The sequence below is a fragment of the Macaca nemestrina genome, chromosome 5 (genome assembly GCF_043159975.1).
Source record: "Macaca nemestrina isolate mMacNem1 chromosome 5, mMacNem.hap1, whole genome shotgun sequence".
NCBI classification, from domain to species: domain Eukaryota; kingdom Metazoa; phylum Chordata; class Mammalia; order Primates; family Cercopithecidae; genus Macaca; species Macaca nemestrina.
The window spans coordinates 97,074,073-97,135,020 of NC_092129.1; the positions used below are offsets into that span (position 1 = coordinate 97,074,073).

Here is a 60,948-nt window from a genome sequence, read left to right on the forward strand (position 1 = left end):
CTTCAAAGAGAATAAAATACCTAGGAATCCAACTTACAAGGGATGTAAAGGACCTCTTCAAGGAGAACTATAAACCACTGCTCAGTGAAATAAAAGAGGACACAAACAAATGGAAGAACATTCCATGCTCATGGATAGGAAGAATCAATATTGTGAAAATGGCCATACTGCCCAAGGTAATTTATAGATTCAGTGCCATTCCCATTAAGCTACCAATGACTTTCTTCACAGAATTGGAAAAAAACTGCTTTAAAGTTCATATGGAACCAAAAAAGATCCCACATTGCCAAGACAATACAAAGCCAAAAGAACAAAGCTGGAGGCATCATGCTACCTGACTTCAAACTATACTACAAGGCTATAGTAACAAAAACAGCATGGTACTGGTACCAAAACAGAGATATAGACCAATGGAACAGAACAGAGCCCTCAGAAATAATACCACACATCTACAGCCATCTGATCTTTGACAAACCTGAGAAAAACAAGAAATGGGGAAAGGATTCCCTATTTAATAAATGGTGCTGGGAAAATTGGCTAGCCATAAGTAGAAAGCTGAAACTGGATCCTTTCCTTACACCTTATATGAAAATTAATTCAAGATGGATTGGAGACTTAAATGTTAGACCTAAAACCATAAAAACCCTAGAAGAAAACCTAGGTAATACCATTCAGGACATAGGCATGGGCAAGGACTTCATGTCTAAAACACCAAAAGCAATGGCAACAAAAGCCAAAATTGACAAATGGGATCTCATTAAACTAAAGAGCTTCTGCACAGCAAAAGAAACTACCATCAGAGTGAACAGGCAACCCACAGAATGGGAGAAAGTTTTTGCAATCTACTCATCTGACAAAGGGCTAATATCCAGAACCTATAAATAACTCAATCAAATTTACAAGAAAAAAACAAACAACCCCATCAAAAAGTGGGCAAAGGATATAAACAGACACTTCTCAAAAGAAGACATTCATACAGCCAACAGACACATGAAAAAATGCTCATCATCACTCACTATCAGAGAAATGCAAATCAAAACCACAATGAGATACCATCTCACACCAGTTACAATGGCGATCATTAAAAAATCAGGAAACAACAGGTGCTGGAGAGGATGTGGAGAAATAGGAACACTCTTACCCTGTTGGTGGGACTGTAAACTAGTTCAACCATTGTGGAAAACAGTGTGGCGATCCCTCAGGGATCTAGAGCTAGAAATACCATTTGACCCAGTCATCCCATTACTGGGGATATACCCAAAGGATTACAAGTCATGCTGCTATAAAGACACATGCATACGTATGTTTATTGTGGCACTATTCACAATAGCAAAGACTTGGAATCAACCCAAATGTCCATCAGTGACAGACTGGATTAAGAAAATGTGGCACATATACACCATGGAATACTATGCAGCCATAAAAAAGGATGAGTTTGTGTCCTTTGTAGGGACATGGATGCAGCTGGAAACCATCATTCTGAGCAAGCTATTGCAAGAACAGAAAACCAAACACCGCATGTTCTCACTCATAGGTGGGAACTGAACTATGAGATCACTTGGACACAGGAAGGGAATCATCACACACTGGGTCCTATTGTGGGGAGTGGGGGAGGGGGAGGGATAGCATTAGGAGATATGCCTAATGTAAATGACAAGTTAATGGGTGCAGCACACCAATATGGCACATGTATACATATGTAACAAACCTGCACGTTGTGCACATTTACCCTAGAACTTAAAGTATAATAAAAAAACATATAAAATAAAGTGTATCATGCCATCTCACTTTGCTTACGGGAATCAAAGAACTTATTTTGATTCTTTTATACACACTAAAATCCCAATTCTGTTTCACTTACGGCTATCCCACCTCTTGATCTCCATCCTCATCTCCCTATGTTTTTACCATGAAATTTTCCATTGCCAGGACATAGCAAGCAATGTATCTCTACAATTCTAATGTGCTTAATTCCATATCCCAGGATAGGAAACAAGCCTAATTTATGATTGATTTTATACATTTTAGGGTTAAAGGCCAAAGTCAATTTAATGCTCATAGTAGGAAGAAAAGCTTACATAATCATGAATTATTTGATTGATGCCATCCTTCAAACTAAAAATGTATTTTGTGCTTTGATGTTTTCACTAGAAAAAGTTGATCTGTATTTGTGAGAAAGGGAGTAGCCGTGCTCATAGGCAAAGCATATTCTCTTAGCTCCATAAATAAATCAACCCTAAGGAAACAGGTCATTCATGTTTACTCAGCATTTCCTGAACACATTTATGTACCCATCTAAACGTCCACCAAGTCCTCTCTGCAAATCTACTTGGAATCCGAGCTGACCCCCTGGTGGATGGGACAGACAGGTTTTATGCAGTCAGAAGATGGACCAGTAATCTCAGCACAAAGCTGGCATGTTCAAGAGATTTAATTTTTTATATAACAGCTTTAGCCAAAGCTATTCTAGGATTCAGCAGAAGCAGAATTTCATGACAGGACAAACTTCTTGACTAATGGCCAATCACTAATCAGCAGGGAGGGCAAAGCTTGGTGCTTGTGTCACAGCCTGGAGTGGAGGGGGTGAGTGGGGCATCAGTATCAAATAGTAAATTGGGACAACCAGCCTGGCCAGCCTTGCCCTCACAGCCCCTCTGAGCAACCCGTCAGGAGGCAGCAGACGGATCAATGGTCAAGCCGGGGGCGATTTGCTCTGCCACAGGCTACTGGAAAGCAGCTTTTTGCCTCACAGACATCCACAAAATGCCTTATTTTATAAGACTCATTTTGTTCTTGTTTTGCCTGATGGTTCTTGTGGAGAGCAGAAAGCCCAAGAGGAAGCGATGGACAGGGCAGGTGGAAATGCCCAAGCCAAGGTAAAGTGGGTGGGAAAGGAGGGAGGTTACCCTGCATAGTAGCAGCAGCAGTGGCACAGTGGGATGGCTCCCCAGGGGGTACAGGTCCTATTTTGATATCACCCTATGAGAACCCAGCTACTTCGCTGATTGCAGCCTCTCACTGGGCACATATACTCTATGTGTCACCAGCACTGAGAGCAGAACTAGACTGTGGTGAGCCTTCCATTTGGATGCCTGTGTTCAGCCAAAGCATTTTAATTTGAGGCAGATATAAATAGTTGGAGACATAGTGGGTAAAATCATTCTTTGTACAAATCACATTGTGCTGCTTTGTTTCTCAGGGTTACAACCGGTGACCTGCTAAATAATTACACTCATGTATTTCGGGGAGAACTCTATATAGGAACCTAGCCTGAACTATTAAGAAAAAAATGCATATGAGTTGTCTTCCTTAAATTATTTGCCAGAGAATAACTTTATAATAATATTGGGTTTCATTTTACTGTTTTGAATCTTAGAAGAGGTGTTCAGAAATTTGCTTAATTATCAGAAATATATGTGTGGACCACAGTGAATGCAATTTCATGATGTAATGGAGACATTCCCAAGAAATAGTGGCCCAGGATCTGCATTCAAAATCATTACATTACAAATCTAAGTTCCTTAGTAAGTTTATTTTGAATTGACATACAAAGCATCATACTCCAGGCCTGAAGTAGACATAAGGACTGTTAGACATGGAGATAAGAAAAGAACAAGCAGCTAAGATAGAAACACCATGTGTGGCATGTTACACATTTATTTTCCATTCTACTAAGCATCAGATAAACTAGTGATTTTGAATATAAATTAATATCTTGAGGCACATTTTCTAGGTCAGTCGTCCCCAAACATTTTTGATCATGCACTGCTGTCAATGACAAGTTTTTGAAACTGTATCTCTAATACATGCATATTTACTTACAAATCATATACATGTGCTGTTATAAAAATGTATGTTAAAGTTTAATTGATTTCTTGTTTTTAGGAAAAAAAAAAAAAAAAAACAAACCCTGAATATAAATAAGAGTTACGGCCTCTACTTCCAGTATCCCAGTGGCAACTGCTGCTCTGGGAGAGGTAATTACTCTCTTGTGTTTGTTTGTTTTTTGAGATGGACTCTCTGTCACCCAGGCTGGAGTGCAGTGGCACAATCTTGGCTCACTGCAACCTGCACCTCCCGGGTTCAAGCAGTTCTCCTGCCTCAGCCTCCAGAGTAGCTGGGATTACAGGCGTGTACCACCATGCCTGGCTAATTTTTGTATTTTTAGTAGAGACAGGGTTTTGCCATGTTGGCCAGGTTGGTCTCAAACTCCTGACCTCAAGTGATCCACCCACCTTGGCCTCCCAAAGTGCTAGGATTGCAGGTATGAACCAGCACACCCAGCCTATAATTACTCTCTCTGGGGCCTAGTTCTACTCAGCGGAAGGCAAACAGATCAGAACCCTCCAGAACAATGCGAAGAGGCCCTGCTCTGAACAACCCATGCAGGTTGTGTTACCAGAACCATAGGCTGTTAAACTGGAAGGAGCCTCAGATGTCTTCTGGGCCAGCAAGTGCCCTGAACTCTAATTTTGGGAAACGTGAACGGCTGTTGAGTGAAATGGGGTTCCAGGGTCACCAAAACTTGGAAAACCCTGGTTTAGACCATTTTCAACAGATGTCTTTACAGCAGAACTTTTAGAACTTTTGTTATGCAAATAGGCACTGTGAGAATCTTGAAGAGAGGGATAAATTATGCAGCACTTCTCAGAAACAACTAAAAAATCCAGTTTTTTGGACTGTCTTGTAGGATTCCTACCCCATGGACACACTGGGAAATTGCCCAAATCAACTCATTTGACAGATGCCGAAATGGCTCAGGGGTGTGAGTCAGTCACACGGCCTGCTAGTGGCTTCCCAACACTAGAATGTAGGTTCCTCATTTACTTAGACTGGAGGAAAATCTGTTCAAAACTGTCTATTCTGTAAGAACTGGGGTTCAGCACAAGTTCCTCGGGGGTACCCAGGGACCCCACTCGGCAGGTTGGGCTGTGGCGGCACCTCTGTCACTTTTCCTCAGAAGTCCACAGTCCCATTCCCAGACCCCTGCATGAGCCTGGGCACAGCTGGCTCTGACTCTTAGCGGGGAGGAGACTTTGTTGAAATCCAGCCCATGAGGTGTTAAAGTGGAAAAAGATGAACACATACATCACAAGGAAGTAAAATATTTATTGAACTGAGGCTGGGGAAAAGGACAGGGAATGTGGTTCTGGGCCTTTCTGCATCCATGAGAGTACACACATGGTCAGACCGTCAATGGGGCAACGCCTCCCTGTGAACATTTCAGCCAAGCCTCTGACAATTTATTTTTCCAAATTACTTTCATTATTGACACGCAGGGGTCAAGCTATACGAACAAATAAGAATAAAATGACCTGACTGTTTCTGATTACAGCCTTAGAGTGCTATATCTCTTTAGGACAGCGACTTTTCTTAGAAGTTCTGTTCACATACAAACTCTCATACACAGTCACACTCACACACATACCACGCACCGCATGTGTGGCTTCACGGGCACACACTATGCATATGGTCACCCTCGCACACGCACACTGTGAAGACCTCTTTGAACCTGGAAGCCTTCCCGGTTTCACCCCGGCCAAGGCATGCACACAGAACAATGATTCTGCCCAGCAGCTGCTTTTACAAAGACCGGTCCCTGTTTTCTGCTGCTTTGTGTCTCTATGCACTAAATGGCTGCAGAGCGAGTCTGTTTCCTCTTGGCTGTGGTTGGTTTTGTTCTGCTCTCCCAGCTCTGAGCCTCCCAACTTTATTCCTACTCCTCCTGGCCTGCTGCCAAAGTTGGCCTCCTGACCACACGATTGCCATTCTTTCTTGCCAAGGGAGGCCCTTCTCCCTTGAGAGCTGAAGGATAAACCAGACTCTGGGCTGTGCCCTGGACAGCACTGTCAGGCCCCTGCAGGTCTCAACCTGGAGCCCGCTCTGTAGCTTCCTTCCCCATCTGCTGCCTCCTCAGTACCTCTACCTCGGCCATCCTTCCTGGGTCTGCATTGTGGTTCTGTTCCGCTGGATGCAGGAGCAGCTTTGCTTTCCAGCCACACGGTGACCCTCATCTACTGCTGCGGGTCTGGGCAAAGGAAAAGGAGTTGGGAATTCAGGAAAATCAGGTTCAGACCCTGGTTCTGCCGCCGTCTAGCCATGTGGCCATGTTTCCTGCTCTCTCTGAACCTCAGCTTCTCCAGCTGAAAAGCGGGGCGGTGAGCCCTTCCCCACGGGTATGTGAAGATGGGGTGAGGTCAGCCTAATGTCCTGCAGTTCAGGGCCTGCACGGGGAGGAGGGGCATCCACGAACACCTGGTTATCCTGGTTGCTGTTATTGCCAAAAAATCACAACGTGATGACACTAACCCTGCTTCCAAAGGCATATTGGATCCATTTTTCTTCTTCCCTCACCCCTCACCCGAAGGCCGGGTTTGAGGTTCCATGAAGGTCCTGGCTGTCCTGCCATGGGTGGGTGGGGGCTCAGGAAGGAGTCTAGGGTCTGAGGGCCGAGACTGTGTGGGCCATCTCCCGTGAAAGGATGAATGGAGAACATATGGCTCTCGCAAATTGCCCAAGGCTCAGATCTTAGTGGCTTGATCTCTTAAAAAAACTCTGGGCCCTCAATGGCAGTGGGATTTAAATCTCTCTCTTGTTGGGGTGGTCTCATTCTGGGACTTCTGCTCCCCTAAGCCTTTCCCTAAATGGATGTGGAAACCGTGCTGACCAGGAGGGATTTACTCCCTGTGAGTCAGAGGGGCAGTGAGCCGGCTGCACTTACGGTTTAATGTCTATGATCTGCTAAGCCCTCGGGCTGAGCTCTTCATCTGTCTTCCGGGAGCGTCTTTCATGGGGCGTCTGTACATGGCCCCTCACACAGACACTGCCCAGAGACCCAGGCCTGGCCCCACTTGACTCCTGGAGGCAAGGCTTGAGGAAGAGATCAGTGTGCTGAAAGCTCCTTGGCAGCACCTGACCATGACTATACATGGCTTAAGGGGGCTGGACGGAGGTCCCATATTTCAGCCATAAGGGAGGAAGTTAAATTGGACTTTCCTCTTTGACCTGTGAAGCTATAATGGGCTTGTCTAAAAGCAAATCTTATCATAGCTTCCTCTTCCATCTGCCTAACACCCTTTACTGTCTTCCCATTGCCTTTGGATAAAGACAGAATTCTTAACATGACTCTCAAGGCTCTGCCCGGTCTGGCCTCTGCTTGTCCCTGCCACTTCATTCTCTTCATTCAATCCCACCACACCCCCCACCCCATCCCGCTTCTCATCTAATGCTCATTCATTCTTCAACCTATGCCACTTCAAACTGAGTGCAGCCCAAACCAAACTATGCATGCATTGAGTTCAGATGCCTATAGGATCAGATGCCAATTAGGGATGTTGAGTTAGGCAGTCAGATATAAAGGTTTAGAGTAGAGGGTAGGGATTTAAGAATATCAGCATGTTGATGACAATTTAAACCATCAGCTTAGGTGGGTCTGCCAAAGAGAGGGTAGAGAGAGAAGATGGCTGGGACAAGGTCCTGGGGACACTGACATTTAAGGGATGGGCTGAAGAATAGGGGGACACTGCCATGGAGAAGCACCTGTCAGAGAGGTAGGAGGAAAACCAGAGTACCTTGTCCTGAAAGACAGTTTCTGGCAGAAGCATGGACCTTCATGTCTGCAGCTGCGGAGAAGCCAGACCTCAGCAAGAGCACCTGCAGGATCAGGGGTTGGGCATAAATAGGCAAAAGGGCTTGGAGTGAGGCAGCACCAGCAGCCTGTGGAAGATGGCTATTTGGAAGAATTAATTATTTACCGAGGGGGGAAAGAAATTTTTTTTTTAGGTGGAACAGTGAGGGTTTTTAGGGCAATGAAACTATTCTATATGATACCATAATGGTGGATATATATCCTTATACATTTGTCCAAACCCAGAGAATATCAACACTAGGCTGAGGGTGGTGCCTTACGCCTGTAATCCCAGCAGTTTGGGAGGCTGCAGCAAGAAGATCTCTTGAGGCCAAGAGTAACATAGTGAGACCCTGTCTCTCCAAAAAAAAAAAAAAAAGAAAAAAAATTAGTCAGGCATGGTGGCGTGTGCCTGTTAATCCCAGCTGCTCAGGAGGCTGAGGTGGGAGGATCACTTGAGCCCAGGAGTTTGAGGCTGCAGTGAGCTACAATTGTACCACTGCACTCCAGCCTGGGTGACAAAGCAAGACCCTGTCTCTAATAATGATGATGATAATAAGTAGCAGCAGCAGCAGTGGCAGCATGGGTGCTAATGCTAATGCTGTGTCAATGCAGGATTATCAGTTGTAACAAATGCACCACCCCGCGGGGAAAGCTGACAGTGGGGAGGCCATGCATGTTTAGGGGCAGGGGGCATATGGAAACTCTGTACCTTCTGTTCAATTATGCTGCAAACTTAAAATTGCTCTAAAAAAATAAAAGTGTTAAACATTTTTTAAAAAAGGAAATGTTTAAATAATATAACCAACACACGTATATTGCCATCACTTTCAATGCATTTTGCATGAATTGAGAGTTAGAGGAAGATGTGGAGTTTAGATGGGTTTTCTGCTTAGTTGTAATTCCAGGTGGAAGAACCTAGAATCCAGTTTGAATACTGATGGGAATGAGCCATGAAAGGGGGAGAAGCTGAGGAAGCTGTGGGGAGGGGACATGAGGGCAGGGTTCAAAGGGCTCTGTGAGAAGGGGAATTAGGCACTTCTGCTGAGCCTCTGTTACCTCACCACCTACACATCTGGAGGATGTGCAAATAGGGCGGGACAACGTGGAAGGCAGCAGCAGGGTGGAAGGACGAGAGGGTGGGTGAGTTTGGAAAGCAGATGTGAGTGGCTGGGTGAGATGGCTGCCAAATGGGAGGCTGTCCTCATGCAAGTCAGGCTCTCCTCAGGACATTTGCTCTGCTGTTTTCTCAGAATTACTTCCTTCAGGTCCTCTCATGACTCCCTCCCTCCCTCCAGGACTCAGAAGAATCACCAGTCACCTCATCTAAACAGCCCTCCATTCCAACCCATAGCTCTCTATTCCTTACCCTACTGTGTCACATGATTTATCATCCACCTCCTCGACTAGGTCGGAAGCCCCGTGAGGACCGTGAATATATGCCCTCCCCATGGCTTGGGCAGTGTCTGCACAGAGTAGGTGCTCTATAGAAACGTGTGTCTGCACAGAGTAGGTGCTCTATAAAAATATGTTGCACAAATCAATTTGAGTCTAGGAATTGGGGAACTGTGTGACCAGGGTGTGGGACAACTGTCTGTGTGGATGTTGACATCCTCAAGGTAGATGGGAGGAACTAAATAGAGAGAAAGAGAAGCAGGTGGTTCCTGAGCCCTTATGGGAGTGGGGAAATGACTGGGAGGTCTGGGGCAGTGAGAAACTGGGCCAGGCAGTGTCAGGAGTACAGCTGTAAAGTAGGGCTGAAAATCCTGACTTATAGGGGAATCTGGGGCGGGCAGGCTAACTTTTATAATAGCACCAAATAATAAAACTTTTGGTGATTATGGAAATGTTATTTATTTATTTACTTTAATATTTTTTTATTATCACACTACACTGAGGTAATGGAAAGGTTATATAGCTGCCCTGTCCAGTACAGTAACAACCAACTGCATGGGGCTATTGAACACATATGTTTGGCTAATGTAACTGAAAAACCAAATAGTCATTTATTTAGCTTTCATTAATTGAAACAGCCATATGTGTCTAGTGGCTACTTTATTGATCAGTGCAGCTTTAGACCTCCCATTGAATTATGCTATCTCTGCAGAGCCGGTGAGGAATGAAACTTAAGGATTTCATAAGAGGATGCCTCCAAGATCAGAACCTCAAGAAAGGAAACTATCGCTTTCCTCTTACGGAGTTTAAACAGGAAACACACTTGTTGCTCTCAAAAGTGAATGAAGGCCAAGCGTGGTGGCTCACGCCTGTAACCCCAGCACTTTGGGAGGCCAAGGCAGGTAGATCACCTGAGGGCAGGAGTTTGAGCCTAGCCTGACCAACATGGTGAAGACCCATCTCTACTAAAAATACAAAAATTAGCTGGGTGTGGTGGCAGGTGCCTGTAATTCCAGCTACTCAGAAGGCCGAGGTAGGAGAATCACTTGAACCCAGGAGGCGAAGGCTGCAGTGAACCGAGATCACACCATTGAACTCCAGTCTACCGACAGAGCAAGACTCCATCTCAAAAAAAAAAGTGAAGTATGACAAGAACAGGGAGGAAAATAGAGGTGTATGTAAATAAACAACAAACACTCAAAACCAAATCTCCATTGATTTCTAAAAACCTTCAACATGCTGCACACAACAGAGTTATAGGCCCTGAGGGCTCTGGTTTCTTCAGCGGGTGAATTAGCAGTTCCTTACTTGCTACTACTAAGTTGTCAGCACCAACAGGTGCCCTGGGCAGCTCTCGGGATGCCGCCAAAAGCATTGGATTAAGGCTTATCCTAGTGGTTCTCAAATGTTGCTCTACCTTGGAATCACCCAGGAGCTTTAACAAATTTCCAGTGCTGAGACCTCCCTCCCAACCAGTCAAATTCAAATATCTAGGGGTGGGATTTAGGCATCATTGGTTTTAATATCTCCCCAGGTGATTACAATCTGTAGTTAAGTTTGAGAATCATAGGTCTAGCCAACAAAACACAAAACCACATAGAGTTTATTATCATTAAGGTATTGCAAGATCTAAAAATGCTAAGTTTGGAGTGACCGTGATTCTCAGCCTTGATTACATGGGAATAGCTGGGGAATTCACCCCAGAGAGGTGAATTTTACTGGTCTGGGGTACAGCCTGGGCATCAGGGTTTTTAAAAGCCCCTTGAGATGATTCTAAAGTGTGGTTAAGGCTGAGAAGCATCTGGGTTACAGATGATGTTGACCAAATGTACTAGAATGGAATTGGTTTAAATTTCTCCTAGAAGTTGTGTGGTCATGTTGCTACCTTTTATTGAGTGCCTGCTACATGCCAGGCATTGCACTAAGTACAATGGACACAGAGACAAACCCTAGCCTAACGCTCTTAAAAGGCTGAGACACGTACACAAAGTAACTTAAGTGCCAGGCACAAACCAAAAGCCTATAAGAGGAACAGGTAAGGTACTGTGGATTAGCCTGGCTGTGTGAAGGTTCCTTCTCTTCCTCCTTTTTACTTCTTTCCATCTTTTTTCTTTTTTGCTCCTTCCTTCTTTCCTTTTCTCTCTCTCTCTCTCTTTTTTTTTTTAGTAATAACTGTCAGTAGACATTTGCCTTAGAACATTTTGGATCTGACTGCTTTAGTGTGTAGTTGTGGTAAAAAAAAAAAACAAAAAACAAAACAAAACAAAAAACAAAAAAAAACAACATCTGGAAAGCATAAGTGTGAAAAAAGAAGAGAAAATCGCTCCTTTACCATTGCCTGATTTAGAGGAAGGACTGACCAGGGCTGTGTGCTGGACTCCAGCTCTGGGTGCACCACCTAGCTGGGTGGTTGGGGTAACTGTCCTCCACTGGCTGTGAATTGTCTTTCTAAGGACGGAGGCTTTGTCCCAGGGTGGGTTCTGTAGACCTGGGCTGAAGTAAGGAGCATCAAATTTAGCAAAGATAAAACCAGCATTTAAAATTTTTGACTATATTTGTCTTAGAAGTATATTTATCACAAAACCATTCTTAGAACATCATGAGAATTTTTTTTTTTTTTTTTTTTTTTTAAACACAGGGTCTCACTCTGTTACTCAGGCTGGAATGTTCACTGCAACCTCAATCTCCCAGGCTCAAGTGATCCTTCTGTCGAAGCCTCTCAATTTGCTGGGACCAGAGGAGTATGCCATCACACTTGGCTAATTATAGGTTTTTTTTTTTTTTGTTTGTTTGTTTTTTTAAAAGAGATGTGGTCTTGCTATGTTGCCCAGGCTGGTCTCAAATTCCTGGGCTCAAGCCATTCTCCTGCCTGGGCCTTCGAAAGTGGTAGGAATACAGATGTGAATCACTGCACTCGGCCAAGAAATTTAAAAAAAATCATGATCTTCCACTACTCAACACGATCATTTTCTTTTTCTTTTTTTCTCATCACAAATTTATTTATTTATTTACTTATCCTGAGTGAGATTCTCATTTTTTAAACTTCTATTTTAGGCTCAGGGTATATACGCAGACTTGGTATAGAGGTAAACCCATGTCACAGGGGTTTGTTGTACAGATTATTTTGACACCCAGGTACTAAGCCCTGTACTCAATACAATATTTTTTCTGACCCTTTCCCTCCTCCCACCCTCCACACTCAAGTAGGCCCCGGTGTCTTTGGTTCCCCTCTTTGTGTCCATGTGTTTTCATCACTTAGCTCCCACTCAGAAGTAAGAATACATGTGGTATTTGATTTTCGGTTCCTGTGTTAGTTTGCTTAGAATAATGGCCTCCATCCAGTTCCATCCATGTTCCAGCTAAAGGACATAATCTCATGCTTTTGTGTGTGTGTGTGTGTGTGTGTGTGTGTGTGTGTGTGTGTGTGTGTCAGGGTCTTTGTCACCTAGGCTGGAAAGCAGTGGCATGATCATGGCTCACTGCAGCCCTTACCTCCCTCCTGGGCTCAAGTGATTCTCCTAACTCAGGCTCCCAAGTAGCTGGGTGTGGCACCATGTTGCTCAGTCTGGCCTTGAACTCCTGGGCTCAAATGATCTGCCTGCCCTGGCCTCCCAAAGTGCTGGGATTACAGGTGTGAGCCACCACACCCAGCAGATCAAATTCTTTTTTATGGCTGCAGAGTATTTCATGGTGTATGTGTATTACATTTTCTTTTTCTTTTTCTTTTTTTTTCCTGGAGACAGAGTCTTACTCTGTCACCCAGACTGGAGTGCAATGGCACAATTTTAGCACACTGCAACCTCCACCTCTCAGGTTCAAGCGATTCTTACGCCTCAGCCTCCAGAGGAGCTGGGATTACAGATGTACGCTACCATGTCCAGTTAATTTCTATAGTTTTAGTAGAGACAGGGTTTTGCCATGTTGGCCAGGCTAGTCTTGAACGCCTGTGATCCACCTGCCTTGACCTCCCAAAGTGCTGGGATTACAGGTGTGAGCCACCATGCCTGGCCATATCACATTGTCTATTTAATCTGTCACTGATGAGCATTTAGGTTGATTCCATGTCTTTGCTATTGTGAATAGTATTGCAATGAACATGCATGTGTCTTTATGGGAAAACAATTTATATCCCTTTAGTTATATATCCAGTAATGGGATTGCTGGGTAGAATGCTAGTTCTGTTTTTAGCTTTTTGAGGAATCACAACACTGCTTGCCACAATGGTTGAACTAATTTATATTCCCACCAACAGTGTATAAACATTCTCTTTTCTCTGTAACCTCACCAGAATCTGTTATTTTTTGACTTTTTAATAATAGTGATTCTGACTGGTGTGAGATGGTATCTTATTGTGGTTTTGATTTGCACTTCTCTAATGATCAGTGTTATTGAGCATTTTTTCATATGCTTTTTGGCCGAGTGTATATGTCTTCTTTTGAAAAGCATCTGTTCATGTCCTTTGCCCACTTTTTTTCTTTTTTTGAGATGGAGTCTCACTCCCATCTAGGCTGGAGTGTAGTGGCATGATCTTGGCTCACTGCAACCGTTGCCTCCCAGGTTCAAGTGATTCTTGTGCTTCAGCATCCCAAATAGCTGGGATTACAGGCACACACCACCACACCCAGTTAACTTTTGTTTAGCAGAGACGGGGTTTCACCATGTTGGCCAGGGTGGTCTTGAACTCCTGACATCAAGTGATCCGCCTGCCTCATCCTCTCAAAGTGATTCTCCTGCCTCAGGCTCTCAAAGTGCTGGAATTATAGGCATGAGCCACTGTGCCCGCTTTTTGCCCACTTTTTAATGGGGTTTGTTTTTTCTTGTAAATTTAAGTTCCTTATAGATGCTGGATATTAGATCTTTGTCAGATGCATAGCTTGCAAATATTTTCTCCCATTCTGTAGGGTGTCTATTTACTATGTTGTTACTTTATTTTGTTGTGCAGAAGCTCTTAATAAGATCCCATTTGTCAATTTTTGGTTTTGCTGCAGTTGCTTTTGGTGTCTTCATCATGAAATGTTTCCCACTTCCTATGTCCAGAATGGTATTGCCTAGGTTGTCTTCCAGCGTTTTTATAGTTTTGAGTTTTATACTTCAGTATTTAATCCATCTTGAGTTGATTTTTGTATATGGTGTAAAAACCAGGTCCCATTTCAATCTTCTGCATATGGCTAGCCAGTTCTCATAACACCATGTATTGAACGAGGAGTCCTCGCCTTATTGCTTATTTTTGTTGGCTTTGCATAAGATCAGATGGCTGTGGTGTGTAGCCTTATTTGTGGGCTCTCTATTCTGTTCCTTTGGTCTATGTGCTTGTTTTTGTACCAGTACCATGCTGTTTGGGTTACCATAGCCTTGTTGTATAGTTTGAAGTCAGGTAATGTGATGCCTCCAGCTTTGGTTTTTTTGTTTTTTTGTTTGTTTGTTTTCCCCTTAAGATTGCTTTGGCTATTCAGGCTTTTTGATTCCGTATTAATTTTTAAATTGTTTTTCTAGTTCTGTGAAGAATATCATCGGTAGTTTGATAGAAATAGCATTGAATCTATAAATAGTTTTAGGCAGTATGGCCGTTTTAATGATATTGAGTCTTCCTATCCATGAGCATGAAACGTATTTTCATTTCTTTGTGTCATGTCTGATTTTTTTTTTTTATCTAACAGCAATAGATTTTTTTTTTTTTTTTTTTTTTTTTTTTTTTTTTTTTTTTTTGAGACGGAGTCTGGCTCTGTCGCCCAGGCTGGAGTGCAGTGGCCGGATCTCAGCTCACTGCAAGCTCCGCCTCCCGGGTTCACGCCATTCTCCTGGCTCAGCCTCCCGAGTAGCTGGGACTACAGGCACCCGCCACCTCGCCCGGCTAGTTTTTTTATTTTTTGTAGGAGACGGGGTTTCACGGTGTTAGCCAGGCTGGTCTCGATCTCCTAACAGCAATAGATTTATTAAGTATCCCTGAAAATATAAACACAAATCAGTAAAAAATAAATCCATAAAATGTCAGGCCTGGAGCTGCAATAAGACAGAGACAGGAGCAACACACATGTGTCCTAGGTGGGGAGGATGGGTGTAAATACTGCAGGAGGGTGGCAAGGGAGCCCTAGGGTGAGTGACAAGCTGGTGGGGGAAAGCTGGGGACGCTGTCCACAGCAAGATGGCTCTGGAGGTCAGACACTGCTGGCCTTGGCTCTGGCTGCCACCTGCCCCTCATTCCAGCTGCAAACAGCTTCACTTGGGGCCCTGGGCCTCCAACTCCTCCTCTTCATCTTCAAACATCTCACCCTCCTCCTCGGCGGTGGCGTCCTGGTACTGCTGGTACTTGGACACCAGGTCATTCACGTTGCTCTCGGCCTCCGTGATCTCCATCTCATCCATGCCCTCGCTCATATACCAGTGTAGGAAGGCCTTGCCCCGGAACATGGCCGTGAACTGCTCCGAGATGCCTGAGCAGTTCCTGGATGCCTGTGCTGTTGCCGATGAGGGTGGAGGACATCTTGAGGCTGGGGGGCGGGATGTCGCACACGTCCACCTTCATGTTGTTGGGGATCCACTCACAAAGTAGCTGCTGTTCTTGCTCTGGATGGATAGCATCTACTCGTCCACCTCCTTCATGGACATGCGGCCCCGGAACATGGTGGCCACTGTCAGGTAGCAGCCGTGGTACTGGTCGCAGGCAGTCATCATGTTCTTGGTGTTAAACATCTGCTGGATGAGCTCGGACAGGGTCAGGGCCCGGTACTGCTGGCTGCCCGGGCTTCATGCTGGGCATGAAGAAGTGCAGGTGGGGGAAGGGCACCATGTTCACCACCCGCTTGTGCAGGTCCTTGTTGAGCTGGCCCCGGAAGCGCAAGGAGGTGGTGATCCCGCTCATGGTGGCCAACACCAGGTGGCAGAGGTCCCCATAGGTGGGCGTGGCCAGCCTGAGGGTGCAGACGCAGATGTCGTAGAGAACCTCCTTGTCTATGCGGTAGGTCTCACCTGTATTCTCCACCAGCTGGTCGATGGACAGCGTGGGGTTGTAGGGCTCCACCACCGTGTCTGACACCTTGGGCGAGGGAACTACGCTGAAGGTGTTCATGATGCGGTCGGGATACTCCTCATGCACCTTGCTGATGAGTAGCATGCCCATGCCCGAGGCTGTGCCCTCAGCCAGCGAGTGGGTCAGCTGGAAACCCTACAGACAGTCGCAGTTCTCACACTCCTTCCGCACATCCAGGACGGGATCCACCAGCTCCGCACCCTCCGTGTAGTGACCCCTGGCCCAGTTGTTGCCGGCCCCACTCTGACCAAAGATGAAATTATCAGGCCTGAAAAAATGTCCAAAAGGCCCCAAGCGGACACTGTCCATGGTCCCAGCCTCCAGGTCGACCAGAATGGCCTGAGGCACATACTTGTGAGAGGAAGCCTCATTGTAGTAGATGCTGATCCGCTCCAGCTGCAAGTCCGAGTCCCCCACGTAGTTGCTGCTGGGGTCTATGCCATGCTCATCACTGATGACTTCCCAGAACTTGGCCCCGATGTAGTAGCCGCACTGGCCGCCCTGAATGTGCACGATCTCCCTCATGCTGGGCGCGTCTGGCACGCGGCTGCAGATGGGCATGGGGGCTGGGCTGGCTGCTGACATCTCTGATTTCTTTGAGTGGTGCTTTGCAATTCTCATTGTAGAGATCTTTCACCTCCCTGGTTAGCTGTATTCCTAGGATTTTATTCTTTTTGTGGCAATCATGAATGGGATTTCACCCCTGATTTGGCTCTAGGCTTGACCATTGTTGGTGTGTAGGAATGCTAGTGATTTTTTACATTGGTTTTGTATCCCAAAACTTTGCTGAAGTTGTTTATCAGCTGATGGAGTTTTTGGGCCAAAACTGTGGGGTTTTCTAGATATAGAATCACATCATCTGCAAATAAGGATTGTTTGACTTCCTCTCTTCCTATTTGGATGTCCTTCATTTTGTTCTCTTTCTTGATTGCCCTGGTCAGGACTTACAATACTATGTTGAATAGGAGTGGTGAGAGAGGGCACCCTTGTCTTGTGCTGGTTTTCAAGGGGAATGTTTCCAGCATTTGCCCATCTAGTATGATGTTGGCCATGGGTTTGTCATAGATGTCTCTTACTATTTTGAAGTATGTTTCTTTAATACCTAGTTTATTGAGAGTTTTTAATATGAAGGAGTGTTGAACTTTATCGAAAGCCTTTTGTGCATCCATTGAGATAATAATGTGGCTTTGTCTTTAGTTTTATGTGATGAATCACATTTATTGATTTGCGTATGTTAAATCAACCTTGTATCCTGGGCTTGAAGCCTACTTGATCGTGGTGGATTCACTTTTTCATGGGCTGCTGGATTTGGTTTGCAAATACTTTGTTGAGGATTGTTTGCCTCAATGTTCATCAATGATAGTGGCCTAAAGCTTTCTTTTTTGTGTGTGTGTCTCTGCCAGGTTTTGGTATCAGGATGATGCTGGCCTCATAGAGTGAACTGGGGAGGAGTCCTGCCTCCTCAATTTTTTGGAACAGTTTTAATAGGAATGGTACCAGCTCCTCTTTGTACATCTGGCAGAATTTGGCTATGAATACATCAGGTCCTGTTTTTTTTGTTTTTTGTTTTGGTTGGTAGGCTATTCATTATTGATTCAACTTCGGAGCTCATTATTGGTCTATTCAGGGAATCAATTTCTTCCTGGTTCAATATCTGGTGTGGAATATGTATGTGTTCAGGAATTTATCCATCTCTTCTAGGTTTTCTAGTTTGTGTACATAGAGTTGTCCATGGTAGTCTCTGATGGTTATTTGTATTTCTGTGGGGTCAGTGGTAACATCCCATTTGTCTTTTTTTTTTTTTTTTTGCCACAGAGTCTCACTCTATTGCCCAGGTGGCACAACCTCCACTCACTGCAACCTCCACCTCCTTGGTTCAAGTGATTCTTGTGCCCTAGCCTTCCGAGTAGCTGGGACTACAGGTGCGTGCCACCATGCCCAGCTAATTTTTGTATTTTTAGTAGAGATGGGGTTTCACCATGTTGGCTAGGCTGGTCTCAAACTCCTGACTTCAAACAATCCACCCACCTCAGTTTCCCAAAGTGCTGGGATTACAGGGTGAGCCTCTGCACCCCGCTCCCTTTGTCATTTCTAACTGTGTTTATTTTGATCTTCTCTGTTTTCTTCTTTATTAGTCTAGCTAGCAGCCAATCCAACCATTTTCATCCAATTATAGGCTTTACCAAGGTAGAATGCTGTCCTGCCCAGGAGGGCAACCACTTTCGGAAGGCTCTGGAAAAACCTGATCCTCAGGTCAGTCTACCTGTGAGGATCTGGGGTGTGCGTGGAGGGTCCTTCAGCCTTCCTCCTCCCCTGGGCCAAGGAGAATGGAGAAAAGGTGCCTAACAGGTAGATCTTGCAGGGAGTAATCGCCCAAATCATCTCACTCAATGCATTGATGAGCCGATGGAAAATAGTTTCTTGCTTGTCTTCGCAGTCACTTATATAAGAAGAACCTTGATATGACCAAGATCCGGAAGGGAAAGCCTCAGCAACTTCTCAGAGTGGACGAGCACGACTTCAGCATGAGGCCCGCCTTCGGAGGTAGGAATGTCCATCCTTTGTGCCAGGTGGGATGTTGGCCCCAGGGATGTGAGGTGCTGCCCTCTCTGGCTCCCTCTGGCACAGCCCTTCCTCAGACGCTGCAATTTTCCCACTCAGATAAACCCGACTCCACTTCCTGAGTCCCTAATTTTCCCAAGGAGAAAAGAGCAGGAAGTGGTGGAGAGGAGAGGGCCGTTGACTAAAGACGGCCCGCCAGTGACTAAGCCATTCACATTCACAAAGGAGATGGGCCCTGCGGCTGCCAACTTTTTTGTGCTACAAAAATAGGAGCAGGCAAGGGAATCAGGACACAAAATAGCTCCTCTGTCATTTTTATAGAGGAAGAGGCCCGTGAAGGCAGAGGTGCCCAGGATCCTGAAAAGCCCTAGCATGGCCCTGCCTCTGCACTATCTTGGCACATGTGTGTGTGTCTGGGTGTGGGTGGAATTCCAAACAAGGCATTGAAACTCTGTGGCCATGACTAGCTGGGAGTTTACTGTTTTGATGGAGTCACCTGTTTTCCAAAGCAGCAACAACAGCTTAACGCATTACAAAGACTCCTCGCACAACTGCCCCCAAAGGTGCTCTACTACTCTTGGGGACAGGGAGGGGAGGCATGGCCAGTGACTGTCCTTCCCAGGAACTAGAGAAATGCTATGGAGAAGGGGGGAAATGTCTTAGTCAGTTCTGGCTTTCACACAAAACGCCATAGGCTGGGCGGCTTATAGACAATGGAAACGTATTTCTCATGGTTCCAGAGGCCGGAAGTAAGATCAAAGTGCCGACAGGTTCCATGTGTGGTGAGGTCCCACTTTCTGTTCATCTGTTCATAGACGGTGCCTTCTCACTGTAACCTCACATAGTGGGTGGGGCAAGGCAGTTCTCTGGGGCCTTTTTTTTTTCTTTGAGACAGTCTCACTTTGTCACCCAGGCTGGAGTGCAGTGGCGCCGTCTCCTCCGCTCACTGCAAGCTCCGCCTCCCAGGTTCATGCCATTCTCCTGCCTCAGCCTCCCGAGTAGCTGGGACTACAGGCACCCACCACCACGCCCGGCTGATTTTTTTGTATTTTTAGTAGAGACGGGTTTCACCACGTTAGCCAGGATGGTCTCGATTTCCTGATCTCGTGATCCAACCACCTCGACCTCCCAAAGTGCTGGATTATAGGCATGAGCCACTGCGCACAGCCTGGGGCCTTTTTTATAAGAGCACTAATCCCACTGGTGAGGGCTCCACCCCTAGGGTCTCATCACCTTCCAAAGGGCCCACTTCCTAGTACCATCCCATTGCGGGTTAGGATAGGAACATATGCATTTGGCAGGGACATAAACATTCAGGCCGTAGCAGCTGGGAAAGGAGTTAGTCATCTGCTCTGACTAGGCAGAGAGTGGGGTAAGAGTAGCAGAATGTATGAGATCCCTGGGCCAACTTTTCTCTCCTCTTGGGGAAACTGAGGCCCCAAGAATTTCAGCTGATGAACCTTGGCCAAGACAAACCCAGGCGGGCTGGCTTTCCTTTCTGCTTTTTCTCTGCCCTTGATCCTCTAGTAGGTCCCATCGTTCTGGGGCAGTAAAAAAGGAGTGGCGGTGACCCCCAGCAGGTCATCAATCCTTTGAGCCTCCATTTGTTTGTTTATAAAATGGGGAGAGTAATCCCCACGTATGGGGTTCTTGTCCAGATTAAACATGATAATGTATGTAAAGCCCCTGACAGACATTTGTTCCTGTCCCCTCTGAAAAACCCAGCTGTCAGATCTTCCTCTTGTGTGACTGTTAAGGGATTAAGAAATTAATTTATCCCAGAGGCCTATGCATTTTAAAAGGCCTCAAAGCCTCCCACTAAATTCCCTGAGCTCTGACACCTGCTAAGCAGAAGGAGAAAAGCAGGTGGCAGATTACAGGCCTGTGACTCATCTCCCTCCCAACCGCAACCTGATTGACGCCCACGGAAGGTCAAGAAGAGGCCACCATATTTCTGGTAGCTCTTGGGTTTCCTCGGGGGTTTGTCATGGGCAAGCCTGCCAAGGAATTTTACAAAAATAAAGTTATACTAATAAGCAGCTTTAAAATAGCTGCATCTGCTCCAGGAAGTCTGAGCAAGCCGTCCCCAAAAGCGGGAAGCTCCACTTTTCTTGCACAGCAACAGTTGAGAGTACAGAGGGGTACAGTGGCTAGGAATCACAATAACCAACAATAACATGCGCGACAACTACCACTTTTTTTTTTTTTTTTTTTTTTTGGAGACAGAGTTTCACTTTGTTGCCCAGGCTGGAGTGCAGTGGCGCAATCTCAGCTCACTGCAACCTCTGCCTCTCAGGTTCAAGTGATTCTCCTCCCTCAGCCTCCTGAATAGCTGGGATTGCAGGCATGCGCCACCATGCCTGGCTAATTTTTTTGTATTTTTAGTAGAGACAGGGTTTCACTATGTTGGCCAGGCTGGTCTTGAACTCCTGACCTCAAGTGATCCACCCACCTCAGCCTCCCACACCCAGACACACACACATGTGCCAAAATAGTGCAGAGGCAGGGCCGTGCTAGGACTTTTGAGGATCCTGGGCACCTCTGCCTTCATGGGCCAATTCCTCTATAAAAATGACAGAGGAGCTATTTTGTGTCCTGATTAGGTAGTGTGCTCTGGTTAGAACCTCCAGGGGCACAGGGTTTCTCTTCCTTTTGTTAGGAGAAATGCTGCAATTCTGATTTTTATTTATTTTATTTTATTTATTTGAGACAGGGTGTCGCTCTGTTGCCCAGTCTGGAGTGCAGTGGCAGGATCAGAGCTTACTGCAGCCTCAACTGTCCGGGCTCAGGTGATCCTTCCACCTCAGCCTCCTGAGTAGCTGGACCCAGGAAGTTGTGTGCCTGGGGCCCACAACAAAATGTTTTTGCTTTATCTTAAAATAAGAAAAACATACTTTTAAGCAGAAGTTGTTTTAATATATACTATTAATATGTTCATCATTAAACCAACACAATTGTAAAATATGTTTTTTTGATTTTTTTTTTTTTTTTATAGAGGAAGAGGCCCATGAAGTAAAAGTGCCCAGGGTCCTCAAAAGTCATAATGTGGCCGTGCCTCAGTGTGGTCTTTTGTGGGTGTGCACTGGGTGTGGGTGCTATTCCGAACAACAGGTTGTACCTTTTTACCTAAGGCTGGTGATGCTATCAGGAGCCTGGGCCATCACATGGTCAGTACCTTCAGTATGTAGAAGAAGAGCCTGGGGTCCCAGGAGTTAGGTGATGGCCACAGAACAGCCAGAAGCAGAACTTAGGTTTCTTTTGTGACATCAGCTGCAAAACCGAAAGCCTTAGGAAAATGCTCCCACCAGGAGCTAGCTCTCAGGAATGGCAGATGAAATCCTGCCATGTTCCCAGAAACCCTGACTCTGAGCAGAAATGCCGCAACACACCACAGTCCCCATCAGGCTGCTCCTTCCTCAAGCCAGTTCCAGGAGCAAAGCGGACTTCTTGCGGTTTGACCACTGCATCTTCTGGGCCCTTCTGCAGGGCCCTCAAGAGTGTGGAGGGTCAGGACGGCTCCCCGCCCCTGCCTGGGTAAGCTTCTGACCCTGGGCAGGGCTCTGACTTTGGGGGAGCTGCTAAGGAAAGAGGCATCACCTTCCATAGAAGTCAAGATCTCAGCCACACAGCATAGGTGGGGGCCACTCCTCCTTCCTTCCAGCCTCCTCCCCATGGCAGTTGGTCCTCTGGGCCCTTCTGATCTCCTGCAGGGCTTTCCTGAATGCCCAGATGTCACTTGGATGAAATGGGGGGAGGAGAGCACATAGTGAGGTACCAGGGCTCCCTGCCTCCATGAGCCCATAAATAAGACACCCAGAGTTCTGGCCAGTCAGGCAAGATGGGATGATTGCAGGAACAATGATCTTTATAACCTGTACCCTATGGGAGCGTCTGAAGATGGCTTAGAGACAAGAAACCTTCCCTGCAGGTGCTCCTGGGTGTCCCCATTTCACTCAGCGCCTCATGGGCAGGTCTCTGTGAGAAAGGAGGCTGCACAGACAGCACATAGGTGACTCTGTGCAGGTGATAGAAGGTTCTCATTCCCTGGAAGCAGCCCCTGACAGGCTTCTAGTTAGAAGCAGAAACTGCCCAACCCACCCAAAGTGCGGGCCCAGCCTAACACCCCCTTCCAGTAGCACGCACCACACTAAGCAGGTCATTTGAGCAATGATGTCCCTCAATAGCCTCAATACTGTTGTGGACTATGTCCTCATTCCCATCTTATTTCTCTAAGAGGGGCTTCCTGTGGAATGGTGTTTAAAAGTAGTTGATAGAGGCTGGGTGTGGTGGCTCACGCCTGTAATCCCAGCTCTTTGTGGGGCTGAGGTGGGTGGATCACTTGAGGCTAGGAGTTTGAGACCAACCTGGCCAAAATGGTGAAAACCCATCTCTATTAAAAATACAAAAATGAGCCTGGTGTGGTGGCACATGCCTGTAGTCCCAGCTACTCGCGTGGCTGAGGCATGAGAATTGCTTGAACTCAGGAGGTGAAGGTTGCAGTGAGCCAAGATTGCACCACTGGGCTCAATTGCTCCAGCCTGGGCAACTGAGTGAGACTCTGGCTCAAAAACAACAACAAAAAGTTGTCATGCTCAGTCTATACCCCAGACCAATTAAATCAGAATCTCTGGGGGTGGGACTCAAACACCAAGTTTTTAAACAAAATATTTTTTTAAAAATTAAAAGTAGTTGATAGAGAAGAATCAGCTTAGGACTAGATACCCCTTGGGTGACCTTTTTAGTCTAGGAAGAGAAAAGATTAAAAATCTGTCAGCTCCCTAATAATCCCATGGATCAGTTGAAACAAAAATACCTTGTCTAAGCAACCAGCTGTTTGATTAGGTAGTGTGCCCTGGTTAGAACCTCCAGGGGCACAGGGTTTCTCCTCCTTTTGTTAGGAGAAATGCTGCAATTCTGATTTTATTTTATTTTATTTATTTGGACAGGGTCTCACTCTGTTGCCCAGTCTGGAGTGCAGTGGCAGGATCAGAGCTTACTGCAGCCTCAACTGTCCAGGCTCAGGCGATCCTTCCACCTCAGCCTCCTGAGTAGCTGGGGCTACAGGCGTGCACCAACATGCCTGGCTAAGTTCTTACATTTTGTATAGAGAGAGGTTTTCACCATGTTGCCCAGGTTGGTCTCGAACTCCTGGGCTCAAGTGATCTGCCTGCCTTATGAGCGTGAGCCACTGTGCCCAGCCCTGATTTTCTTTTAAATTTCATTTTTAAAATTGTGGTGAAATACATAATATAAAATTGACCCTTCTGACCATTTTTGAGTATACAGTTCAGTGGCATTAAGTATATTCACATTGTTACACAACTATCACCAGCATCCATCTCCAGAACTTTTTTCATCTTTCCAAACAGAAACTCTATATTCATTAAACGAGAATTCCCTATTTCTTTCTCACCCCTCCAGCCCCTGGCAACCACCATTCAACTTTCTATCTCCATAATTGACTATTCTAACTACTTCATATAGGGATTATACTACTTTGGAGTGGCTTTTATGACTGCCATACTTCATCTAGCATAATGTCTTCAAGGTACATGTTGTAGCATGTGACAGAATTTCCTTTTTTTAAAGGCTGAATATTCCACTGGATATGTCTACCACATTTTGTGTATCCATTTATCTGTTGATTGACGTTTGTGTTGTTTCTTCTTTTTGGCTATTGTGAATAGTGCTGCTATGAACATGGATGTGCAAATATCTGTTCAAGGCTCTATTTTTGATTCTTTTGGAAACAAACCCAGAAGTGGGATTGCTAGATCATAGAGCAATAGATGAGCATATATATATTTGTTTTTTTGAGAAACCACCACGCTGCTTTCCACAGCGGCTGCGCCATGTCACACTTCCACCACCACAATGCTGGTTTTTAATCCAAACTGCACAGATGGGAAGTACAGAAGGGATACAGTGTCATCATGGAATCTTTTGAAATATATCCAACGAGCTCATCAAAATGGCCGGAAAAAAATGGAGACAACAAAGGTCAGATTCTCCAACCAAAATGGTTTTGTTCATAAGACACATATGTATTTTTTGAGCTGCTCCTATGTGTTGGGCAGTCCTTGCCCTATGGACCCAGTAGGGAGCAAGACAGACACAGTCCTTGGAGTTTATGCTTTAGTTGGAAGACCAGTTTAATGAAATCCTCATGTGGAGATGTCAAATTGTGAGGACCACTGGGAAGAAAAGGCTGGGGAGCTGTTGGGGTGCACAGTGGGTTCTGATCAGGGGCACAAGGGAAGGGCGGCCCTGGGGAAGAGCTGCCCTTGCCTGGGAAGTTCGTACTATTGGAACTGTTTTTACATTAAATTACTTCGCACAAAATGAAATATTGTTCTCAAGAAGCTGATGGTCTACTGGGGGGAAACAGATAAATGATGAAGTGCTATCAAGTATGGCAGAAGTGATGTAGGGTGTCTCTACCGATGGAGTAGGAGAAAGGAGGGAATGGTCAGTTCTGCCCAGAGAGGAGATCACAGAAGCTTGCATCCAGGCGGTGACACTTGCAGTGAGTCTGGAAGGATACCCAGTGGGTGAGCACCAGCGGTGAGAAGGCAGGAAGAAGGATACACCCCGGAGCAGGAAGCGGTGCAGTGTCAGGGGGCAGGAGCAGGTCCACGTGGCTGGATTATGTCTAGTGTATGCGTGTGTAGACAGGAGGGAGTACAGGGCAGGGGCGTACCAAGAGAAGGCTGGAGCAATGGGCAGCACTGCTCTGGGAGGGCTTTGCTGAGTTCAGACTCTTGGCAGCACAGCCTAAGCTGAGAGCAACAGGATGCGTCTTGGGCTTTAGGAAGCTTACTGTGGGCCTGCATGGAGGAGGCTAGAGGGGCTGAGGATGGATGCAGGGCATGGGCTGGGCCCTTCAGGGATGATCCAGGCTACAGCTGATGAGGGGCTGGACTAAGACCACAGAAAAAAGTGGAGGGACCTGAGAGATGCTAAGGAGGGAAGAGAGCCAGGTCTTGGTATCCCACAGAATCAGAGGAACCTGGGGCACGTCCTGAGTGTGTGACCTGGGTGAGGCCATTCACCGAGATAGAGCACTGAGGAAAAGCAATGGCGAAAGGATATAGTAACAGGAAGCAGCCGGCATGCTCCAAGGGGTCATTGAAGAGAGCCTAGTGAAAGTGCATTTACAGAGGCATGGGCAGGGTCAAGGTAAACTAGCAGCTGTGGCAAAACCTGAGAGGCTGTGAAGACTGTGGAGCCATTGTCAGGCTGGGCCTGAGCGTGAGAGGAGGAAGCAGTTACCTGAGCCTGGAAAAGAGCTGTAGCTCTCAGAAAAAGCTGCCCAATGGGAGCTGTGGCCTTCAAAAGGAGGACACAGCCCGTAGCTGGGCCAACAGTGATGCAGGAGAAGCCATTCTCCTCATCCTCCTCCTTCCTTCCAATACCTCCTGCCTTCTGATACTGACTGGAATCTTCACTGGCAGAACAAAGCAGGAGGTGGAGGGCAAGGACCTGTTGTCAGTGGCAGCCTCAGACCCAGGCAAGAGGGGCCCTGCTCGGGCCACACACACGGCTCAGAGTGTCGAGTCTGTGGGGCCCAGGGGAGATTGCCCACCTGCTGTTCCTGCCCTTGCTGGGCACACTTGGGCACTGGGCCCCAGGATCACTGTCTACACAGCCCGAGCCTGCCTCCAGGGCCTGTGTATGCCTCTTCTCCAGGCAAGCCCCTGAGGGCACTGCTGCATTGCCTGTGCCAACCCCTGGTCCTGAGAGGTGGCCGGGGATGGCTGTTTCAAGGGGTGTGAATGGCTTAAATACGTGGACAGGGTGACCACATGCATGCACAGAGGTTCTTCCCTGTGCAGGGACCTGCTGTGGCAGGAAAAGAAGAAAGACAGCTCATGCACTGGGCCCAGTCTCCCTGTGCTGCCACACAGCAGCCTGTAATTCCGTGGAGTCTGCAAGTTCTGAAGCTGGACTGAGCCATTCTCAGCTGATAGGAAGGTGTATTTGTCAAAACAGCAGGATGGGGGTATACATCATTTTACAGTTTGTTTTTAGAGACAGGGTCTCTAAAATGCTGATGGGCCTCATGGGAGGTGTTTGGGCCATGGAGCTCCACTTGGCACTGTTTTTTCTCTTGGTAATGAGTCGAGTGAGTTCTCACTCTCAAGAGACTGGATTATTTCTCTCACGAATGAAAGAGTTCCCATAAGAGCAGGTTGTTATAAAGCAAGGTTGTGCCTTGGTCCCTGCACACACCCACTTCCCCTTCTGCTTCTCTGCTATGTTGTGATGCGGCACGAGGCCCTCACCAGAAGTCAAACAGATGTGGGTGCCATGCTTTTGGACTTTCTGGCCACCAGAATCATAAGCTAAACGTACTTCTTTTCTTTATAAATTACTCAGCCTCAGGTATTCTCTTATAGCAACACAGAATGAACTAAGACAAAGCCCTTGTTGATTTTGCCCTCCTCCTCACCCTTCCCCTTCCAGATCCATCAAGTTATATCAATCCATCCGTCAGACTGTAATTCAGATCTGCCCCTTATTCCCCCGCTTTGGCGTGGCCCCCATCCCTTACACCCATGTTCTCCACATGATCTTGGAGGGTGAAGGAATCCTAGCTGCACCCTCTCTGACAAAATCTTATCCTTAGTATTTAATTTAAATCGTAATTAATTCAAATTCAAATTAAATTCTCTCTTTAGGGAATGATAATGATAAAGTTGAAAATATTGCCATCCCCCAACACCATGGCCTTAATCTTCCAGCATCACCTCTGGCTCTGCCATATCTCCTAGGCAGGTTCACTTTCCAAACACCCCTTCCTCAGCACTGCTCCCTCTGAAGCTTCAGGGCTTCCCCTGTTCTATAGGATGCAACGCCTCTCCTCAGCCTGGCCCACTGCCTCCTCTGCTCACTTCCTCTCTCCTCCCAGACAAGGCTTCTTCTCTCCTCACATGCTCTCTGGTCCTGCACATCTGTGCTTCTTTCTGCCTGTGAGCATTTGTTCACAGCATCCCACTGCATGGTCTTGCTTCTTCTGATGGACTCACCATGCCTACAGCCCAGCTTAATCTCTTTCCTCTTACATGAAGCATCTCTCAGCTGTTTTGAACTCAGTATATGACTTTTTCCTTTGACATCATTGATTCATTCTTTCATTCACTTATTGATTAATTAGTTTGTTCATAGTGTGATTGAAAACATTAGCTGGGCATGGTGTCTTATACCTGTAATCCCAACACTTTGGGAGACTGAGGCGGGAGGATCGCTTGAAGCTGGAATTTGAAACCAGCCTGGGCAACACAGTGAGACCTGTATTATTTACAAAAAAATAATTTTTAAAAATTAGCTGAGCTTGGTGGTGCACACCTGCAGTCCTAGCCACTTGGGAGGTTGAGGTGGGAGGGTCACTTGAGCTCAGGAGTTCAAGACTTGCAGTGAGCTATCTGTACTCCAGCCTGGGCAACAGAGTAAGATGCTGTCTCTGAAAATAAAAATAAAAAAACATGGACACTGGGTTTCTGGTTATCTACTCCTGCATAATAAGCCACCCTAAGACAGTGACTTAAAATAACAGGCATTTATTTATTTGCTCACAAATTGGATTGACTGGGGTCAGCTGTGCCATTCTCACTAGGGCTGTCATGCAGTTGTAGTCAGATGGTGGCAGCTGATGGGGTCCTCTCGAAGGTGGTTTCATGCTTGCGTCTGCTACCTGGGCTGGGAAGACCGCAAAGCTGGGAATCCTCAGGCATCCTGGCATCATCCCCCCTGCTCTCTCTCACTGGTTTCCTCCTTTTCCATTCTCTGGTTCCCCTTTCTCTGATCCCCTCTAACCCTCCCTTTTTTGTCTCTGCCCCGCCCCCCATCCCAGTGCTTTTCCCCATTGGTCCTCCCCTCTCTGGTTTCTCTGTGATCTCCATGGCAGCTGAAGAGAAACCAGCATATGGAAGTTTGCAGCCGTCATCATTCCTGCTAAATTCTGTTCATCAAATTGATTACCAAGTTCCACCTAGGTTCAAGGGGAGGGGAACTAAACCTCTTCTCTTGCTAGGAGTGTTAAAGAATTTGCAAAGATGTTTGAAAACCGTCACACGGAGGCAATACTACCCTGGAAAGTCCAAATCTCAGCTCTGTCTCTCACTGTGTGGCCTCAGGCATGTTCTTGAGCCTCTCTGTTCCTTAGTTGCCTCATAAAGTAGGGATAATAATAGTACCTCCTGCAGAGGGGAGTTCTAAGAGTTAAGTGAGTAATGCGTGTGACATCTCTAGCACAGTACATGGCATATAGAAAGTTCTCAGTAAACAATATTTGTATTTATTAAGAATGTTCTGCATAACACAGGGCAGTGATTAAGCGCAGGGCTCTGGACGTAGACCACTGGGGACAGCTCATGGCTATGCCTCCCTCTGGGGACTCAGTCACCTTCTAATCCTCAAATCGTCACGTGTGGAATGGGGGTGATATCAGCACCCACCTTAGTTGCCATTGTGAGAATGGACTCAGATGTCCACTGGAAGCACTTACTGCAGCCCGGCCAGCGCAGCCAGTGTGTGCGAGGTGGCGATGGGGATGGGGGTGCACGCAGCACTGCAAAGGCTCCAGACAAAAACATGACAAAGACATGGGCCCTGCTCCTGAGGAGCCAGTGGCCTGTGCCTTCTTGACACAGCTCATGGCTCCCTGAGGACCTTAGGGCAAAGACTTGCACTGCTTCTTAGGTTTCCACCTGGTTGCTTCCCCAGCGGACTGTCTCCAATGTGATGCCTTCTGAAGGAACTTTCTAGGGTCATTCTGTCACACAACTTCTACCTCGCTGGCTACTTTAGCACCCAAGTGTGCTGCATTTGGAGTGCCCAGATTGCGAGCAGAGACCCTCGTACTCCCTTGACTCTCCTGGTGCTTTATTCTGTGGCCTCTTCCCTAGAGGAGGTTTGACCCCTGGACTTCCAAGTCATAGGAGCCTGGTCAGCAGGGCCCCGCTTGCCGCTCCTCTGGCCCCACCAAGGCTCACGGAGCTGACTCAGAGCAATGGCACTGGCTCACTTTGGGGCAGCAGCCTCCTTTCTGAGCTGCTTCTTGGACTCCCTGGCTCTGCCTCCCCGCCTTCCCCACCCTGGATGAGGTTAGCGTTTCACTGCTACATTTTAGGAGACATGGGATGGGGTACAGGAGCTGGAGAGAAGTTGGCCTTCTGGGGCTCCCTCGGGCTTCTTCCCAGGGGCTTCTACCCTTGAAGGAGGGGACGCCTCTGACCCTTCCCCAGCTTCCCTCTGGAACACAAGCCCTAACCTGACACTGTGACGTGCTCCTACTTGCTCCTTCCATTAAAATTAAACTTCCCTCCCTGCCCTGTGTCCCACACAGCCCCTCCTCTGCAGCCACCCACTCTCGTGGCAGTCTCCTTCCTCTGCCTGATACTTAATGACCCCATCCGAGTGGAGGTGACCATCGAGGTTGCTATGCTTCTGAAGGACAGGGCTGCTGGGCAGTGGGGCGGGGCTGGGTCCCACTAGACAGGTCTGTCATGGTTTTTTTTCATTTTGTTTTCTGCTTTGAGGTATAATTAACAAGTAAAAATTATATATATTTAAGGTACACAACTTGATGCCTTGATATGCATATATATTATAAAATCATCACCACAAAAATGCTAATAAATGTATCACCTCACATAGTTACCATTTTCTTTTGTGATGAGAATACTTAAGGTCTACCCTCTTAGCAAATCTCAACTACTCAATACAGTGTTGTTAATTACAGTCACATTGCTGTACATTGGATCACCAGAACTTGCTCACCTTGCATAACTGAAACTTGTACACTTTAATCAGTATCTCCTCATTTTCTTCATCCTCCAGTCCCTGGCAACCACTGTTCTACTCTCTGCTTCTGTGAATTTGACTATTTTAGATTCCACGTCTAAGTGTGATCATGCAATATTTAGATAGGTCAAATTTAAGAAATTGGCCAGATATTCCCTGGACATCTCTTGTAGGCATTGCAAAACATTTAGGCAATAGGAGTTGAGTCAGAGATAGGCCCAGGAGGAAGACTGTCATTGGTTTTAGGGTGAGAGTTGGTTGTTTGGGGCAGCGGGTAGGGAGCTGAGTATCTGCAGAGAAGAGAAAGGGCCCAAAGCCCTTGGGAGGGAGAGGAGGAGTGGGGGGAGAGCTGTGTCACAGATACCCCAGAGGGAGGGAGTTTCCAGCAGGGCACACCACGGAGAGAGGTCAAAGAGGCCAAGGCCTAGGAAAAGTCTCTGCCACTCAGCAAGTGCAGTGGGGAAGGAGGAGGCACACCAGTGGGAGATACACACAGCTGGTCCAGATGGGATGGTGGAAGTCCGATAGCAAAAGGGAATCGGCCACCAGGACACAGCAAGTTGTATTCTCACTCCTGGATGTCTCCTTCGAGGTCAGTCATCCAGGGGTTCTCAACTTGAGTGTGGATCAGCATCACCCACCAGGCTACCTTAAACCCAGACCCCTGAACACATCCCCACAGTGTCTGATTCATCAGGCCTTGGGGGCGGCCGAAGAATTTGCATCTCTAAGTGCTTGGGTGATGGTGGTGCTGCTCTGGAGGGGGGAGCCACAGATGGAGGGCAGCCTCGCCCACCCCCCGCCCTCAATCGCATGCTCACACCTGGTGCTCATCACCTGTTTCGGAGCCAGCCCTCACCATAAGAAAAGTCAGGCCTATTTTTAAACTGAAACGTTCGATTACCCCCACCAAGGGAAAAAGAGTCATTGCCAACATTTCAAATTAACTCAAACTTTGCAAGAAGCCCTCGAGGAAAGGAACATGCAGGAAATGCAAAGTCAAGCCATATAACCCCCAGTAACAACAATTCCCCTGCGCCAGCAATGCCAGGGCAGCTGGGCCCAGTCTGGCCACTCCCGGGCTATCCCATGGGGAGAAGCCTAGGTGCTGCTGGGGACTGGATGTTTTCCAACCTCACAGAGGCAGGGCAGAAGGCACCTCCTTCATCCAGAGTCCCTCTCCCCGTCTCAGGGATGAAGAATATCTGAAATGTTTCCCCACACAATGAAGCCTAAAGTCAGTGGAAAAGGGCAAGGCTGCTCACAGGCAAACTTGTTGTTTTCACAGAGGAGAGAGATACAGGGCTGTGTGCCTGGGAAGTCGGCTGTGGACAGGGAACTCTGAGTGTTGCACTGAGGTAGTCCATCAACATATTCTTTATAGTTTATGCAGGGGTAAACTGTTCCAGCACGCTCCCTAGTCCACCTCAGACACTCTCCTAAAAAATTTTTGGGAGGTACAACATTGTATTACTTTCCTCTAAGTTTTAGAACAATGTATCACAAATGTGGAGACAACACAAACAACACAGATGTATTACCTTACATCTGTTCTGTGGTTCAGAAGTCCGGAATGGGTCTCGCTGGGTTAGAAGCAAGGCGTCAGCAGGGCCGTGTTCCTTTCTGGAGGTTCTAGGCAGCGTCCATTCTCTTGCACTTCGTGGGTTCTAGAGGCCGTCCACATTCTGTGGCTCTTGGCTCCCCTTTCTCTGTGGTCAAAGCCAGCAACAGTGGGCTAAGTTGTTTAAACAAGGCATCACTCTGACCCCTTCTGTCTCTCTCTTCCACATTTAAGGATACTTGTGATTACATTGGGCCCACCTGGGTACTTCAGGCTGCTCTCACCATTGTAAGGTGAGCTGATTCGCAACCTTAATTATCTGCACATGTTCTTAGTTCTCTTTTGCCATGCAACCGCACACGTCCCCAGGTTCTGGTGGTGAGTATGTACAAATCTCTGGGGCATTATTCTGCCTACTACCAACATATATATGTAAAGTGCACAAGTCTTAAGTGTATAGCTTGAATTTTTACATATGTAAACAGTTACCTTTGAAAACACTATGCAGATCGAGATACAGAACTTTCCAGTTCCCAGAAGGCTCCCTCACAGCCCCTCCCAAGGTACCCTTGGTACCTCCCAAGGGTAACCATTTTTCTGACCTCTGTCTCCATGGATTAGTTTTGCTTACTCTTGAACTTCATGTAAATGAAATCATACAGCATGTGACCCTCTCTTGAAACAACCCCAACCATCTTTGGAGTGGTGGGACCGTCGGAGAGTTTGCATCATTCTGAGGGCCAATCTGTCTCTTTGAGGCTCTATGTACACGAACTTGAGAGCCGTAATTATGGTGCTATTCAGAAAAAGTCTCTTTTCCACATGACTATCCTTCAAATAGCTGAAGACTGTTTTCTGAAAGTTTTTAATTTTTACGACATCAATAATGCATGCCCTTCAATAGACTCTAATATAGTGTGATTGTGCACGTGCCCACCCTGCACACTTCTCTCTGGGCCTGTGCTATTCACAGGCAGTTCTTGGTTCCAAACGCTGTTCCTCCTGGATGTACTTGGCTCATGCAGAGCCAGGGGAATCATCCCTTCTGTTTTTCTAGATGCCTATAAAAATCTTTTTCATGTCCTTCCAAAGCTATTTTATGCATATGAAATATGCATATATATCCTTCCCACCCCACTTTCTAGACAATTGTGCTATACGTACTCTTGTATAGCTATACATGCTCTTGTTGTTATTGTAATATACATACCCTTCTGTCCATTTTGTTTTTTTTACTTAGCACTATATCTTGGGAATCTATCAGCTCATAAACAACTTCTTCATATTTTTAATGGTTGCTTATTATTCCATTGTATGGATCTATCATACTTTATTTGCCAAATGTCTTATTGAAGGACATTTAAATTGTTTCTACTATTTTGCTATCACAAGTCATATGTAAATATGTCATGTTTTAAATTTTGTGCATCTCTAATTTTGAAAATCAAAAGATTCTCTAAATAGACATGGAAAAAGCTCTTGATAAAGAACACCTATTGATGACAAGAATCCTTGGCAAACTAAAATCTCCTTACAACAAGCAAAAAAAAATTAAAATCCAGTAGAAAAGTGTGCAAAGAATAGAAATGGGCAATTCACAGAAGACGAAATCCTGGACCAGAAACATAAAAATGATCAGACTCATTGGTAATTAGAGAAATAAAACACTGAGAAAGAACTTTACACCCATCAGATAAGTGAGCCTCAGAAAGCTGAATCATGACAAGTTGAATCACGAAAGTCTCTGGGCTTTGAGGAGTCCGTCCTCACTAGTGAGTGTGACCATGTGTGCAGCACACAGGATGGGGTCAGCACCATAGTCACCAGTTCCAGGTGTCTGCCTGAAGTCAAGAACACGGAGCTGCGCAGTATTGTGGGAATGGGAGGACTCTGGGAGGGGCTGGGGAAGTGAGGATCTGGAAGGGGGAGACTGGCTAGCAGACAACTCCACCCTCCACTTCAGTACGAAGCCTGCTGAGCTGGGCAGGTTGACCTTGTGGGAAGCCCCACTTTGGGCTGCCTCTGTGGGTCTGGTGGTGGGCTTGGGCTGCTGTTGGATAGAAGGCCTTTCCAGGATCCCATCCCAGTTTACCTTGCCACACTTTCTCCCAAACAACAAACTTTTACATGCTCTATGCTACTCCTATATATTTTGCTCCCAACTCCCCAAACACAGTTGCACCTTCATGTCATTTCATAGTGACAAGGATAATGGTGGATATTGAAGCAATGTGTCTTCATTGTCAGAAACCTCTAGTCTAAATAGTAATGGACTCTCATAGCAAGAGCCATGTCAACTTAGTACATTGGGTTTTTTCACTGTGAAGATAAAACACCACTTCTGCCATCAACGCAGAAATGTGAGATGGAATGCCTGGGTGCCTGAAGAGGAATTCCTAACGAACAGGAAGAGGGCATGGCAAGCCCAACCCGGGGGCGCTGCAGGAGGAGAAGACAGATGGGTATGCATAGAGGTCAAATGCACATATCCTTGTTTCCCCCTGGAGGGCAAGATCAGTGTGTGAGAGAGCCCAAGAACTCTGTGGGTGTGGTGGAGGAGGGGGGCTGGTGGCTCACTGCCTGGGCCTTGCATGGGGAGGTCGCATGTGTGTGTGAGAGAGTGTCTATGTATGTGCGAGTGTGTGTGCGCATATGCAAGCGTTTGCTGCTACACTGAGTAGGAGGAAGGAGTAGTGATGTAGTCGTGATGGAGGCAGGTGACTGGACAGAGGAGTTGAAGCTGAATGACTGCCCCCACCGGGTCAGAGAGGGGCATGACAGCCGTCTGAAGTCCATGAGTGCTCAGTGTGCAGTAAGCAGAGGCAGGTTCTGAGATGGACAGCACACCAACATAGGCTTTGGTCTGGACCCAGAGGCCCTGGCGTGAGAGGATTTCCCTGCTGGAGGCCAGAGGACCATGGATTTGCCAAAAGACAGAGGAGATTCATTGTACCTCAGCAGACACCAGTCCACACGAGCACTTAGTGGCAGAGACCAGCCAGCAAGCAAGGATTCAAGGCCCCCTTTTTCCTGTGCCACAGGTCATCTATGGTGGGAGGAAATCTGAAACACTTTAAAACCTGGACTAGGCCGGGCGCGGTAGCTCACGCCTGTAATCCCAGCACTTTGGGAGGCTGAGGCGGGCGGATCAGGAGGTCAGGAGATCGAGACCACGGTGAAACCCTGTCTCTACTAAAAATACAAAATTAGCTGGATGTGGCAGCACATACCTGTAGTCCCAGCTACTCAGGAGGCTGAGGCAGGAGAATGGCGTGAACCCGGGAGGCGGAGCTTGCAGTGAGCAGAGATCGCGCCACTGCACTCCAGCCTGGGCTACAGAGTGAGACTCGGTCTCAAAGAAACGAAAACAAAAACGAACAACAAACCTGGACTACACTGAGCTGCTGTTTATTACAACTTTTCCACACTTAACAGGCAAAAGGGCTTGTGAGAAGGATCAAAGAAACTACCTTTAAAAAAACGTGCACATCTGAGAAGTGTGGGGGAAGGATCTACTTGCCGCACTACACTTACGCTCATCACACAACCCGAAGTGCCCTTCTTCCTCCAGCTCCCTGTTATAAGTAACTAGTGCTTCAAAGTCCAACCCAAATGCAGCCCCGTTGGTGATGCTTTCTCCAGTTCCTGTGGCCTAAATTCAGCAAAGCTGTCTCTTGTGTGAAATGTTCTCCAATGCCTTTTGTTGGACTTCACTGATCCTTCCTCTGGATCATATTATGAATACTTCTTTTTCACTTCTGTGATGTGTCCTGAAACAGAGCCAGTTGCCCCTCTCCATGGATTTTAAGCTCCTGGAGGAAGGAACTGTGGCCTGTGCCTCTCCACATTGTGAATTGCGGTCTGCTCAGGGCTTGGTCTAGTGGACACAGTCAGGACAGGTATGAACCACTCAAGTGTCAGTGCAGGCACGTGGACCCTAGGAAGCATTGACACATGGAAGGTCTTATTCAAATTCATCTCTGATATGGATCTATTTCTTTAAATATTGTGACACTTAAAATATCAAATTCAGAGAAATAGTGAAAAATCATTATTATTTATTTATTTTTGCTTAAAATCATTTTACAAGTTTGACAAAATTTCATCCTAGGGCGAAGCCTTGTGAGAGAGCCTGAAGAATTTACTGACCACCGCATTTCCTTGGGCAAATCCTTGCTGTATTCTTGTTTCACTGTAATGTGGCAAGTTCTCCTTGACTGACAATCCAGAACTTTAGAAAAAGTTTGTAAAAAATTCTCCCTAATAACTGGGAGCATGCATCGCTGACAATAACCAACTTTTCTTCAAGTGTGGCTCACAGATTTTTCTGTTGCTGGCTTCCACCTTTTATTCCATGGCACAGGTTGGAATGCTTTATTTCCGCCCACTCTGCTGGAGCTGAGCAAAACTGCATTCATCCATGGCAGCAGCTTTGGAGCCCAGGGCCAGGAGACAGTTCAGGACCCTTGTTAGGGCCTGTGGAGTCTAGAGACAGTGGGCAATATGCTGGCATGGCAGGCAGCCCATCTTTGGTGCCTGTGATCTCAAATCGGATTTGCAGAATGTGGCCCTCAGTGACATAGACACCAGTGCTAAGAGGTTGGCAGAGTCATTCCTTCCTCCAATGCGTATTCAGCTCCCTTCAGACCATACTGTCTGCTCTGTGAGTGCTAAGGGAAGTATAATGAGCCTCAGGCTCTTACTTATAGGCCATGATAATAATGACAATGTTAATGTAACTATGCGTCTGTGTGTGTGTGTGTGTATATATATTATTTTTTAGACTATGTCTCTGTCATTCAGGCTGGAATACAGTGGCGCGATCTTGGCTCACTGCAACCTCTGCTTCCCAGGTTCAAGTGATTCTCCTACCTCAGCCTCCAATAGCTGAGATTACAGGCATGCGCCCCCACACCTGGCTAATTCTTTTATTTTTAGTAGAGATGGGATTTTGCCATGTTGGCCAGCCTGGTCTTGAACTCTTGGCTTCAGGTGCCCCACCTGCCTCAGCCTCCCAATGTGCTGGGATTACAGGCGTGAGCCACCACGGTCAGACAATGTAACTATTTATGGAGAACATCTTATATGCCAAACCTTTCCAAGGGCTTTACATGGATGAGCACATTTAATCCTAATGATAGCCTGATTACCATATGAAGTTGGCATAATTATTATACCTATTTTAGAGATGAGGAAAATGAGGGAAAGAGAAATTATGTATGTATAAAGTCACACTACTAAGAAATGATGGTGACAAAATTCAGATACAGGCAGTGTGTCAGTGGGGATTTTTTTTTTTTTAATTTTTTGCAGCTGGCATAGTGGCTCACACCTGTAATCCCAGTGTTTTGGGAGCCTGAGGAGGGAGGATCCCTTAAGGCCAGAAGTTCCAGGTTATAGTGAGTTATGATCTTGCCACTGCACTCCCCCCGGGTGACAGAACAAGACCTTGTCTCTAAAAATAAACCAAAAAAAGAAAAAGTTTTTTGAATCACAGTCCTTTGAAAGTCTGTTTCCCAAAAGAGTAATTAAAAATATCTGCCTCTGTCAGTCACACACATACACCAGAGTGAGCACATACCCGCATGCATGCACACACACACCTGCATGCGTGCACACACACCGCATGCATGCACACACACACACACACACGTATACACACTTTTATATGCAGTTTCAGGGTGTTCGCAGAATCCCTGCACCGGTCCTCAGGGACTCCATGGACACAGGGCTCCCCCCGCCTGCCTCACACAGACAATCTCAACGCGGGGATGATGGTGGACAACAGAGCACAAACACAAGCAGACTGTCAGGAGTGGCTGTGGGTGGCATGAAGGACAGTCAGAGAGGGGATGCAGGGCCAGGCCAGGGATCCGAGGGACAGAGAGACGGCTCCACTCTGCTCGCAAGCCGGCTTCGTCTTGCGGCCCATGCACAGGGCATGGCGGTTTCTCGGGCTTATCCTCCACTTCTTGGTATTGGTCATTCTTGGTAGTGGCCCATGCTGTGGGCCACAGCAAACAGAGGCCCCTCAACCACTGGAGAGCTGGTTGGGGAAGCCTGGAGTAGGGAATTCAGGGGCCCGCTTCCTGAGTCCGGGTTGGTGAATGACCTGCCTGTGGGACCACAAAGCCATCAACACCACCCTTCCTCCTTTTCCTCCCACACCTCAGAAGAACTTTGTGCCATTTGACCTTAGATCTTGGTCTCTATTAATATGCCAACCTCCCCGCCCCACACTAGTGGGGGTGGGTGGGAGTAGGGGGTTCTGGTGTTTCCTTGAGTACAGATTTTGGAGGCTGACAAAGCAGAAAGACAGTTGCTCTCCCTGAAAGTTGATGGAGGAAGCAGGTGAATGTTACACTAGGAGAAGAATGGGACACTGTGGGGACCCCACGACCTTACCCAGGGGCTCAGGAAAAGCCCCCTAGAAGAAACATGGAGTTTCAGTTGAGACCCTAGTCAGTTTGCCTAGATTTGAGACTCAAGCCCCTCAGCCTCACCTTCTCAGATGAGCTTTTAAGCCACTGTTTCCAAACACCGGTTTCTCAAAATATTAATAGGTGTTCTTTTTCTTTACTATTTTTTAAACTTTGAGCTATAATACACATTGAGAAAAGGACGCTAAACAAATGTAGAGCGAAATAGCCTAAAATAAACTCCCAGGTGACCATCATTCAGATCAAGAAAAATAATATTTCTATTCCCCAGAAATCCATCACCTCTCCACATGCCCTTCCAGTCAGTTACCTTTTGGCCATCACTTCCTTGACTTTTTATGCTTTCATCTCCAACATATGTAATCTTCAACCCCATAATTTAGCTTTGTATGTTTTGGAATTTTATATAAATGAAAGCATACAGTACATATTCATCCATAAGATGAAAATCCTTTATGTTATTACATGTAACTATGAAATTCCATTGTATGAATACACCACAATGCATCCTATACTAGAGACAGATATTTAGGAGATTTCCAGCTTTTAGCTATTACAAAGAATGCTCTGTGAATATTTTTGTGTATGTCTTCTGGTGCACATTCACATACATTTCTAGAAGTGGAGTCCCTGGGTCATGGGGTATACATAGCTTCCATTTTGCTAGGTAATGCATTCTAAGGTAGTGGTACCAATTTGCACCCCTGTCCCCCACCATTGGCAGTGTTTGATATGTTGCCCCATATCCTTGCCAACACTTGGGGTAGTCACCCTTTCATTTGAGCCACCTTTGTTAGTATATAGTAAGAATATCTTATTGTGGTTTTAATGGCGCTACTAATGAGGTTGAGCACCTTTTGAGATGTTTATCATTTTTGTTGTTGTGGTAGTAGTAATTATTTTCTTATTTTTTTTAGATTCTAGATTCAGCAGATACATGTGTGTGTTTGATAAATATATATGTAATGGTGGTCATTGGGCTTCTAGTGTACCCATCACCCAAATATGTTTGTTGTTAATTTTCTCTTTTGTGAAATGCCTATTCAAATATCTTGCTTGTTTTTGTACTAGGTTATTTAACTTGTTCTTAACGGAACTCTTAGGAGTTATTTATATATTCTGTATATTAGCTCTTTGTCAGTTATTTGTATTACATAGTATATTAGTCTGTTCTCACACTGCTACAAAGAACTGCCTGAGACTGGGAAATTTATAAAGGAAAGAGGTTTAATTGACTCACAGTTCAGCATGGCTGGGGAAGCCTCAAGAAACTTACAGTCAGGGCAGAAGGTGAAGGAGAAGCAAGGCACCTTCTTCACAAGGCAGCAGAAAGGAGAAGTGCTGAGCAAAGTGGGGAAGAGCCCCTTATAAAACCATCAGATCTTGAGAGAACTCACTCACTATCATGAGAACAGTGTGGGGGAAACCACCCCCATGATTCAATTACCGCCACCTGGTCTGACAAGTGGTGATGATGGGGATAATGAGGATTACAATTAAAGATGAGATTTAGGTGGGGACAGAAAGCCTAATCATGTCAAATAGTGAATATTCCAATACATGAACATGATATATTTCTTCATTTATTTAGATCTGCTTTAATTTCTCTCAATAATGTTTCATAGTTTTCTACATGGAGAACTTCAGATAGTTTCACAGACTTATTTCTATGTGCTTATTTCTAGGTACTTTTGATGCTTTCACAAGTGATAGATACTTTAAAAAAATCATTTTTTAAACTCTGCTGGTATAGAGAAATGTAATTGATTTTTATATACTGACTCTATATTTAACAATCTTGTTAAACTCTTTCATCAGTCTAATGGTTTATCTGCTGATTTTTAAAGTTTATATACTCAATCATACAACATGCAAATAATGTCATAACTTTCCAATTGTCATAACTTTTTTTTTCTTTTCCTATAGAACTGGCTAAAACCTTCAGGACAATGGTAGTGGCCTCAATGGCATTCTTGTCTCATTTACAATTTCAAAGGAAATCTTACAACATTTTACTATTAAAGATGGTATTTAATGTAGATTTTTTGGTAGCTCTCCTTCATCACATTGAGAAAATTCCCTTCTATTCATTTTTTAAAAAATCATAAATAGGTACTGATTTTAACAAATGCTTTTTCTGCAATTATTGAGGTAAAGAATTTTTCTCTTGTAGTCTGTTAATGTGGAAATTTATATTGATTCTATGTTTTATAGTTTTCTAGTTTTATGCAGAAACTCTCAATCTTAATGTTTAAAAATCTCTTTGCACATAGTAAACTTCGATATTTTAAAGTCTATCTTATTTCAGTATCCAAAGACCCCTATGGATCTGTTTATGTTCTTTATTTTCCTGCTGGTTATTGTGTATGCCTTATTGTCTGATGTACCTGCTTATTTTTGCTTATGAATTTATTTATATAATAATATAAATAATGATTTATAATTTATATTTATTACTGCCAGGTGCCTGGTGGCATTAACACCCGAGGTTGGTTGAGGGGACTACCACTCCAGAGAGCTTTAATCCGTGTTCAGTGAGTGACATAATTTAAGCTGCAAACCCTACAAAGGTTTATTTACTCTGGTCCACCTTCATTTCTAGAATGCAGTCTTTGGGATGTACAATGTATGAAGTACAAAGCTCCACTAAGTGAGCACTTGGACCCTAATCCTGTCCCACAGCCCCTTGAAGTCATCAAAAGCATCTCTCTGCCTCTCAGTTCCCTCCTCAGTCGGCAAACGCCCCTAGGAGAAGTAGATCCAAATACTGGGCCATCCCTTTGGAACTCTGCTTCCCCCAGACCCCCAATCCTGGCCTGTTTTGTTAACTTTGATGCCTTCAAAAGTAAGTTTTTCTTGTGGCACATTGGTTCACGCCTATAATCCCAGCACTTTGGGAGGCTGAGGCGAGCGGATCACTTGAGGCCAGGAGTTTGAGACCAGCCTGGCCAACACAGTGAAATTCCATCTCTACTAAAACTATAAGAATTAGCTGGGGGCGGTGGTGCACACCTGTAATCCCAGCTACTTGGGAGGCTGAGGCATGAGAATCACTTGAACCCAGGAGGTGGAGGTTGCAGTGAGCCGAGATCATGCCCCTGCATTCCAGCCTGGGTGACAGAGCGAGATTAGTCTTAAAAAAAAAAAAAAAAAAAAGAAAACAAAGTAAGTTTTTATATTTTTGTCCAATTTTTAAATTTTCAATAGAAATGTTAGTGTGAATTACTTAGCTTGCTATTACTGGAACTCCTTGATTGATTTTCTAGTGTTAAAACCAGTTTTGCATTCCTGGAGTGAACCTGATTTGGACATGTTTTATTACCTTTTTCAATGTTTTGCTGGATGTGATAAATCCCTAACGTGTGCTTTCCACGACCATGCAAAGAAAAATTAAGGCAGAAAGTTAGGAACCAAAAAGAGCCCTTGGCTAGCATGTATTTCCCTAATGGTGCCTTGAATTTGTCACCTAACTGGCTACACTGTCTGAAATCTCACCAGAGAAGAGAAATCCCAAAGAGAAGACTCTTTGCGTTACCAGATCCCTCATTATTATTATTTTTTAATTATTTATTTACAGACAGGGTCTCACTCCGTTGCCCATGCTGGAGTGCAGTGGCACATGCTCACAGCTTACTGAAGCCTGGACCTCCGTGGCTCAAGCAATTCTCCCACCTCCGTCTCCTGAGTAGCTGGGACTACAGGTGCATGCTACCATGCCCAGCTAATTTTTGTATTTTCTGTAGAGCCGGGGTTTTGCTGTGTTATTGAGGCTGCTCTTGAACTCCTAGGTTCAGATGATCCACCCACCTTGGCTTCCCAAAGTGCTGGGATTACAGGTGTGAGCCACTTCACCCAGCCCAGCCCCTCTCTTAAAGCAGAGAACCCTACGGCAGTGTTAAGGGGCCAAACCTCGTTAGTTTAACGAGACTACTTTCCTTTCAAATAGGACTGGTTAGGACTCAGCCCCACTCAAAACATAAAATTGTTCATGGAAGAAGGAGAAAGACCAGTAATTTGCAAGAATTTCTCCCAAACCTAGGTTAGGAAGGGCCACAAAGTGGAGATCTGGAGAGCCAGGCAGTGGGGCAGGTCAAAGGCAGTGCTCAGACCAAGGAGGGCAGAGCCTTTGGTCTCTGCTCAAACTTGAGGTGCGAGTTTCCCTGGATGTGGCTTTGCGACCTCCTGAATAGACAGATTGTTTTCCTCCAACAACACGGGGCGCCTGAAACCTTGACCTGCACTCCGCGTGGGCAATACCTCCAGAGCACTGATGCCTCCCCAGCGGTTTGTACCAAATGTCTCCTTAAAAGCGCACTGGAGCTCTGAAGAGCAAGCCAGGCCCTGAGAACAGACACAGTAACTAATGCCAGGCCAGCTGACATTTTATCTGGAAAATGCCTGAGCCAAAAAGTAGCTCCTGGTCAAACACTGTGCGCATTATCTGAAAACCAGGCCACTAGAACATGAATCCAAGAGGGCCATTGCTATATTGTTTCTTCCCTGCGGCTCTTGGGACTGCTGTATCCAGCAGGTCACCTGGCACTTTAGAGAAAGCAGGGGAGACTACTGTACATCTTCCACAGAAGGCTGTGCTACCCCGGAATTTAAAGTGCCACTCCGGGCCATTTGAACACCTCAGACTAATGAAGGGTCCCCAAGATGAGGGAATGAATGGTGTTGGAAACCTCTAGCAGGGAGTGGGATCCAGGTACTAGGAGACAGCTCTGTCCAGGCTGCCCACACACCCTCCCTCGGGTTGCAAGTCCCTCAGGGGAGAAAAACAGGCAATTGGTAAGCCCTGAGGAGGGGCTTCCTCCCACAAGGGCCATCCCATTTCTGGCACCCTCAAAGCACTTCCGGAGCCTGGAATAAAAAGAGAATGCAGATGGGTATGGTGGTTCACGCCTATAATCCCAGCATTTTGGGAGGCCGAGGCGGGCAGATCACCTGTGGTCAGGAGTTCAAGACCAGCCTGGCCAACATGGTGAAACCCTGGCCTCTACTCAAAATACAAAAAATTAGCCAGGTGTGGTGGTGGGCGCCTGTAATTCCAGCCACTCAGGAGGCTGAGGCAGGTGAATTGCTTGAACCTGGGACGCAGAGGTTGCAGTGAGCCGAGATTGTGCCACTGCACTCCAGCCTGGGCAACAGAGCGAGACTCTGTCTCAAAAAAAAAAAAGAGAATACGGATGACTGTCAGAGCAAAGATTTCTCATGGGCCCTGATCTTAGCTATCATCTGAGGAACACAGAAAAATAGAACGTTCAACTTATACCCTGATTTATCTGAGAGGGAAAAATTAAAGCACTGTACTTACTTTCTTTCACGTTTAAGAAACAGAAAATAGTCACCCAACCTCACCAGTAATGAATAAAATACTTCCATTCTGTCAGGCTCAGCCAAAACAGGAAATCTTGAACGGTGGGATTTCAAGTGTTTGCAGGCCTATGTGGAGCCGTGGGGGAGTCAGTGAGGCCATCCCCTACCCTGGACTACTTCCAAGAGGACCTCTACCCTGCATTTGGGCTGGAACTGAGGACTGGACTTTCTAGTTCCTACGTATGCCGTGTGAGAATCTCTGATCCTCCTTCCCTGCCCATGGCCAAAGTCTCAGCCCCTTCCAACTCTGCTCATCCCTCAGGACTCAGACTCACCGAGTCCCCCTAAGGTTCTCCCCGCTCAGACCACAGTGGATCAGAACGTCCTGGTCCCGTGTTCCCTGGTCAGGGCTCAAGAGGATCCATGTACAGCTAGGCTGGCCTCTGGACAATGCCCTCTCCCCTGAGGCCCAGCCCAGCTGCACCTGACTTCAAGCGTAATGGCATTCATTAATATGACTGACAGATGCAGGCTGTTGGTTTTTCCCTTTCTAAGTTTAAAAAAAATTAAAATCCAAAAAACATTTTACTAAAGCAAAACATACACACAGATAAGTGCACCCATTATAAGTGTATCACTCACTACATTCTCCTAAGGTCAACTTATCCACGTAACCACCACCCAGCTCAAGGAAAAGGACAGGACCCCACAGACAAACTCAGTTTTGGAAATCTTGCTGTAGGCCAGATGAAGTTCAGTGCTAGTTTCCGTGCTGGGTTTTCTCATACTTCTAATCTGACGTGGCCTGACAAGGTTTCATTGTCCTCTGCTGTGATGTGACATTGCACAGAGAAGATCTTGTCTCACCCTGGGTTGAAGGCCTCTAGAAGGCTGGACCCCAGCTATATGTCAGGGTCTGCGTAGGTAGATCCTGAATGACTGAATGAATCCAGACCAGGGCATGCAGGTGCCCAGCCCAGAGTTGGAGGCTCTTAGGCCTCATTCTCTTTTTCAGTCGTCACAGGAGGCCCAATGACCAGTGTCTCCGGTCAGGCACTAGAGCAACATTATTACATCTACCCTACAGAGACAGCCCTGGGATGTAAAAAGTAGTGATCAGCTCATCGATTCATCCAATAAGCATGGATTACACATCTAGCCTGACCGAGGGATGGCACGTAAGGCAGGCACAGTTGCTGACCTCGTGGAGAGAGCTCAGACACCCAACACGTCAGGAACTAGCAAGAAATCCTCATAGAATTCTAAACCTCTGCCCTAGCCTGCTCCAGTCCTGGCTCCCCGGGGGAAGCCAACGGGGGCTGTTCCCAGCCCAGAGGTAGAGAGGAAGGTGCCTTAACCAGCTGTCTCTGCTCTTCTGCAGGCCCTGCCATCCCAGTGGGCGTGGACGTGCAGGTGGAGAGCCTGGACAGCATCTCCGAGGTGGACATGGTATGCAGCGGCCTCCAGTGAGACAGCGTGAGAGTCTGTAGTGTGGTGGGCTTCTTTGGTGCAGGCTGTGCCCGTGTGGGCAGAGCGGGAGCTGGAGGTGATAAAATGGGCACTTGGAAGTCAGCCCTGGAGCGGTAAAATCTAGAGTGGGCATTCTCAAGCTGCGTGGGCAAAAATAACCCGAGGAGTTGGTTAAATGTGGGTTCCTGGGCCCCATTTCACACTTCCTGATTCAGAATCTCTGGGAGTGAGACTTTGCATTTTCAACACGCTGCAAATAATGCACGTGACCAGGCGAACCACACCTGGAGGGGTACTGGAGGTGGACAGTTTCAGGCTGAAATTTTGCAGCTTTCTGATGTTCAGTTCCTGCTGCATGTGCAGTTCCCCAACTCACTCTGCGGCAGTGCCCCCCACTCCACGTCTACCCCCATTCTACCACCACAGGCCTGGGTGTCCTGCAGGGCTCCCAGTGGAGGGGTGCACCCCCCGCCCCAGGGCCCCAGCCTCCTCTCTTCCTTCTTCTGTCTGCCTCTCTTTCAGTTTGCAAACTTCTCTTTCTTCTGCCTCAGGGATCTTGAGCATGCTCCAGCTCTGGCCCTCCCCACAGCTATCTCCTTCTTATCCTTCAGGCCTTAGCTAAAATGAGACTTCATCAAAGAGGCTTTCCTGACTTCCTGATCTAAAGAATTTCTGTTTCTTCTTCATAGCCTACATCATCATTTATAATTGTGCTATATATTTATTTGGGGGTTTTGCTTGCATATTGGTTGTCTTCCATGCTTGACTATAAGCTCCATGAATGCAGGGACTCATGTTTTTCTTTACCCCAATATCTCCAAGTCTAGTCCAGTGTGGCCCCCCGGGGGCCCTGAAAATATGTGGAATAAATAAAAGTTGGGGAGGCTCCACTTTCCAGCACTGCATCCCACTTGCAATGCTGTCATCTGCCCTTGAAGAGTGGGAACTCCCCTGGCTCCTAATCGACCCAGCCCGGCAGAGCTGATATGATTGATACTGAGGTTGTGCACCCCCCATAGCTCCAGCACCTGGTAAAATATGGGGCCCAGGTGTGAAAGGTGCAGGTATGACAGTTTCCAAGATGCTAGATTGTACATTGCCAGCCTCTTTGGATATCCAACAGCTGAGCCCAGTTCCAGAACCAGCTGTGTCTAGGACAGCCTGGCTGCCCTAGACTGAATCAACCCAGATGTCTGTGCTGAGTGCAAAGACTTTTGTCCTGTGTGGCTCAGGATCGCAGGGAGAGGTATCTAGAATGACCTGCCTCTCACAGAGCAACCACCAACCCGTGGGAAGGCAGGTGGACTCCAGCAGTAGGTAGGTAATATCCAAGGTAGCCATACACAGCTGGTGTTTGTGAATCTGCACTTCGCCCAGGCGATGGCCCTCAGAGCCTGCTCTTCAGCTCTGTGACCTAGAAGGGAAATAACCAGAAGGGGTATTTGGCTGGTTTCTTCCTACTCATGTATTGGCTGCTCTCCTTGTGCGTGGAAGGGGAGTTCCTGGCAGCTACTGATGCGCTGGGAGCCAGGATCAGTCTAGGGACAGACTCTCATGCATGCACTATCCCAGTGCTCGCTCATTCTTTCCTCTCTTCCCGGGGCTCCCTCTGGGCCCACCACAACCATGCACTCTTTCCAGCCTTTCTCCACCCAGAAGAGGATCTTCTGGGCAGTTATTTTTCCATTTGCACCTGTGTCAGCTCTGGCTATGGGGAGGACCAAACTCTTAAGGAATCAATCATGCAGGCAAGGAGACACTTTTGAACAGGATAAGATTTCAGGCAGAAATTAAAGTAGGTATGCAGCTGCCCAGCCCCTCATCCATTTATCTCCCCGATCTTTCAACCAGCAAATATTTATTAAGCGTCTACGACGTGCTTTCCCAGCACTAAATTCTACAGTGAATGGGGATGCAATGGTGGGAAAGACACAATTTTTCCTTCAAGGATCTTACAAGCCTAATGGCAAGAATCCTCCTAAGAGGGACTTCGACTATCCAGGTTTCTGGAAGTGGCCACTAAGCTGAAATGGAATGGTTAGCCAGTGGGTAAGGAACCATGTGTGGAGAGGTCTAAGTGGAAGAGAGCAGAACTTTGGAGAAATCCTTCCCCACTGGCTGCCAGGCCAGGCTGCGAGCACAGCCACAGTTTTCATTTGCAAAGCCTGAGGGGCTGGGTGCTCAGTCTCCTAGGCTCCAAGTGCATGATGCATAAAAATGGGCCATTCTCTTTCCAGCTGCACAGTGCCATCATGCCACAGGGCTGCAGAACTGTCACCTCTGAACCTGGAGGCTGAGCCTGAGATGTCCATCACAGTAGTGGATGATGGGTTGATTGTAAGGAAGAAAACTTTCTAAACCGTTTGTGTCTGGTCTCACCCCGGCTCCCACAGGACTTCACGATGACCCTGTACCTGCGACATTACTGGAAGGATGAGAGGCTAGCTTTCTCCAGCGCCAGCAACAAGAGCATGACCTTCGATGGCCGGCTGGTGAAGAAGATCTGGGTCCCTGATGTCTTCTTTGTTCACTCCAAAAGGTCGTTCACTCATGACACCACCACTGACAACATCATGCTGAGGGTGTTCCCGGATGGACACGTGCTGTACAGCATGAGGTAGCTGTCCGGGAGCCACTGTTCCTTTGTCCAATGCCATTCCAGTATGTGTGGTCAGGCCCTTTGGCCCTGAAGACTGTCACTGTGGTTGGGTCTGTGGGTTCCTGGATGGGAGGAGCCTTCTGATGCCAGTCAGAACTATCTAAACATGACATGGCCACCCCAGCAGGGGATGACTTCCCCATCACTGGGGGTCTTAAGCTTGGGTGAGAAGACTACTTTGGCCTGAATGAGACAATGACCTTCCACATGCTGTACCTTCTGTTCCCTGAGAGCATGTCACCAAAGATTTTTTTAAAAATAGCTTTAAAAAAAAAAAGATTAAAAAAAAGCATCCTCCTATCCCCCCCTAAAAAATAGCTACTGTGTATTGAGGGCTATTGCAGACTGGCTTCTGGAGTACAGGGAGTCATGTAAGCAGTCATGTTACACATCTTTAAAAAAAAATGCTTTTTTCCTACTTGTCACTGATGAAGCTCATTGTCCCACATCCCCCTGGTCTGCTTGTACAGTTCACCAGAATGCAAGGCTGATACTAGACACTTCTGGCCTTGGGTGGAAGTTGAGTAGGGGGCCTCCCAGGTGTCTCCTGAGGAGGTGGCCCTGCTGGCTGAGGGCAAAGCCCAGAGAGAGGCACGGGAGAGAGCCATTAGCAGCCAGCACCGCCAGTGGCTGGGGAAGGGGCGCACCAGCCCAGTAACAGGGATCTGGCAGAGCACTAATCCTCTACTACAGACGACAAAACTCTAGAAGTTAAGGTTCTATAACTCAGATAACTATGTTTCCAAGCTTCTGCAGCAGATGTGAGGAGGCAGCTGCTCGGTTGTGTACTGTGCCTTCTTGCTCTGGGCATATGTAGGAGCCAATAATTCACTGCACAAGCCAATATGTGACTCTGGGTTGTCTAGGATTACGGTCACTGCCATGTGCAACATGGACTTCAGCCACTTTCCCCTGGACTCCCAGACCTGTTCTTTGGAGCTGGAGAGCTGTAAGTATCAGCATTCCTAATTCCTTTGCGTTCTTTCCTCTCTGATCTTGGTGCCATTTTAGTAATCATGAGGCTGAGCCCTGCCTGCCAGCGTTAAGACCTATTTACCTCTGGACTGTCATGGGATTTCCCTGTTACTTCACCCTGCATCAGAAGCAAAGGAGTCACATTAACTTGTTTTCCTCTTCCCAAAGATGCCTATACAGATGAAGATCTGATGCTGTACTGGAAGAATGGGGATGAATCCCTAAAAACAGACGAGAAGATCTCCTTGTCTCAGTTTCTGATTCAGAAATTTCACACGACTTCCAGACTGGCCTTCTACAGTAGTACTGGTAGCTATCTTTTGCCACAATCTGATTCAAATGTGCAAGAAAGCACATTTGAATTCTTCTTCAGCCTTAACCCCAAGGAAAATATGTTTTGTGTGTGTTTTGTTTTTTGTTTTGAGACAAGGTCTCACTCTGTCTCCCAAGCTGGAGTGCAGTGGCAAGATCATGGTTCACTGCAGCCTCAACCTCCCAGGCTCAAGTGATCCTCCCACGTCAGCCTCCTGATTAGCTGGGCCTACAGGCACGTGCCACCATGCCCAGCCAATTTTTTTTTTTTGTAGACATGAGGTCTTACTATGTTGCCCAAGCTGGTCTCGAACTCCTGGACTCAAGCAATCCTCCTACCTCGGCCTCCCAAAGTGCTGGGACTGCAGGCATGAGCCATCATGCTCAGCCTAAATTTTGATTATTAAAATAATGTAGCCTAGAATACATTCTGGCTTCTGCCTACCACGAGTTCGAGACCAGCCTTGCCAACATGGCAAAACCCCATCTCTACTAAAAATACAAAAATTAGCTGAGCATGGTGGCACGCCCCTATAATCCCAGCTACTTGGGAGGCTGAGACAGGAGAATTGCTTGAATCCAGGAGGCGAAGGTTGCAGTTAGCTGAGATCACGCCACTGCACTCCAACCTCAGGGACAGAGTGATACTCTGTCTCAAAAAAAAAAAAAAAAAATTAGCCAGGCATGGTGACACATGCCCCTGGTTCTAGCTACTCAGGAGGCTGAGTAGGGAGGATTGCTTGAGCCCAGGAGTTTGAGGCTGCAGTGAGCTATGATTGTGCCATTGCACTCCACCCTGGGCAATAGAGCAAGAGCCTGTCTCTATTCAAAAAAATAAGGAGAGAGAAATAGAATAAAGGTTCCCAGGAACTCATGGGAGGGGGAATGGAGAGTTATTGTTTAATGGGTGCAGAGTTTCTATGTGGGATGATGAACAAGTTCTGGCAATGAATAGTGGTGATGGTTGTACTACATTGTGAATAATATACTTAGTGCCAGTGAACTGTACACTAGCCTGGGCATTGGAGGCCTGCGTTGAAACAAGCGCAACTGACTCTAGCTAAGGCTTTGGAAAAGCCTCTAAGAGTCTCATTTCCTCATGTCCCAAATGTCAGACTTTAGAATCATGTGAACAGCCTATTTCTTTCTGTGACAGATGTGGAGTCTGCATGGTAAAGGGTTAGGGTCTTACAATAAAGGTGACAATTTCACAACAAAGGTGACAGTGACCAGAGCCTAGCTCCCCCAGCTCCTGCCTCAGTGGTACTGGCCTCAACAAAATAGAACTATTCCAACCTCTCATGCTCTTGAGCAGCAAGTCACTCAAGAAATATGGTTGTAATTTGGAAATTACAAATACAGAACAAACAACTATAGCCTAGGCAACATGGCGAAACCCGTCTCTACAAAAAAATACAAAAAAAAAAAAAATTAGCTAAGCATGGTGGCACGCACCTGTAGTTCCAGCTACTCAGAAAGCTGAGGTGGGAGGATCGCTTGAGCTTGAGAGGTTGAGGCTGCAGTGAGCTGTGAGTGTGCCACTGTACTCCAGCCTGGGCTACAGAGCAAGACCCTGTCTCAAAAACAAACAAACAAAAACCCAAATGACTAAAACTTCCCTTCTGTTTAGTTCTACCCTTTCCCAAAATACTGTGAAGAGAAGTTAGGTAATACCAACTGAGATAGTAAATGTACTAGATATTGGCAAGATATTTATATATACGAGAAAGTGCTTAGATTTTGGAAAAGAAAGGTATTATGTTAAGCCAACTGATCATTAATTTCAACTTTCTGTTGCTGATGAGGGCCATGTCAGTGAAAGACGGGTTCCCAGGGATATAGTTTGCTTTTACCTCTCAGATGGAACCTCACTGGCTTCTTCCTGTGTCCCCCAGGCTGGTACAACCGTCTGTACATCAATTTCACGTTGCGTCGCCACATCTTCTTCTTCTTGCTCCAAACATATTTCCCCGCCACTCTGATGGTCATGCTGTCCTGGGTGTCCTTCTGGATCGACCGCAGAGCTGTGCCTGCCAGAGTTTCACTGGGTAAAAGCATTTCGTAAGATGTGGTAGGGTGGTTATTTTTTTCAACTTATCACTATGTTTACAAAAAGTAAAAATCATTATTTAGAGTTCTTAACTGATGAGCTATTAGAGTCAGAAGGAGCAACTTCTCCTGCTTCTTGCCTTTACCATCTAGATGCTGGCCTCAGTTTCCTCCACACTGTGAGAGCCAGAGGGAGCTAAAACAACATCAACTGTGACTGCAACACTTCAGAAAGATTTGGGGTATAGACGTCGACAACTGGTAGTATCAGAGCTCAGTATTTAGATAAATAAGATGATTCTGCAAATGCCAACAATTCCTTCTGTAAATACAAAAACTTCATTTGCTGGCCTTGTTTAGACAGACTGAGGGCTTGGAAGCAGGGCACAGAATATGAGATTTCTGGGAAAAGGACGGCCATGTTCCCTGGAGCTGTGGTTTAGCCTTTTACAGACCCTGAATTCCAGAGTGAGAGTTTACAACATGTCGTTGTAAATTTAGACAACATTAGGTGGGGCTTTGAGAAAGGTGAGGGTTTAAGCAGCAAGAGAGAGTGAAGAAGAATCCCGCACGATGGGCCTCTGGGAATTTCCACAGTCTTCAGGTACTTTAGATGAGGGAGAATGTGCCTATTCCTTGAAGTCTGGGAACGTTCCTTCAGAGGTGTCCTTTAGTCGCTGTCTTTAATTCCACATGAGAACAGGTCCTCTCCTTGTCGGCCACATCACAGAAACGCAGTCTTTCAGGTGCCTGAAGGATAATGAGACAAGCAGCGGGTTGGCTCCGGGGAGAATAGGCCTGGCTGCTGGTGGGGCAGATCCTTGCCCCTCTCCGAGGCAGAAACACACCTGGTACTTTCTCACGTGGTTTAAGAGATACAGAGTAATCGTGACTTAGTGAGATGTGGGGGCAGTTCTAGACCTCTGTCAGCAGCCCAACTAAGGCCAGGTGTTGCAGGTATCACGACGGTGCTGACCATGACCACCATCATCACGGGCGTGAACGCCTCCATGCCGCGTGTTTCCTACGTCAAGGCTGTGGACATCTACCTCTGGGTCAGCTTTGTGTTCGTGTTCCTCTCGGTGCTGGAGTACGCGGCCGTCAACTACCTGACCACCGTGCAGGAGCGCAAGGAACGGAAGCTGAGGGAGAAGGTGAGAGGGCTTCTTCCGCCCTTGTCTAAGTCCATGCTACTGGGTGAAAATGAACGTTGGCTGGGCAGGGGGCAGAGGCAGGGGTTGCATGTAGAAAAAGAAGATGTTTGTGCAAAAGGAGGAGGATCTTGTTTTAGAATAGGTTCTGGCTTCTATCCCAAAGGATTCCAGAAAGACGAAGGTCTTTGGACAAAGACTAGGAACAGGAAGGCTTGGGTCTTAGACTCAACTTTGCCACCTATGCTGAGCCTCAGTTTTCTCATCTGTCAAAGGGAAATTACAGAACCCTCACCTCTACTGTAAGAGTCACATGAGATAATGTATGTGAAAGTTGTTTTGATCTTTCACATACGTCAGGATCTAGACAAACTCTCACTGTTGTTACTGAACATGTCTAGGGACAATGCCTCCCTGTCTTATGACCAGAGAAGGGAGAATTCTAGAACAAAAAACCACCTTTATTTATCAGTGCCCAGTGAAAATTCAGCCACAGTAAGGACTAACGCTAAATATTTTATATATATTTCTTTAAAAGAAAAAAACTTCTATGTGTGGATGCAGAAAGAAGTTGGAAATACTATATTATCGGCCTGGCACGGTGGCTCACGCCTATAATCCCAGCACTTTGGAAGGCCGAGGTGGGCAGATCACTTGAGGTCAGGAGTTCAACACCAGCCTGGCCAACATGGTGAAACCCCGTCTCTACTAAAAAGACAAAAATTAGCCGAGCATGGTGGTGCATGCCTGTAATCCCAGCTACTTGGGAGGCTGAGGCAGGAGAATCCCTTGAACCATGGAGGCGGAAGTGGCCATGAGCTGAAATTGCACCACTGCAGTCCAGCCTGGGTGACAGAGCAAGACTCCACCTCAAAAAAAACAAAATAAAAAAATAAATACTATACTATCTATACTGTACTGTACTATACTATACTACAGTTGATCCTTGAACAAGGCAGGGTTGGGGGGCTGACCCCTTGTGCAGTAGAAAATCCAAGTATAACTTTTGGCTCCTCCAAAACTTAACTACTAATGGCCTCATGTTGACTGGAAGCCTTACTGATAAGATAAATAGTCGATTAACACCTATTTTGTATGTTATATGTATTATAAACTATATTCTTACAATAAAGTAAGCTAGAGAGAAAATGTTATCAAAATCATAAGGAAGAGAAAATATTTTTATAAATCATGAAGTGGAAGTGGATGGTCATAGGGGCTTCATCCTGGTCATCTTCACTCTGAGTAGGCTGAGGAGGAGGACAAAAGAGAGGGATTGGTCTTACTGTGTCTGGGGTGGCAGAGGTGGAAGAAAATCTAAGTGAATCTCCACAGTTCAAACCTATGTTGTTCAAGGGTCAACTGCAAACTATGAGATAGAATACAACTGGGAGATTTCACAAAGCCATGCTCACGAGCCTTTGGCACAGGGAGGCAGTCTTTCGTTCATAGTCAGACTCCTGTTCATTTTAGTGTTAGGTCTGTGCAAAAGTAATGACATAAACTGCAATGACTTTTGCACCAACCTAATCGTAAATAATAATAATGCTGACTTGCTCCCTGATCATGGTCAATCATTGCACTAATCAAAATGGGTGTTCATCTAAAAGCTGTGGAGATAAAGGGACATGAAAATCTCACATTTATGCACAACTGAGTGGCCATTAGCCTTTTAGCATAAGGGAGCTTTTAAAATTAAAATAATTTATTTTTGCCATGTAATGACATTTTGGTCAATGGGACCTTTACATTTTAGGAAAAGAGAATATGTTGTCTTTTCAAAAATTGTCTTTCAACACCTGTATTATACCTGTCAAGTATTTCCACTTTGTTTCTGTTAACTTAAAAAAATCAAAAATTTATAAATTTGAAAAAGGAGACTTTATTTCTTACAAAGGATTCCAGTCTGCAAGGTGGCCATCCTGCAGGCTGGGGAGTGCAGCCTCCTGTAAAGACCTGGACACAGGCACTTTGAAGGAGGAGGTGTTGGAGTAGGAGCTTTATGCTGAATATGGCTAAATATACATATTCAATAGGCTATAGGAAGATTTATGAATATTTTTGAAGGTAGTCCTGACACATGCCTATTGAACAAATGTGCATGTAACATACAACCCATGTTCACCCTGGGGTGGAGACTTAACAGTTCAATGTATTACAGTTAGAACCTATATGCAAAAGGGACACAAAGGCACTCAAGTGAACAGCCTCTGTAAACTGACCAGGACTGGTCCAGAATTGATGGTCTTATCAAGAGAAGGTTACTAAAATCACTCTCTTACCTAGCCAAAGCTATAGTTATGGCTGGTGGAACAGGGGCCAGGGGTTGGTTACTCAGTGTCTGATGGTTGGTGAGCTGCAATTTTTTTTTTTTTTTAAGACAGGGTCTGGCTGTGTCACCCAGGCTGGAATGCAGTGGTTGCTAACTGCCCTCCATCTCCCGGGCTCATGCTGTCCTCCCACCTCAGCCTCCCAAGTAACTGGGACCATAGGCATGCGCCACCATGTCCAGCTAGTTTTTATATTTTTAAAAGAGATGGGATTTTGCCATGTTGCTGAGACTGGTTTCAAACTTCTGGAGTCAAAGCCATCTACCCCCTTGGCCTCCCAGAGTGCTGGGATTACAGGCGTGAACCACCGCGCCAGCCTCAAATTGTTTTAACATCATTTATCTCGAGACCAGTGCTTGTTTAGTTGAAAGAGAAAAAGAAAAACCTTGTGGCAGCACACAGTATATTCTCTAAGCGCAGGGGTGTGTGACTTCACTGTGGTCCTAGAATGGCCTTAGGTACTGTTCGTAATTTGGTCTCTTAGGGCCATAAAGAATCTGTTCCGTCTTATGATCTCTATTTCAGCATTAACGCTGGTCAGTTGTGTCTAAACCGCAAAAGGAGGAGGAATAACAAGGTGTGTCTGGCCTCTTGTCCCATCATGACTGGGAACTCAGTTTTTAAGGTTTCTCTGGGGTCCCCTTGACCAAGAGGGGGGTCAGTTCAGTCAGTCTGGGGGCTTAGAACTTTATTTTTAGTTTACATCTCCAAATATATTATACTAGGTTGCTTATTTTTAAAGCTCTAGTCAAACCTTGTTTACTTCAGAAAATTTACTTGTTTAAACTTTGGTAATTTGTACACTGGTCATTATCACAGGCCTTTGGACAATATTTAAACACTTTGATTTATAAATCATTAGACTTTCCTGTATAGAGCAGTTGAAAAAAATAGCAAAGGCCTCATCAGACAAACAGGGGCTCACAAACGAACAGTTCACCAGCACAACTTGCCCTGTTTCCATATCAGGTCCTGATCTTTGCCAGCCATTGTATGACTTTGTTTAAAGAGACGAGGAAGTCATCTGTGGAGAGGGCCTCGGGCCCCTAAGTCTCCCCCTCTGTCTGTGTGAGAACAGACATCCAGGAGGTGAGAGCTCGTACTCTGCTGTTGTCAAATGTAGGGTTTAAGACCAAGAAGCACGGTTGCTGGAGAGCAGACAGAGGTGAGAAGGCACCATCTGCTGCCTCACAGAGAAACTAATATTCATGGTCATTGAAATGGTTCCCAATAGAGCTGAGGTTCCTAAGTGGAAGCCATGGAGTACCTGCCCTGGAATCCCCTCCTGAGTCTGCTAAAAATAGATTCCCGGGTTTAAGACAGGTTCTCAAAAAACAGATTCCCGAGACCACTACTGGGGGAACCCACCCCCAATATTTCAACATAGATTGAATTACAATCAATTCATACAGTTAACACAATTATCATAGTGGTCCTGAGGTGATGTACGTCCTCAGCTTATGAAGAAAACAGGATTAAGAGATTAAAGACAGGCATGAGAAATTATAAAAGTATTATTTGGGAATGGATAAATGTCCATATGAAGAAGAAATCTTCACAATTTATGTTCCTTTGCCGTGGCTCCAGCTGGTCCCTCTGTTCAGGGTCCCTGACTTGCTGCAGCAGACCACACCCTAGGTCTACTGATTCAGACTCTCTGAGGATGGCACCCTGGAGTCAACATTTTAAGCAAGCTCCCAGGTGCTTCTGATGCTCACTGAAGTGTGATTTCCACTCTGTAAAGGGAAAAGCTGCCTGGGACCCAATAGGCCCACCCCTGGTTTGAATGGCAGACAAGTGCAGGTGGGAGCACGTGGGAGCCCAGGGCCTGCCTCCCCTCAGCTGCTCCAATACTTTGGCTGATTAGCCAGACCTTGTCTGACATGCCAGGAGCCACTTCCTCTTTCTTAGAAACGGGCCAATCTGGAAAACAGGGATTTATCAGAATTTTTGGCATTTCCTGATTTGAACTAAAATCGTAGGAGAAAAGTCTATTTCATTTTAGCAGAAAGATTTTCAGTTTAGAGCAAGGAGAAATAAAGACCCGTGCCTTAAATAAATAAATAACCCCCCATGATAATATCACACAATTTTATCAGTTTGGGTGTGATTATACCTAAATACAAAGAGTTGAATAGGGCTGGGCATGGTGGTGCACGCCTATAATCCCAGCACTTTGGGAGGCCAAGGCAGGTGGATCCCTTGAACCCAGGAGTTTGAGACCAGCCAGGGCAACTTGGCAAAACCCTATCTTACAAAAAATACAAAAATGAGCTGGGTGTGGTGGCGTGTGCCTGTAGCCCCAGCTACCTGGGAGGTCAAGGTGGGAGGATCCCTTGAGCCCAGGAGGTGGAGGCTGCAGTGAGCCAGATGGCATTACTGCACTCCAGCCTGGGTAATAATAAAGCAGGACCCCATCTAAAAAACAAAAAAAAAGAGAGAGAGATGACCTCTTACTGACCTTTTATCCCTAATTCCCTTATATCTACAAGTCTATGTTAATTATTCAAGAATTGTTGGCCGGGCGCAGTGGCTAATGCCTGTAATCGCAGCACTTTGGGAGGCCAAGGCAGGCAGATCATTTGAGGTCAGGAGTTTGAGATCAGCCTGGCCAACATGATGAAACCCTGTCTCTATTAAAAATACAAAACTTAGCTAGGCATGGTGGCAGGCACCTGTAATCCTAGCTACTCAGGAGGCTGAGGCAGGAGAAGCGCTTGAACCCAGGAGGTGGAAGTTGCAGTGAGCTGAGATCAAGCCATTGTACTCCAGACAGGGAGATAGAGTGAGACTCTGTCTCAAAAAAAAAAAAAAAATATTTGTTACTGATGGAACAAAGACACAGCAAATAATAATGAAACAATCATGCCTGATGAAAAAAAATAGCCCCCCAAACCACAATTTCTTCAAGGATAAGAATACTTCAATAATTCTAATTCTGCATAAAATCATTCATCTATTTTTGCATTCTAATGTTTTATGATATTCATCTGAGAGTTTCAAGATCCATAACAATAAGAGGCAGGTTGTGAAACTTCATTATTTCACTTTCCTAGATGGAAAACCAGAGGCACTGAAGGGCTGAGAGCCAGGTCAGGAACATACTCAAATCAACGCTAATTGGCTGTGTCAAGTGGGGCTCCTGCCCTTGGTCAACACCAAGCATCCAGGCACCAGTGGAAGCCCACTCTCTACTGACTAAACTATGGGGAGAAGTCAAGCGAAACTATTTCCTTTCCTCCCACTTAGAATGTCTTATGAACACTTTCATACTTGCAGAAACTATTAAAAGAATAGGGTCATGTACATTCAGGTACCCAGCACCTAGATCCAACATTGCTAACATTTTTCCATTTTTGTGTGGCAAAAACTGCACCAACAGATACATGCTTATATGGAGAAAATGGATTATGCATTCATTTTCTGAATGAATGTACATTTTCTCCATATAAACATGTATCTGTTGGTGCAGTTGAACTGTCTAAAAATACATTGCAGATACCATGACCCTTGATTCTTAAATGTAACTTTTTAAGATAAGGACACTCTTCTACCTCATCATCTTTTTCTTTCTTTTTTAAAAAAAGAGACGGGGTTTTGCTCTGTCACCCAGGCTGGAATGCAGTGGCATGATCACTGCTCACTGCAGCCTTGACCTCTTGAGCTCAAATGATCCTCCTGCCTCAGCCTCCTGAGTGGCTAGGACTACAGGTGGATGCCACCATGCCTGGCTAATTAAAAAAAAATTTTTTTTTTTTTGTAGAGGAGTCGTCTCACTATGTTGCCCAGGCTGGGTCTTGAAATCCTGGCCTTAAGCAATCCTCCTGCCTTGACCTCTCAAAGCACTGAGATTGTAGGCATGAGCCACTGCGCCTGGCTCCTAGTCATCTTTTGATTCATGCACAGAAAGGTGGAGTCCTGCAGCTAGAATCAGACTACGTGGATTTCAAGTCCTGCTCTGACACCAGCTGTGTGGTCTCAGAATCGTATAGCTCTCTGGGTCTTAGGTTTTGCCTCTACAATTGAGGGATTTGGACTAGATCAGTGATTCTCGATTCTGGCTACACAGTAGAATCACCTGGGAATTTTAAATTAATTGCTCTAAAGTACAGCCCAGGCATGGCCAGTTTAAAGAGCTGTGCAGATGATTCTAATATGCAACCAGGGTAGAGGATCGTTGGACTAAGTAATCTCTGGAGATCTTTCTAGTGCTGTCTTTCTGTGGTTCTGAGTAGCAATGTGGCTTTGCTTTTGGGCCAGGCTCCCTCCTCTGCCCACCTCACAAGGCTTAATGATGTTCTTTGTGCTTGCTGCCCATAGTTCCCGGGCGTGTGTGGAATGCTTCATTCGAAAACCATGATGCTGGATGGAAGCTACAGTGAGTCTGAGGCCAACAGCCTGGCTGGGTATCCCAGAAGCCATATCCTAACGGAAGAAGAAAGGCAAGACAAAACAGTGGTCCACCTGGGCCTGAGTGGTGACGCCAACGCTGCCAGAAAGAAGGGGCTTCTGAAGGGCCAGATGGGTTTTCGTATCTTCCAGAACACCCATGCCATTGACAAATACTCTAGGTTGATATTCCCTGCCTCCTACATTTTTTTCAACTTAATTTATTGGTCAGTGTTTTCCTAGGGGTTCCAAGGCTGTTCCTAGAAGAGGGCATAGACATCAAGGGGGCCTGGCCAGTCATTGACAGGTGGACTTGTTGACCACACGCCCCTCACCAGACAGAGCAGCAGCTACTGGACCACCCTGAGCAGCACTCATCTCTCAGAGGAGCCCAGGAGCCCTCCAGCTACCCTGACCCCAGACCTCGTGGGGCTACTCCTTGTTCATGCTATGTCTCACGTCACACTTCACGTCTCTCTGGGACCTTCTGTTCTTGTGTGTGAACTAGTTAACAAGAACTCCCCTCCTATAAATAAGGACTCAAATGCCTCCTAGACATTCTTAGACCCTCAGGATGCCTAGGATTCAGCTGTGGAGGGAAAAGGAAGAACTGAAGTGCAAGGTTAGGGGCATTCTGGATAGGAGATAGGAAATTAGGAACAAAAAAACCCCATAAACCTATACAACTGGATTAAGTGCCTACCTAGAAGGGAAAAGAGCTCAGATCCCAGACAGGAAATGATTTGCCTGTGGGAGTATGGCAACCCACAGGATTTTGCAATATTAGAGGAGATTATTCATTTAGCCATCCATTCAACCATTCTTTAAATATTGAGGTCCCACTCTGCATCAGGTACTGTGGAAATGAAAAAATAGAGTCTCTTTCCTTAGAGATCTTCTCTAAGCTGTGCTCATTCTACATGTGGCATGATGTACTTCTGCTTTTTCCCCTCCTTCAACCCCATTTACACCATAGACCCATTCTGGTTGTTGTTGCTTTTACTCTTTAGCATATAAGGCAGGGTCTGGGAGATGCCAGGTCCAGAACTTTCAACTGTCCTCCTCCAGTGAAGTTACACAGATAGAGCTAATTTTGCCCAGCAATGATGCGTAGCAATGTGCATGGAGTATTGCCAGCCAGGGAAACTCACCCAAGCTCACCACGGTGTACAGATTTTTTTACTGGGGTCGGTCATGGATTTATGGCTGATTGCCCACATGGCTGACTTTAGTCTTTTGCCCCTCCAGAGGTTGAGCTGGTACCTTGAGGTCCAGGGCACCTATCATAAATCACATTGTTGGCATAGATTACCTGGTGTGGCCCAAGGCCCCAGTAGACAAAGACCCTTCTATCTCACAGGACATTCCAAGGGCACAGAGGTTGCCTCCCAGGAGCTGGGACCAAGGCTCAAACCTTTTTTGGGGCAACGTTAGTCCTTTACTACACAGTAACTCTTGTCAGTTCCTTATTGTTAATGTTAATTGCAGTGTTACTGTTATATATTCAGGCAAAAACATTTTAAAGTATCTCTGCACTAGGTACAGTGGGGTCCAAATTAAGAATAAGAGTAGTCAAAAGCTCTCAGAGAAGGAACTAGTAGAGGAAATGCCACACAAATATCTATAATATAAGGTTAAGAGTGTTTAGTGCCTCAGTAAGAGTTCAGTGTGAGATGGGAATTCCGAGGGAGGAAAAACAGTCCCACCAGGGAGATGGACCTCATGGAGAAAGCAGCCCTGAGATGCCCCTTGAAGGTCAGGATTTTAAGAAGAAGAAATGGGACAGAATACATCCTAGATCTGGGCTGTCCAATATGGTAGCCACTAGCCACATGCCTATTTAAATTTAAATTAGTTAGAAATATTAACTGGGTGTG

The 60,948-nt window shown here is 46.1% G+C and overlaps 1 protein-coding gene and 1 pseudogene across 1 annotated transcript; one reads left to right on the plus strand and one right to left on the minus strand.

The window, feature by feature from the left end:
- Positions 1 to 2,662: 2,662 nt before the first annotated feature.
- On the plus strand, positions 2,663 to 60,559 carry LOC105496409 (gamma-aminobutyric acid type A receptor subunit rho2). The gene is made up of 9 exons (XM_011766809.2): positions 2,663 to 2,876; positions 18,487 to 18,593; positions 45,118 to 45,185; positions 47,600 to 47,823; positions 48,732 to 48,814; positions 49,009 to 49,149; positions 51,048 to 51,200; positions 52,159 to 52,355; positions 59,003 to 60,559. Exons 1-9 carry the CDS (start codon positions 2,689 to 2,691, stop codon positions 59,312 to 59,314), a joined length of 1,473 nt encoding a protein of 490 aa, XP_011765111.1. The 5' UTR covers positions 2,663 to 2,688; the 3' UTR covers positions 59,315 to 60,559.
- LOC105496404 (tubulin beta-3 chain pseudogene) lies at positions 15,239 to 16,574 on the minus strand (annotated as a pseudogene).
- Positions 60,560 to 60,948: the final 389 nt, after the last annotated feature.

Coding starts and splice junctions, on each gene's coding strand:
- LOC105496409 (XM_011766809.2), top strand. CDS start 2,689: ATGGTCAAGCCGGGGGCGATTTGCTCTGCCACAGGCTACTGGAAAGCA. Junction 47,824..48,731: donor CACGTGCTGTACAGCATGAG/GTAGCTGTCCGG, acceptor TGGGTTGTCTAG/GATTACGGTCACTGCCATGT. Junction 52,356..59,002: donor AACGGAAGCTGAGGGAGAAG/GTGAGAGGGCTT, acceptor TGCTGCCCATAG/TTCCCGGGCGTGTGTGGAAT.